Genomic DNA, 72,089 nt, shown 5'->3' on the forward strand with positions numbered 1-72,089 from the left:
CTCCGTCTCAGGCCAAGGCGGTTGAGAAGGAACTGAGAGTGGCACCCGCACAGCCTGATATAGCCCTGGTGCAGGGCACAAGGATATCAGCAGTGCATGTGCAGGCCAAATGGACACTGCTAATGAAAATCTCCAGTTGAAGGTATGTGGGGTGCACATGAACCTGAAGTGAAGCATCCATAGAGACACTACTCAAAGAATTAACAGCTTATTGCCCTACTTTCTATTGTTTGTGTTGGTGAGATATGGAGTCATTACATTAACTGTTTGTGGGAACATATAATGGTCATAGGCGCCAGAGATGGGGGAGTAGGGACAAAAGGCCATTGACCTCCCCAACTTTTGAGAACCTAAACTTAGGAGGGATGCAATGGGAACGGGGGTAGCCCCACCCCTTGTCCACGGACTAGAGCTGGGTGGAATAAAGGCAGAGCCCTGCTGGCATGGAGGGGTGACCAGGCCAAATTTAATGAGTGGCATTGTGTCCTGGCGCACAGGATCACAAGTAATGCCATTCCAATTTGTCCCAGTTTGGTTGCTTTCCCCTCCACCCCATCCCCCCGCTGTCCTTTCAGCATACTTGACAAGGTCTAGAACCTAAGTCAGGAAAAGGAGCCTCCAGTTAGCCAACAAGTTCCAATTAACAGATAATCTGATAAGATGCCATTGCCACTTTATTCATAATTTATATAAAATAATTTTAACGAAAGTAACGAGACATGTCAAGGCAGGGGTGTGCTTAAACAGGAGTATCTACATTTCATTGGTGCATGCCTTAGAATGACCAAGATTTGTATGGCATCCTAGCATTCATCTGCTACTGATCAACAAGAAAAAGGAAGATATTAGGACAAAATGTAATGGCATGGTATCATTATAGACACTGACAGGAAATTGTCTTAACAACATAGACAAAGCATTGCCTAAGCAGGATAGCATTGTTTGTAGATACTTCTAAGTCTTCATGATTTCCATTAAGATATTTAATCTGTCTTTTAGTACTGGCAAACTACCAGGCATATGGACATGTGCAACAGTAACAGCCATCCATAGAGAGAATAGAGAAGATTTTAAAGGTGGACAGCCTGTCTCATATTCAGTAGTAAGAGAGCATTTTAGGATTAAGTATATTAAGTAGTACAATATATACACAGCACTCACATTCAGGGTTTAAAAGTCATAACATTTCATGAGCCACCCCCTCATAAGTCAACAGTGGTATCAAGTTGGGGCGGGGGGAGGGGGGTGGGAACATGGTGAATCTTAGGTAGAGAACAATGTTCTATCCCTCCACCTCCTCTCCCCCACTCGCTACTTGATACCACTTTCTTACCTTTTATTTGCATTATGTCCTTCCAATGTAGCTCATAAGTATCTCAAGGCAGAGACCTTTAACTCATTTGTAAAGTGCCACATGTAGGTATGTGGCACTATGAAAGTACTACTTGATCTGCTAATTATTTTTCAATGGTCTTATTCTTTTGCTTAACAAATTGTCTACTTTATATTTGGCAGCAGCTACCATATAATGGTAAATGCCTAACTTCATAAAAAGCAAGTCCTGAAAAGAGCAGTACTTGCCTAATGATCAGCCTTAAACAACACACACAGATTATAGTATATAGAATCAAAAAGCCATTTCCACTGTAAATTTTTGATCATGCCACCATGGCTTTCTTATCACTGTCAGTACCTATTCTGCCTCCCTACCTCCCAACTAAATTTAAATAAAGCCTGTAAAATGATCTCTTTATATAAAGTCCTTTGCCAAACTAAGTTACAAATTCTGAGGAGAGCTTTAGTTTTTGAGAACTGTGGGCTGTGCAGGAGGGAGACAGGAAAAAGGGAACTAGTTATCTCCTAAAGCCTGATTTTCTCTCATTGCAGAGAAATCCCCAGCACAAGAGGAAGCCAAAGGGTTACCAGAGGTGTTGCAGCCTTGGATTCATTACTGAACTTTGCTGACCTCATAAACACTAAGATGAAAGAGCAGGAAATTATTGGCAGTTGTAATCCGACTCCTGGAACCACTCATGCCAACTTTCACTGGGCTGGAAAGGTTAGGAGCAGTTTACTGCTCACGTGCGCTGGAGCCCCAGTCAGGTAGACAGGAGCTTCATATGGCTTAGAGCCACACCAGTCTGAAAAGGAGGACAGCAGCAGGCCCAGTTTTTCACATTAACATATAGAGTAGTTCTGATGATAGAGGGGCCTTTATAGGTTTGATTAGAAAAATAAGGTATAAGTATAATGAGAAGTCACTACAAATATCTACCCAGACCAACGACTGCATTTCATTGGCTGGACTGGAGGAATCATAAAAAATATACACAGCTTTGGGAGCCTGGCTGAGAAAGTTCTACACAGGATTATCAGTTTATCTGAATAAAATTAAATGAGCTGTGTACTGTAAGTGCAAAAGTCTAAGCCATTAGATGTAATTAAGTCCTTGATACCAAACAGGTCATTCTGAGTTAAACAGAAGTAAGTTTGAAAGCATAACCCTGAGAAGCATATTTAGAGACCCCATTTCTAATCCAGGAGCCTGAGAAGAGGTTTTTTCCTCAGAGTTCCTAAAAAAGAATTGAATTTACATTGAAGCTAAATATTAGTAGCTTCCATATCTGCAGGTGATGTAAAAAAAGTTAGTATTTCACAAAGTTAAAATTTAAATTTTTTTAGTCATTTTACAAGTATAATGGCACATGGGGCTCTTTAAAAAGAACCTGGTTCCTCAAGTGCTAGAGGCACTGGGCCCAACAAGACAGAGGCACAGGCAAGATCAGGCTTTATTCTAAGTCTGATTTTTACTAGATCTTCTGCTGTGGGGATAGATGTAAATCTAATCCCAACTCAAGAGTTTCCTTTTCACTCTTTTATTATCTTCGATGAGTAGGCTAATCATTTGGCATACTACGTTGGGGCACTACCTGGCGTACCTGCCTGAAGGCAGAGACTTGAATGGGAGCAGCAGCATGCACCTTTTCAACCAGTGCATCTATCCTAGGGACAGAGTTTTAGATGTTTCCTATGGAAATTAAAATTTGAGGGCAGGAGAAATACAATATTTATAATACAGGGCAAAGTGACCTTCATCCTCGTCCTTCATCCTCACCTTAATCCTTCTGCAGCTATTTGGAGAATTTAATCCAGCATCAAATTTGATTTACTCAAGCAAGATGTAAAGACTGAACATGAAGAATGGACACCATGAGCGTTGATTGGCTTCTGCACTTACCACTACACAGAAATCAGTCCCAAATCAGTAACTGGAGAGAAACTGATACCCTGTGTTTCCTCAGAAAGATTTCCTTCTCATGACACTATGAATTTAATTTCCGAGTGTAGACAAGCCTTAGTTCAGATTAAGGGAAGGTGTGAATTTAAAGTGAAATAGCTATTTTGGATTTATTCTGAAATAAAAACTTCTACACAGAGAGTTAATCAGGAATAGCTATTCTGGAATAATTCCCTGTGTAAACAAACCATTAGTCAAATTTGAACCCCTCCTGAAACATACACTGTTTATTTTACACGAATGATTGTTTTGTAATTGGTTATTTTAGATGCCTGTACATCACTTAATATTTACAGTCAAAAACAGGTGTTTCAAATTAAATCAGATAAATGAAAGTACAATAAGTACAATTACCATGTTTTACCAATATCTATAAAAACTATCAAGACAGAACACCACAGTCAAGTTAGGATTTAAGTTGAGTGCTTATATTAGGGCTGTCGATTAATCGCAGTTAACTCACGCGATTAACTCAAAAAAATTAATTGCAATTAAAAAAATTGCAATTAATCACAGTTTTAATCACACTGTTACACAATAGACTACCAAATGAAATTTATTAAATATTTTTGGATGTTTTTCTACATTTTCAAATATACTGATTTCAATTACAACACAGAATACAAAGTATACAGTGCTCATTTTATATTTTTGATTACAAATATTTGCACTGTAAATATGATAAATAAAAGGAATAGTATTTTTCAGTGCACCTCATACAAGTATTGTAGTGCAGTCTCGATCATGAAAGTGCAACTTACAAATGTAGTTTTTTTGGGTTACATAACTGGACTCAAAAACAAAACAATGCAAAACTTTAGAGCCTACAGGTCCACTCAGTCCTACTTCTTGGTTCAGCCAATAGCTAAGATAAACAAGTTTGTTTACATTTATGGGAGATAATGCTGCCCTCTTCTTATTTACGTCATCAGAACGTGAGAACAGGCATTCGCATGGGACTTTTGTAGCCAGCATTGCAAGATATTTACATGCCAGATATGCTAAACATTCGTATGTCCCTTCATGCTTCAGCCACCATTCCAGAGGACATGCTTCCATGCTGATGACTCTCATTAAAAAAATGTGTTAATTAAATTTGTAGCTCCTTGGGGGAAAATTGTATGTCTCCAGCTCTGTTTTACCTCCATTCTGCCATATATTTCATGTTATGGCAGTCTCGGATGATGATTCAGCACATGTTCATTTTAAGAACACTTTCGCTGCCGATTTGACAAAACGCAAAGAAGGTACCAATGTGAGATTTCTCAAGATAGCTACAGCACTCTACCAAAAGTTTAAGAATCTGAAGTGCCTTCCAAAATCTGAGAGGGATGAGGTGTGGAGCATGCTTTCTGAAGTCTTAAAAGAGCAACACTTTGATGCGGAACTACAGAACCTGAACCACCAAAAAAGAAAATCAGTCTTCTGCTGGTGGCATCTGACTCAGATGATGAAAATGAACATGTACCAGTCCACACTGCTTTGGATTGTTATTGAGCAGAACCAGTCATCAGCATGGACACATGTCCTCTGGAATGGTGGTTGAAGCATGAAGGGACATATGAATCTTTAGCATATCTGGCATGTAAATATCTTGCGATGCTAGCTACAACAGTGCCATGAGAACATCTGTCCTCACTTTCAGGTGACATTGTGAACAAGAAGTGGGCAGCATTATCTCCTGCAAATGTAAACAAACTTGTTTGAGTGACTGGCTGAACAAGAAATAGGACTGAGTGGACTTGTAGGCTCTAAAGTTTTAGATTGTTTTATTTTTTAATGCAGGGTTTTTTTTCATAATTTTACATTTGTAAGTTCAACTTTCATGATAAAGAGATTGCACTACAGTATTTGTATTAGGTGAATTGAAAAATACTATTTCTTTTGTTTTTTACAGTGCAAATATCTAATAAAAAATTTGATTCTCTTAAAGTGTTGAGCTGGGTTTAGAACCCAACACCTCTGAATCCCAGGCCTGTGCCTCTTTTTCGAAAGCTTGGGTAGTTGTTAGATAAAGTGAGCAGTATACATGTCGTACTCTGTGTTGTAATTGAAATCAATATATTTGAAAATGTAGAAAACACCCAAAATATTTAAATAAATAGTATTCTATTATTGTTTAATCGCACAATTAATCGTGATTTTTTTTAATCGCACAATTAATCGTGATTTTTTTTTTAATCGCTTGACAGCCCTAGTGTATATTAAAATAGGGTAGTTCTCACTCATGTTCCTTCTTTTGCATCACCAGCCTCTTCTACAGATGGCATTGTATTCTTATGATAAAAGAATTTAAAAAGGAGCAAATACTGTCATTTGTAGATTACTCATACTGGAAGTCATCTTTCTCTCTTTATGCAAAATCTAACAACTACCCAGGCTTTCGAAAAAGAGGCACAGGCCCGGGATTCAGAGGTGTTGGGTTCTAACCCAGCTCAACACTTTCAGAGAATCAAATTGAAGACGCAAATGATCAGATACTTTACAGAGTTATTCATGGAGTTGCCTGACTGAACAATGGGCATATGCAGAATAATTGTGAAAACTTTAGAAATTAGGTTCTAATTGAATTTATCTTTGCAAATTAATTGTAGTAGGTATATTACTTCTGTGGAGATACTAATACCTCATGACATTTAGAGTCATAAGTCAAGTCTGAAACCGTAGAGGAAAACTGGGGGAAATTACTCTTTGAATGACAATATGCCGTTAATGTCAACTTCTAAAACCCTTGGAGGAGTTCATGGTACACACACACTATGAATAAAAATTATATGCAAGATTAGAGCTGCTTCATTTCTGCTGTGCTTACATTCTCTCTGCTATTTCCCCTACCCTCTAGGTCTCCAACTAGAGCAGCTACAAAGATCGCTCTGATCAGACAATTCACCATATTCCACCCCAGTCCTTGTACTCCCCTGATGTTCTTGGCTTAGTTTTTCTTTGATGTCTCTCAGACAATTCGTTTACCGCCATGCAGCACAGCACTTTATGAAGTATTGCAGGAGCACCCTCTGCTGGTTAAAAATATCAAGACTTCGTCAATTTAAATATATATTTTTAAATGCATTAAAAGTAGTTTCTGGTACTGCATCTCAAGAGTCTTCTGCCAGTTTGTGGTCATTTTCCTAGGGTATTTTTATATATATTTTTTCTCCTGTTTTGTGAAAGTCATTCACAGACAATGGGAGGAAATTAAGACTATACACAGGAGAATCAGTGGAACACACACACAAACACAGAGTCAAATTTACAAACAAAAGACAGATGAAAAATATTGCTGTAATAATTTACAGGTAATGACACAAGTTACTCCCATGCTATTAGATACATTTTCAGATGGAAATCTGATATGAGTTGACAATATCCATTTAACTTCTAAATTATTTCACAGTAAAGAAGAGAAGGAAAGTATTAATGATACAAATGTTTAATGAGCTTTTCACTACCTTATGTAGAAGGAAAAATTGGAAAAACCAGAACACTTCATAAAAATATATCAATGCTTAAACATCTGAAAACACATTTTAAAATTCTTATACTTTACAGGCATATAGAAACAGTCAGGCACCTACAGAATGGAGAGTTGAGAAGTGCTAGATGCTTTAACACCATAGGAACAGTGTCTGTACACCCAGGACATGACCATATCAGTCCCGACAATCTGAAGAATATACTTTATTAAGACTAATAAAACAGTCCAGAGTATGCCAAGGGTATTATCCAGATCTCCTAGTTTTGAAACCAAAGAATTCAGTCTCTATGAACAAAATTTGCTACAAAGACTAACACTGAAATATAGTGCACTGATTGCTCCTTAAGGCTCCTAGAACATTACAGCTCATGCAATTTATAGGAAACTTGGGGACAGACAGGATGTCAGTTAGTGATTTCTGTGGCAAATTATATACCAACTTCTCCAGGGCATTCAGCAAATGTTTAGAATTTGTTACTAGTTTATCTATTACCAGTATCAGTACAAAGAGTTAAAGAAAAGCAATGATATGGATGGTTTGCTAAACAAGGATCCTATTCCAGTGAGGATACAAAAGGAGGACAGGTAAAGGAGACTGTATTTGGAAGAAAAATGCATTTATGATGAAATTTAGAAAAAGGTTTTGCCATAAAGTACCCATAAAGGTAAAGCAAAAAATTCTAGTAGTGGCAGTTTCATTAAAATTACTAAAAGTTTCTTTAGAAACTTAATTATAAAAATAATTAAGCAAAACATGATCAATTTGACTGAAATACAACTAAAAGAGCTGCTTGTTTCTGAGACCATAGTACACATCACAAGACATTTTCAGATAGCTGGAATTTGTTTAGCTGGATTTGTTGTATCTATTATAACCATTTGTACCAATACTGCAGATAAAAACAGAGCAAACACTATCTGGGTCTCTGTTTAGGCAGAGAAAAGTCCATCTATTTAATGAAAATCACCACAGAGTTTTTTTTCTAAGGAAACAGCTACCTCAAGCAAGATAGTATCAAAATGGTCGGTGCTAGAAGTGTGCTTGATAGGAGATGTTCAGAAGGGCTGGATCTATCATGTCACCTCCTGAATACACTAAGCAAAAGCAGATTTACATATCTAGCCTTCTTACCCCTTTCAGAAATAGGGAGCCTAGCCTAAGTAAGTGCATCAAATAGCTTAACACCTTAGCAATAGAAAAGGATCTATGTGCAGAATGATTAGAACCAAATTCCACAATGAAAAGTTCACAACTTGATCCATGTGACTTTGGGGTCTGTTGCGCTGCAAAATCAATGGTTAGAAACAGGGATCTGTAACCTTAAAGAGAAGCTTCTAACTGTGTGCGTGACATTTATGAATTTCGTAAGTTATAATTTTGTCAAGCAGCAGAAACCAGAATTATAGTTTCTGTGATCTGAGAGACATTCCAGTCAGCTGATATAATCAAACTTGAAATCTGGGCTAGTTAGTGATAATAACTTCCAGTCATGCAAGCCTTTGAAGATAGACAATAGCCCTTGGTAATAACAGACCAGAGATAAATTACCAGGCTAATTCTGGTGGTTAAAGGAGCTAGAATTTCTTTTATGTGGCAGAGTGTAACAAAAGGGAAACCAAAACCAGCAGTGGCTGGAGGGGTTGGGGAAGAGGAAAAAAATATGAGAAAAGTGGGACAAATTAATGGAAGCCATCTGAAATTCCTCCTTGGCTCTACAGAGATTTCTGCATTCCCTCAGCATGCTTTAGTATAGGAGAGGTATTTGGTAGTAGACTTACTGAGATTTCATTTCAGTGGTTTAAATATTGGACAATTTCACAGTCAGTTGCTAAATCAGATTCTCATAGCACTGAAAGAAGCTGGCAACTCTTGTAAGTTTGAAGAGGACAGACATCCAGCTTGAGAACTGTATTGACCTGAGTGGATTTAGTGAATGATCAGGGAACCCTGGAGCAAGTTATGATGAATCATTTTGACCATTCTCGTCAGGTAGTTGGTGCCCAGTGGCACATTGGACAGAACAGCAGAAATTTCATCATGGCTGGGAAAGACAAAAAGAAATCATCACCTCAGGTGAGCTTCTGACAGTATACTTCTTAGCATTTAAACTTCCTGTTCCCTGCTTTGAAGTGAAAAGTATGCCCAAAGTCCTTTATTCTTCTGCTTGTGCTACTCACCCAAGGCTCCCAATCCATTTTTGGACAGTGAAAGGGAGTGGAGCTGATGGGTAGTTGGCAGATAGAGAGAGAGTCACCTCAAACTTTGCAAAAGCTGTGGAAGTGGAGAACAAGAGCTTCACTCTGCATGGAAAACAAAATGTACATGCAGAGGGTTAAGTCATGGCTTCCTATAATACAGCTTCCTTTGAAATTGTGTCTCCAGATGTGAAAGACTAGTGTCTTAACACAGACGTTACACACAGCCTCACTTTATATTCTTGAAGAGCATCAATAGAATTTGTTTATAGTGTAGCAGTGGGTAAGGTTGAAGGAATCTTCCCATTTTAAGTAATAAGGCCCAAGTTCCCCTCAGAAGAAACCAATCTCCCTAAAGGTTAATATGTCACATTTTGTCTTAAGGCAGAATTGTTTTGGAAGGACTAGGGCAGGAAGGGAGAGGAAAGATTCCTTTTCTGGATTTCCACCCTTCAAAAAATAAAACAAACAAACCTCATTTCTCCAAATATGTAACTGCATATTTGTTTTGTTGACCTCGCTAAAGAGTACTGCCTTTTCTTTTGTTATGTTGTGATGAGGGACACAGGGCATTAATGAGGGATATTACCAAAAAAATCCAGCCTGTGATGATGTGTATATACCCCACATTAAGGAACAAAGAGAAAGGGTTAACTAGAACAGGGATACAAAGAGGCAATGGAAATCTGGAAGAGGGATCCTGCAGTGAAGAGTAAGTACTTGTCCAGCTCAGCCTAGCCATGCCACAGGACAAGGAAGCACCATGGGAAAGTGGGAACTGGGAAAATGAAGGATTACTGTGCTTTAAATGAACTTGAAGTTAAGCAATGTGTTTTTCTACCTGTCTGAAGCAAACTTAAGATGTCTTCGCTTTGCTGTTTTGATTTTTTTCCCCTGAAGACCAACTGTAAGAAAAAGACAGTTACTTACTGTAACTGAGATTCTTTGAGATGTGATGCAGCTGTGTATTCCACTTAGATGTGTGCGCACCCAGCACACCGAAGCCAGAGAATTTTGCCTAGCAGTACCATAAATGGGGAGTGCTTGTGCCTTGTGGCCACAGCCTTTGGCCATATGAGGTGGGGGTGCCCCAACCCCCCTCAGTTCCTTCACACCAACGTGCAGAGACTAGACTCCGATGCAGAGGGGACAGAAGTGGGTCACAGAATACACATCTGCATCACATCTCAAAGAACCACAGTTACAGTAAGTAACCATTTCTTCTTCAAACAGATGCAGCAGTGTATTCCACTTAGGTGACTCACAAGCAGTACCCTCCACCCCAGAAGGCAGGGCTTATCGCAGGGGTGGGCAAACTACAGGCCACGAGCTGGGTCCAGGCCCTCAGGGCTTTCGATCCAGCCCGCAGGATTACCCCCTGTGTTGCCGAAGGCCCCGCGCTGTTCTCAGAAGCGGCCGGAACCATTTTCCTGGGGCCCCGGGAGTGGCGGGCAGAGGGCTCCGTGCGCTGCCCTTGCCTCCAGGCACCGCCCCCTGCAGCTTCCATTGGCTGGGAACGGGGAACCACGGCTAATGGGAGCTTCGGGGGAGGTACCTGGAGGCATGGCAAGGGCAGCACACAGAGTCCTGTGTCCCCCTCCCCTCCCCACCAGGGACCGTGCAGGGACATGGTTCGGGCTGCTTCCTGGAGTGGCGCGGCATGGGGCCAGGGCAGGCAGGCAGGGAGGGAGCCTGCCCTTGCCCCAGTGTGCGCTACTGCCACCCCAGAGCCACTTTAGGTAAGCGGTGCTGGGCCTGAGCCTGAACCCCTCCTGCACCCTGTCCCCCAACTCCCTTCCCTAAGCCCCCTGCCTGCACCCTGCACCCCTGTGCACCCCTATGCCCTGCCCTGAGCTCCCTCCCGCAGTCCACACCCCTCCTGCACCCCAACCCCTCTTCCCTGAGCCCCCCCCATACACCCTGCACCCCTCCTCTGCCCCAATCCCTTGCCCTGAGCCAGTTTTTGCACACCGCACCCTCTCACCCCCTGCCCTCCCTCCTGCACCCCAACCCCCTGCCCTGCATACAATCTCCCCACCTAGATGTGGCCCTCGGCCCAAAAAGTGTGCCCACCGCTGGCTTACAGCCTACCCAAACAAAGATTACAGGACAGCCCTACCAAAGCTTGCTTCTTCCCTGGCAGATGCGATAATGGCATAATGGTTCGTAAATGTATGGATGGATGCCCACTTAGCAGCCCTGCAAATGTCCGAACTGTTGTGGAAGACTGAGACTACAGACCGAGGCAAAGGTAGCAAATCACCTGAAAGCTCTTGGTAGGCAAAAATGCTCTCAAACTCGTAGAGTTTATTAGGATCCCAATGAACTCTATTTTCTGCGCAAGAACCAAAGTTAACTTACTGAGACCCAGACAGTCAAGCAAAAAGACCCAGACGGTCAAGCAAGCGCAACGTAGCATCGACGTGGGAAAGGACTTCCTCTCTGGACCTGCCTTTCAGTAACCAGTCATCCAGGTACAGGAAGATGTTGATTTTTTTCTTCCTGAGGTACACCATCACCACAACCATGCAGTTGGTAAAAACCCCAAGGGCGAAAGACAGGTCAATGGGAAGCACCATATACTGAAAACGGCGCTCCACTATGATGAATCAAAGGAATACTCTAAGGCTTGGCAAAATCACCATGTGAATCGTGTCCTGAAGGTTCGGAGCAGCAAACCAGACATTCTGAGACAACACAGGGAGGATAGTCGATAGAGTGACCATTCAGAACCTCATGTATCTGATATATTTGTTGAGGCCGTGAAGGTCAAGAATAGGTCTCATTTCTTCCTTGGATCTGGACACCAGAAAGTACTGAGATTAGAAGCCTTGACCCCAGCGTTCTGGCAGAACATCTTCCACTGCTCTCAAAGCCAGTAGCAAGCAAACCTGCTCGAGGAGCACTATCTCATGAGAGGGGTCCCTGAAGAGGAATGGGGAGGGAGGGTCGGTAGAGAGGTGGAAAGGAACTGGATGGCTTAGCCCAATCTGATGGTGCTTAGGACCCAGCTGTCTGGGGAGATCAAACCCCAAGCATCGTGAAAACGAGCCAGCCAGTCCCCAAACAAAGGGTACGGGAAGAAGGGAGTGACCCCTGGAACACTGCTCTGGACCAAGGAGTCAAAACAGGTGCTCGGGGGGTGCCAGGTGAAGGTGTGTGGGATTGGCCAAACCCCAGACCCGAATGCCTCCTCCTCTGGGACCTATGCCCCTTTCTGGGGTAGTCCTGCTGTCGTGGGGGAGGGAAAGGCTGCCCAAATGCATGCTGTGGATGATACTGCTGCTGATATTAATCACAGCAGTGGTCCCTCTCCACTGCCGGTGTGTACACCCCCGAGAACTGTAGGGTAGCCCTAGAGTGTAGAATCTCATCCATCTTGTCAAACAAAGCATTTGTCCATCGAAGGGCAAATCCTCTATGGCCTGTTGCGAGCAGTGCCCAAATTCAGCAGCTAAGATGCTTTTCTCATGGTCACTGCCAAGGCCATCACTCTGGCTGAACTATTCGCCACATCCAGTGCAGACTGCAACGAAGTCTTAGCCACCAACCAGCCCTCAGTGATAAATGCCTGAAAGTCCTTCCTCGAGGCTTCAGGCAGCTAGTTTGCAAACTTAGACATAGCCATCCAGTTCACAAAATCGTATTTGGACAGCAGTGCCTGCTGGTCAGCAATACACATCTGCAAGGAAGAGAAGGTGTAAATCTTCCTACCCACCAGGACCATCTATCTAGAGTTCTTGTCGTTGGAAGTGGAAATAAACCTGCCCTGTTGGGCTCTATTGTTCACCGCAGTTACAACCATGGAATTTGAGGCATTATGGGACTAAAACCCCTCAAATCCCTGCACTGGAATGAAGTAGAATTTCTCCATGGGTTTCACATTAGGCAGTATTGAATCCAGAGTGCTCCAGAGAACCTTAGCAAGCTCTAGGAGTGCACTGTTAGTAGGAAGGGTGACTCTCCCAGGGATAGATGGCTGCAAGAGATCCAAAACATATGGGTATTCTAGAGAAACTCCTCCTGAATACCCAGGGAGGTCCTGGTATGCCTTGACATCCTCTGGTAATGAAGGAGAGGAAGAGCTTGGCAGTACAGAATTGTTCGGGGATAAAGAGGAAGTGGTTAAATGTGCCAGAGCCAGATCCTGCTTCAGGACCAATGGACCTGGATGGACGAGGCTGGAGGTGATGGGAAGGTTTACTGGTGCCTGGACCTATGGTGGCTTGATGGTCACTGCCACAGACCTGCCTGGTGACCTCACCTTAGGGCAAGATGAGGAGCATCCATGGATTCCACAGGTATAGGTAAGGGCATTGGTGGCCAATAGGCTTCCTGACCACAAGACAAGCACCAATTCTGATTGCCAGTGTTCCATAAATGGCTCCCGATGCGAGTCAGACAATGGAGAGTGGGAGAGGAGAAGGAAGATCCCAATCTGGATGCTGATGAGTCCTGGGCTTAAGAGGATAAAGGTCGAGCCAGCCCTGAGGGTGAGAGCAATCAGTCTGGCTCATCCGTAGCCCACAACGAAGAGAAAACTGACAGATGGTGGAAGTGGTATCGCTGGCACTGAGTACACCTCCATTACTTCCACCACTGGAAACAGAGTCGACCCCAAAGTCAGCCCTGGTACCAAGGTGATTGACGGTGCTGAAGTGGAAGGTGATGAGTGCCACCACAGTAACACCTGCAGCTCCAACTGCAACAGTGCCAAGGAGCTTCCCAGTGCTAAGGTCCCTTCCATTGAGCCTGGTACTTCCCCAGTTCCAGACTGTGGAAGGGGAACACTGGGGTGTAGTGTCAACAGACCTAAGGGTTCAGTGGCCTGTCCAGCCAATGGGGCTAAAAATGACTCAGCCGTGGCATAGTCCAGGACCAAAGGAGAGGTCGGGGCAGAAAGGCAAAGGAGGTCTGCAGCCACCTGGTATGGTACCAACATGGAAACAATCTAACAGGGTCTCTAACATCCCTACTGAGTCCTGGGGAGCGGTAGGGAGGTTAGCACTAACTCTGTGCTGCTCCATGCTCTTCCTGGAAGAGGCAAAAGAGTCCCCACAAGATCTAGAGTAGTCTTGATTGGCCTTACATGACCTTTTCGTTGGTACATGCCACAGGGAACAGCTCCTCTGTTTCTTCGGAGAGACACCTGCTCCAGGGCACAAAGTGGCAGCACTCTCAGAACCTGAGGGTGACCTCTGATCCAACAAGGGTCTCGGTGTTGAAGCAAGCCACATGGCGTCTTCAAGCAGGTGCTGTTTTAGGCAAAGGCCCTTAGCTACTTGAGTTCATTTTGTGACTGATTTACAGATCGAACACTGCTCCTTGTGGGCCTCACCCAAACACCACAAACTCCACGTCTGAAGAATTGTTAGGGATCACTCCCTGACACAATATACCATGTTTAAACCCTGGTAAGGGCATCAGAAGGGAATACTTAACTAAATACAGCTAACCCTAATTTAACTACCACTAAGTGTACTAATTAATTATATACAACTAGAAAAGACACTAAAATAGTGAGAGGTTAAGACCACACAGAGCAAACAACTCCAGCCACAAGGGGAAAGAAGGATCTGGGAGGGGCTGGGTGGAGGTTTCGGGGTGATGCTGACCCATAGAGTCAGAGAGGGGCTGTGGCCACGAGGGATGAGCATTGCCCCTCTACTGGTAGTGCTAAGCAAAATTCTCCTAGCTCCAGTGTGTTGGGTGCGCATACACCTAAGTGGAATACACAGCTACATCTACCTGAAGAACTCTTGGTCCTGACTCCCTGATCTAATGCTTTGGATAGAGGTATGTATCAAAGTGGCAGGTAGCAAGTGATGAAAGATATGTCAGTAAGGAAGCTGACAGAATCCCTGAACTGTTCATTTTCTGCTATTCTGAAGTTAGGGTTTTGTTTTTTAAAAAGGTGCTGAATTTGTAAAAAACACAAAAACAATGAAGTTTTTGGATGTCAGCTGGCTTCCATTATTAAAGTTAGACAGAAAGTGTGTTTTAAGTCTTCTGTTTGTGAGTAGTCACTAACAGCACTTTTTTGGTGTTGAATTGCAGTAGGTGTGATCTTTAATCACTCACTTTGTATTGTCCACTTCTGTCTTCAGAAGATTAAACTTTCCACCCCATCTGTTCAGAAACACAATCTCTTCTCCTAAGAGTCGACAGCGATTCACCACTAATGAGACCTCATGCAGCATCTAAGTGGACAATCAGATAAAGTAATCATATTAGAGTTTACTCTTGTAAGCTACATAACATTTTAAATTGCAGTTCTACTCTAGAAAATACATAAAAAAACCCACAATCTTAACTGCTAGCTCTACACTCAGTCTGGGATCTAAAAATGAAACTGCTCAAGTATCACCACAGATAAAAATTCCGCTGCCCGAATTCTGCTCTCAAACATACCTCTGCATCGTTGTGGGAAGGCCAAATTTGGTTCTGCAATTAAAACCACTATTCTATTAATTATGTAGGAACCAGAATAGAATTTCTGTCCTGGATGGTTGTTCTGTCTCTGTAGTACTAAAAGAAGCAGTAAAACATTTCAATCGTAAAGCAAGCAGACATCAATCAAGGAACAGATCTATTGATTGAGGAATCTACAGTTATACAGAGTAACCATTCAGAGCAGAACCAGATACTTTACTGTATGATTTATGATTGATTGAAACTACAGCTTTAGAATCACTTTCCTTATGGCAAACACTTAAGCAGCAGAATATGAATTAATTCAAGGCTAAACTTTATTTTAAGAAATCATTGTTAAAGAATATCATCTTTATTCTGTTGAACAGAATAGATTCCATGATCATCTTCTCAGGGCTCTGTAGTTTAGCTTCTTGGAACATTACCTGGGGCAGGTGGTCCATTGTTGTGCATTTTGTATGCCAGGAACCCTGACTTTCAATAAACTGGAAGATGAGCCTTTGGACTAGACATGATGAGAGTGGAGCTTTTTCTTCTGTAAGACAAAAGAAAGAATTATTCTTCAGAACTGTTTATATTTGTAATCGATAATCTCTGTTTGGCACTGCCAGGCAATGCACTTGCAGATAAAGTGCAAGTGTGCAGATGCCTTCCCACAAAACGGCAAACCCACGGACCAGAGCAGCAAGCCACTTCAGAGCCTTACCATCCAACAGAGATTCAAAGCTCATATCAACAATCTTTTTGCAGGGATTGCGATTGAAAATAGCACCATCTGTGAGAGACCAAAAACAAACCGTATTATAAGGGTGTATTTCCAGACTATGTGCACTTCCTAACACCTCAGAAATCTCTCTCTAGAGCAGACATCCAGGTTGTATAATTTAATCCTTTTGTTAAAAAAAAATCAGGCCCAGACTCCAATCCATAACTACCGTAACTCACAGTTTGAGTGCTTCCATTCTAGTATGTTTGCCCTCTCCTACTAGTATAAGGTCAGCCTGATCTGATGGATTTATATTACGTAAACCTTTTGGTTTGTAAGCCAGAGAAAGCTCCTGCCAAATTTTGCCACTCACCCACTGGTGGTCCAAATGTAATAGTCAGTTCTATAGAATCATAAAGGAAGGTGAACACTGCCTGTTGATCGCTCCATTCACTGATCTCCCATTCAGTGAAGCTAAAGAAGAAAAACGTGAGTTACAAACAAAGACACAAAGTGGAAAAAGATAAAAGTACTAGATGTACGTACAACATCTAGCACCACATAAATGTGCTAATGGAAGCTGGCATTTTGCTGTCCCTGTGGACAGATGGAAACAGTAGCATGACCTTCCAGGAAATATTTAAAATTTTGTCTTCTATTGAGAGGTAACACTAAACATTAAAACAAAAATACTCATTTTGGAAGGGGAGGAGACTGCTATAGGAAGAGATTTTGCAATGTCTCTTTTGTATATAAAATCAGTGCATCCTACTATGCACTAAACTCACAGAAGCTTTACTGCTAATTCTATATTGCCAGGAGATAGGCTCCCAAATGTCGCATCAATTAAAAATACATTAGCACTACCAATGTGGGGAGAGGAAACTGGTTGATCTCTGGGATAAGAATCAAAGGTGAAGACCCTTCCCTTCTCTTACTTGTATTTGTCAAGGAGCTCCTCACAGTCACTTGCTTTATTCTTCAGACGGTTTATCTCAGAAAACCCCTGCTTCTTCTGAACCTCCAGATTTGACAGATCCCTACAGAAATATAGCAACAAAATCAGATGCTCCTGGGAAGACAAAGCACCCTGATTCAATCTCTAGAACCTTAGTGCACATGCAGGCTTTAAATAGATGTAAAAGAATCATTGTGCGAAATTCTACCTTTGAAGCTCCTCTTCTTGGACTTTGAGGTTTTCAAGTTCTAAGAAATTTAAAAAAAGCTATGAAAGAGATCTGCAAGCAGTATGAGAAGCATGAAAAAAAACCCGACTGGCTGTGCAGCCCTGGTTCTCAACATCAGGAGAGACCCCAGAGTGATGGTAATTACCCTTTCTAGGATGTCAGTAGAAATGGGCAATGATTCAGCACTTGGAGAACAATGCACTATAGCTGGCCCATGTTCTTTTCAGCTCATTGTATTCCAAGTTCTGATTTTCCAGAAAAAAGACAAAATGCAGAAAGGATGGTTTTTGTGGATAGCCATCTCCCAACCCAGTGAAGATAACTGTGGTGGTAAGATGCCCACCTTCAGTGTTTGCTTTCACACTAGCCTGGAGGTAGATATCCCCTACTCTGGGCCACAAACCTTTCCATCCCCAGAGTTCATTAATGGAAATACACCTCAGCTGGCCCCATTACCTTTCTCAGAGTTTCTCACTTTGGACTCCCACTCTGACACTGGATCACTGATATCTGCTTCACATTCTTCCAACTTAGTAACTAAAGGAAAAAAGCATTAGAAGCCATTCTCTACCTACCACACTATTCTGAAGCACAGCAGTGACTTCTACAGGAATTCAGCCTCTTTGTATCAGTCAGTCAGGCTCAATGTTTAGGTTTCAGCTGTCTTCAGCTATTATAATAACGAGCTGCAGTTTTACTTTGTCAAAAATGACAATATGGACACATGTGACAAGAAGCCTGTAGTTCTAGAGTTTACACAGAAAATTTCAGGTAGCAGTGGATGGTGGGTAAAAATCTTATTTGTGCTGTATCCCATTATAGCAATTTTGAAACTCACGGTGCACATTTGTCTTGAGCACTGAAATATATTAGGAAAAAACAACAATCAAACTGGTCACTTAGTCTCCACGTCCTACTTACAAGGTTCCCTTAAGCCAAATCTATAATCACAGGCCTATCCAACCAGCCTCATACAGACAAGTTACTCACAGTACAGGACTTGTAATGCTCCAACACCCCTTTGCTAGTTTCTGCTTGTAAGTGATCATTTGAATAGTACAGGGGTGGGCAAACTTTTTGACCCAAGGGCCACATCAGGGTTGGGAAACTGTATGGAGGGCCGGGTAGGAAAGGCTTTGCCTCCCCAAACAGCCTGGTCCCCGCCCCCTATCTGCCCACTCCCACTTCTCACCCCCTGACTTCCCCCTCAGATCCCCCCACCCATCCAACCCCCCCCAGGACCTCCTGCCCCAACTGCCACCCCAGACCCCAGCCCCTATCCAACCCCCCCTGCTCCCTGTCCCCTGACTGCCCCAACCCCTATCCACACCCCCGCTCCCTGACAGGCCCCCCCCCCCCCAAGACTCCCACGCCTATCCAACCTCCCATGTTCCCTGTCCTCTAACCACCCCCTCCCAGAATCTCTACCCCATCCAACCACCCCCTGCTCCCTGACTGCCCAGACCCCTATCCATCCCCCCACCCCCGAGAGGCCCCCCCGGGACTCCGTCTATCCAATCGCCCCCTGCTCCCCGTCCTCTGACCGTCCCACCCCAGAACCTCTGCCCCATCCAACCACCCCATTCCCTGTCCCCCTGCCCCTTATCCAACCCCCAACCACCTCCTTACCATACCACTCGGAGAGGCAGGACTGGCTTATTGGAAAGCCTGGGAGGTGGGCAGGCACAAGCCACGCTGCCCGCGTGGCTGCTGGAAAGGGGGGACAGCAGGGGCGGGGCCAGGAGCTAGCCTCCCCGTCCGGGAGCTCAAGGGCTGGGCAGCACGGTCCTGTGGGCCAGATGTGGCCCGAGGGCCGTAGTTTGACCACCTCTGGAATAGTAGCTCTTCCAAAGAAGTTAAGAGGTGTTTATACTCCAGTAAATGAAAATTCTTGAACTAGGATCTGAAACACTTACCCGTTTCCAGAGCAAAAAGACAACTATCCATCTCCCTGAGGAATTCATCCATTTTTGCTATTCTTGACTGTAGTTTCTCCCATTGGATCTAAGAGTAAAATTGAACAATTATGTTTCAGTTTTGTTTGGTAATATATTTTCACATAAATCTATGGCTGTATTTAAATAATAATTCTGGTTTTCTAGGACTCTCACACTGATCTCTGCTTGCTAGGAAATGGACCAATGAAGCCAATGCAGTCTATCATACTTTGACCTAAAACCAGATAGACAGCAGTTAAGGCAATCACAGGATTTCAGATGACACCAGAGCTGCTTTGCCATAATCTTTCAATCACTTTTCTCAGGAAGAGGAGAGATGATGCAGGGTGCTAACTGAGAAGACAGTTTTTTGAGCAAATGCTAACCTGTTCGACCCTTTAAGAAATAAGCAAATTCTGAGATGTCCTTCACAATGGGACAAATGCTCCATTTATTTCTCTGACTGGTGGCCTATGCTGATATCCCCACTCTCTCATTACTTGTAGTGCAATATGATCACACCATAAGAAGATAGCAGTGCCCATGTCATTGCTACTCTCCCCTTCCCCTTTTATACTTTGTAGTGTGTAGCATCCACAGGTCTGAATCAGGAGCAAGGTCCCCACTGTGTAAGTGCATAGAAAGATATTGCCCCTGCCCTAAAGTGTTCACAATCAAATTTAAAATAAGATTCCACAATATGAGGGAATAAGTAGGAGATTAAAAGTAGTAGAATGCATATTTACATAGGATAGTTATGTGCATGATTTGATAGTCCCAACTCACCTTACACATTTTAAATATAAATGAAATAAATAAATCAGGAATCCCTAATGGCTCTTTACCACCCTCTTCCCTTCTCCAACCCTAATACCTGTGTGTTCTGCACCAAATGGTCATACAATTTCACTTTCCCCTTGTGAGCCAGGACTTTACTCTTCTTGGTGAAACAGGATTTCATTTTATTCAACTCTGTTCCAAAGTTCTTCAGCTGCAATGGATGGGAAGAACAATAGGCAAGGTGAATTAGAAAGTTACATAAAGTTAGTCTTTGGGACTGATTCAACTGTCTAGTAGCAGCATATGAAAGTCACAAGTAGAGCCCAGCAAATCTGTGGATATCCATGGACCATGTTTGCGGATCACGGATGAATGCGGATCCAAGTTTTATATCTAGAGTCCTGCAAATCTGCAGATATCCTTGTGAAACTGCATTCCATATTCACCATAGTGATATGATAATGATATGATTATGATGCATCTTGTACAAAATATGTCATGTGAGGTGTGAATGGAAAAGTTATGGTTTGCTGCATATGATTATCCTATATGTATGCATGTATCATTTTTGTATCTGGAGTTATGAATATTTGACTATGCATCTGTATTTCAAGTGTGCTCTCTCTTGGGTAACTCCCATAAGGTAATTTACATCCACTCTAGGTGGCACATTGTGATGGGTCTATTCAAGGTAATGGCCCATCAACGAAAACAATGGGCCATGGGAAAAGCTTAGCCTCACCTGATGAGTTTTCCTGTGGACACTTGAGCCAATATATGGGTAATGGCTGCTATGACTCATCGAAGCACACAAGGGCACATGACTAGGTCATGTGATATTAAACTCCATCCTGTGTCAGTATTTTTCCACTAACTGAGCTGGGGCTTTGCTTGGAGCAATGAAGTCCCCTCCACATGGAAGAAGCTATAAAAGGGGGGAAATGACATCACCACTGGCCTAACTCCCCCTACAACACATCACCTGGAAACACCTTAGGAACAAAGACTGATCTGGGGAAGGGGGTCCCAGGCGAGAAAGAAGAAAACACTGCCTGTGTATGGAAGATTGGTGGACTACTGGTACCATCAGGGTAAAACACTGCTTATTTCAAATCCTGTCTAGTTTATAAAATTTAGGTTGTAATTTTATTTATTTCTTAGGTAACCAACTTTGATCTGTACACTATTACTTATAATCACTTAAAATATTTCTGTAGATAATAAATTTGTTTTATATTTTTACTAAAACCGTGTGGTGTTTGAAGTGCAAAGGTAAATCTGCTCAGGAACAGGAGCTGGTGCATTGTCCTCTCCACATTGAGTGAGGGGTGGACAGGGAAATAAACTTACACTGGTCAGGCTTTTGACCAGCGCAAGCTGGTACAGCTCTGGGGTCCTAGGCTGTGGAGTTGGGGGGAAGGGGGGTGAAGCTGGCTGGAACCTCTCTATTCTTGGTTCATGACTGGCTAGGAGAAGCATTCATGTAACTGCAGCTTGGGGTGTCCCAGCTTGTGTATGGCTGTGTAAGAATAAGGCCTGGAGAGGACTGCAGCTTGTCACTGCCTCACAACGTGAGAGGGGGCCCAGGCTGGTATGCCAGAGGTCTCAGCGGTATCCCAGTTCCAGGCTGCACCCCAAGGAAGTCCATCACAATCCTCTTTGGGACAGGGGCCACGTTTGTGGATCGGATGCAGATAAAAATTTTGTATCCACACAGGGTGCTACACACTAGGAATCAAACATTTGGGTCAGGAAGTTCCATAATGATAATCAGGCTCAATACAATTTAGTACTTTATTCTTTGCACAGACTTAGCAAATTGGAAATCCCTTATTCAAAAGGTAGAGTAGCACACAAAGTATCTAAACACCAATAGCATTGGACACTTATGTCCAATAACCAGAGAAGAGGAGCTTTCAGAACATAAAAGGAGTGATATGTATTTTTTTTGCCTTACTGTATAGCCTCATTCATTAGCCCGTTCATTTATAAGCCGACCCCCACCCCCAAGATGGATAGGTAAAAATAGTAAAAACTATATGACCCTTTCATAAGCCGACCTTATATTTCAGGGGTTGGCAAACTTTGGCTCCTGGCCCATCAGGGTAAGCCGCTGGCGGGTTGGGACATTTTGTTTATCTGGAGCGTTCACAGGCACGAAGCCCCTCAGCTCCTTGTGGCTGCGGTTCGCCGTTCAAGCTCCCGTTGGCTGGGAACGGCGAACCGCGGCCACAGGGAGCTGAGGGGCTCCGTGCCTGGGAACGCTCCAGGTAAACAAAACGACCATGTATTAGATATTCAATTCAATGATTTCATGTAGAGTTTAAAATCATCAAATTTTGGTGTAGACCCATTTATAACCTGACCCCCACTCTTTGATGCAACACTTTTTTACCAAAAATATTCGGCTTATGAATGAGTATATACGGTAAGTACTCTGAAATTTGTTGCCCTGGTTATTTGAGACACTTAGCAAAACTCTACAATATATATATGGTATTGCCATACTGAATTACATTTGTGGTTCATCTAGTCCAATATCTTGGCTCCAACAGTGGCCAGCTCTCCAAGCTTCAGGGGAGGGTGAAAGACACACACCAGCCACACTCTAGACATGCAGATACATGACAATCTACCTCCACATGAAGGTTTCATTCTAATCCCTAATAGAGATTGGTTTAGTATCTCTTGCAACATTTGTTAGCATTAGCTATAACAAAAATATCCAAAAGTTGTTATCCATAATGATGTCCAACCCTTCTCTGAATCCTGCTAAGGTCTTGGCCTCAATGACATAATCCTATGACAATGAGTTCCACAGTTTAATTATGAATCGTGTGATAAAGTATTTCTTTATCACTTTTGATTTAACCATGTTCCAGGTTCACTGAATGTCCCCTTGTTCTTGTATTGAGACAGTGAAGCTCCTGATCTACTTTCTCAATACTATTAATTATTTTGTATACTTTTATTTGTCCCCTCTTTTTTCAGATCCAAATGTTTTCAATTTCTTCATATAAGAATTTTTCCATGTCCCTAATCATTCTCATTGTCTTTCTCCAAACCCTTGCCAACTCTAATACCCCTTTCTGAGATGGAGTGACCAATGCTGCATACAGCATTCCAGATGGGAGGCAGCCTACTGATTTATATAATAGCATAATATTTTCTGTATTATCCGTAACTAAGGCTACGTTTTAGTCATGGGTATTTTCAGTAAAAGTCATGGACAGGACACAGGCAGTAAACTTGGGCCAGGGGGCCATGGGTGCTGAGGGAGCGGGTGGCCCAGGACCCCTGCTGGTGGTTGGAGGCGGGGGAAGGAGACTCAAGTGGCAGCACGTGGCCTGGGACCCCTGCTGGTGCTGGGGGAGGAGGGGCTTCCTACCCCTTACTAGGCTCCCTACTCAGTCCTAGGAGCTACAGGAACATGCCAGTGGGAGCCGGGGAGCCCCTCCCCCAGGTAAGCGCCGCCCTGCACCTCAACCCCCTCCCACAGCCCTGAGCCCCCTCCCACACACCCAAACTGCTGCTGCTGCCGGCCCAGGGGCTGCCTGGCTCAGGCAGCCTCTGAGCCAGCACAGACCGCTGCAGAAGTCACGGAGGTCATGGAAACTCATGGAATCCGTGACTTCCATGACCTCTGTGACAGACAGCCTTATCCATAACATTCGTTACACATCCTAACATCTTGTTTGCTCTTCTGACTGTAGGAGTGCACTGAGCAGAATTCTTCATTGCATGGTCTACAGTGACATGCCGATTCTTTTCCTGAGTTGATGAATTAATTTAGAATCCAGAAAGGTGTACGAGTAGTTCAAATTTTTCCATCCAACGTTCATTACTTTGCATTTGTCAACACTGGTCATCATCTGCCATTGTGTAGTCAATTCTCCTAGCTTAGTTAGGTCCCTCTGAAATTCCTAAGTCTTCTCTGAACTCAACTAAGCCAAATAACTTTGTATCACTCTCAAACTGAAGACTGAAACTAAACAAATTCAGACTAGAAATATGGGGTAAATTTTTAACAGTTAAAACAATTTACCAAGGATCCTGTGGATTCTCCATCGCTGACAATTTTAAAAATTAAGATTGGATATTTTTCTAAAACTATACTCTCGGGATTATTTTGGGGAAGTTCTACAGCCTGTGTTATACAAGAAGTGAGACATGATAATCCAAATGGTCCCTTCTGGCCTGAGAACCTATGAAATTTTGCTACCTTACAACTCACTCCCCTTTTCCAGACTGTTAATATACTAAGCACAAGACCTAATATACAATTCTTAGCTATTCTGCTGTTAACTTTTTGCCATGATGAAAATCAATCATTGTTGATTCCAGCTCTTTATTTCCTGTCTCCTAGCCAGTTTTGGATCTATAATAATAATTTGCCTTTTGTCCCACAATTAGCAAGTCATGTCCAGTCACCATTCAAGTTTTTATAACTGCATGCAATAAGACTGCAACAGTTGGTATTACCTCTTTGTCAGAGAAGGTCCTCATCACCTCCCAGAGGCTCTTATTCACATCCACCAAAAGTTTATCCTGGACTCCTGCACATAACTTTAAACTGAAATATGAAAAAGGTCAGAGAACGGTCTTGTTATAGCCATGTAAGCCAGCACACAAGAGGTTATGCATTTTATGCAAATCTACTACACTGAGTTTTAACTAAGCATGGAGATGTAAGTATTTTTAAGTAGGACTCAGTGCCTTTGACTAACTTGTCAGACCTGACTCCTTCACTGCCCTTTCACTATCTTTTGGATATTACCCCTCTTTTGATTAAAAATTCCTAACAAACCACATTGTGAAGGAGGTAGTCTTCACAGAATATTTAATCTCCTCAATTTCTTTACACTTAATTATGTTATTCTTTAATCCCAGTTACAAAATTACAGGTCGTCAAACTCCAGAAGTGTGAATTTATGTAGAATAAAGGGGCATAATCTCTTTTTGTTGTCCAGGGAATTCAATGCATGAAGACTGCTATATCAGAATGAAAGTAGAACTGTTGGTTTCTAACTGCTGTATAGCTGCTTTATTCTTAAAGAAGCATTTCCGACCCAATTCAGTTCCATTTGTACTATTGTGGCTATGTGAATAGTATGGGTACTGTGGGTACAGCTTAAGTGTGGTTCCTATATTTATAGGAAAAAAACCTCAGAAGTAAAACTAACTGGACTGACTGATCTCCGAGGTTTATATTCATACTCCTCTTGCTCAAGGTTAATGTAAGGCTGCTGGGAGAGTTAGTGAGTAGCTGCAGGTAACATCCTCAGTATGCTGTTGTCATTCAATTTATTTCCATATCTGAACTGGCTGGTTCAGTGCAGTGACTTATTTGGTGTCTAAGATTGGGGCATGGATGAGATCAAGGTGACTAAGGATGAAATCCTGACCCCACTCAAGTCAATGGGAGTTTTGCCTTTGACTTCAGTGGGGCCAAGATTTCATCCATAATGTTTACAGGATAAGTAAGGCACCCAGAAGTAATTCCCATTATATCAGAACCTACGCCAATTAACAGGATAAACCTACAGTTTTATTCACAACTTGGAGATTTTGTTGGATATCCATGTAAAAATTTGCCAAAAGTGATTTTTATTTTTATCCTCGGCCTGGGGCATAAAGGCTGTACCATTTTTTTTTTTTTTAATATTGACCATGCTATGGTTATCAAGTCTTTTGTCACCTTGAAGCTGGATTATTGCAATGAAATAGAAGTTCAAGTAATCTGAAAATTGCAGCTTGCTTTCATGCTGAAAGCACATTAAACATCTGCTGCTCTGATATCTCCATTGATTACTAGCTGTGTTCCAGGTGAAGTTTAAGGTGGTGTTTTTGAGCTATAAATTCCCAAGTGGCTTTTTCCTTGATTACTTGAGAGACTGCCTCTTCCTGTGAGATACTGTGTTAGATTATCCATGACAGTAAAGCTAACAGTCCATTGGTTTAAACAAGAGGCAACCTGGAATTTATTTCCATCTCAAATCTGCACAAGCCCAGATTTGATGATCTACAGAATATGATGCAAAGCTCATGTTTTCCCCAGCTGTCTTTTTTTTTTTTTTTTTTTTTTTTTTTAGGGAAGGCTGAGCATGCAGGGAAGAGTTGTTCAGGGAACAAAGGAGGAGGAAATGGAATTGGTGTTATGGTTGTTAAGTTTTTAGGACGGCTTTTACATTCCATTTCCTATATTTTGTTTTAGTAGTTTAACTGCAGTGTGACTAAAGAATCAGATACTAGAATCAATCATGAACAGGAAAACTTAAGTCTCTGGGATATCGTACTGTCTGTATTTTAATTTGATAAATTCTGGAGAATTGAACAGATAATGGCAGATTATAATCCACCATGATCTTTCTTCTGTTTGCTATCTTTTATCGGCTTTGATAAAAACGTTTACTTTTGTTAACATTAAGTTACATTTACAGGTCAGAGGAGATTAAAGAACAAATTAAATCACTGTTGGCAGATTTGTCTCTACCCACCTCCACACCCACAAGTCCTACCAAGACTTTCCCACGTTCAGCTTTAACCCATAGGTTTAAATGATACTTGTTTAAAATTAAACAGGCTTACTACAGTCTTGAACTTTTTTCCACCTGTCCATTGGAAAATAATGGAATTACTCCCTTCAGGCCATCCTTCATGCAGCCAAATCTAAGATGATGGGTTAACAAACAAAAAAACTAACATTCCCTGTGAATGACAAAAAAAACAACCCCTCTCTTACTCTTCTATCATCTGAGAGAGAACCTGGCAATCTTCTTCATAAATCTGCAGCTTGGGGCGATAAATGTACTGGCTGAAAATCAGGTCTTCTGGAGTAGGAGCTGTGTTTACTGCATACTAGAGAGGGAAATAGGAATGAAACTGAAAAATCCAAGAGAGTGCATTTCAGAAACACTAACTTCAAGTCAAATCCACATCCAGAAATTAGTTCCAGGATCAAGATAGTTATTTAGCAGAAATTTTATTGGAGAGAAAGTTCCTATGGCTGGCAGCATGGCCTAGTGGAAAGGGCACAGCACTAGGAGTTAGAAGTGCTGAATTATATTCCATCCTGTACCAAAATTTACTATGCATCTTAAGGTAAGTCACATCACTTCTGTACCTCAAATTTACTCACCTTTGTGAAGCACTTTGAGATCTAGGGATGAAGCATGCTACATGAGTGCCAAGTATTATTTTTATTCTTAAAGGCCAGTCCTAGAGTATCTGTAGACAGGTTACAGTTCAGGAAAACTGGTAGAGTAAAACATGAAGGCTACAATTTTCAAAAGCACCCATGTGACTTAGAAGACCAAGTCCAACTGACTTTCAATCAGACTCCTAAGTGCTTAAGTCACTGGATGCTTTTGAAAATTTTATTCATAGACAAAAATTTACGTAGGCTGTTCTAACTTGACTCAAGGATGGATGAAGGAAGCTTCTGGTTTTGTTGACTGTTCATTCACTAGTAAAATGGTTAGAGTCTGCAAATCCATGTATAACCGCTTTATATCAGCGGATATACGCATCTGTGGATGCGGATGCAGATATCCATGGTCCATTTTTGTGGATCAGATGCGGATACAAATTTTGTATCCATGCAGAGCTCTAAATATAGGATCTCAAAGGCAGGGAAGCAGCTATCTTCAGCTCATAGCCTATGAGGCTACTTCCACATCTTCCAGACCCTATATTCCCTCTCCCAACATGTACAGAGAAAAGGGAGGTGATAGATCAAGACAGGTAGCAAACTCGCCCATGCTCCGATCACCACAGTTTAAGCAGCCAAACAATTTAGGAAACCTCTCCCAACATCATTGTCATATCAAATCAATTGGGGAGGGAGGCAGCTACTTCTGCAAAGTAAGTCAGGAAGCCATATTGACTTATTTTGCAGAAGCAGCTGCTTCCCTCTCCACCTGACCTGATACAGCACAAATTAAGCACTGGCTAGGCAGCTGAAGAGCAACTTCACCCCCATCTGTGCCCGTAACCCCTGCACCAACCTTCTACACCCCTAGACCCTGCACTCCCCCCATCACTCCTATCCCCTGTACTGTGCCCCCTTTACCCCTAACCCTTGCACCCCCTCCTGCGCCCATCTGGGGAAACTGATAGAGTCATGGAGCACCTGCTATCGTTGCTCCCCACCCCCCCCAGTCCTCTAGGGCAGTGGTCTCCAAACTGGGGTGCACGAGATGATCCCAGGGGGTGCGCGGCAGCAATAGCGCCGCCGGACGGCGCTCCACAGTTTTTTTCTTCGGCAGCAGCTCTGCACGTCCACGGCTGGTGTTCCCCTGCGGCCGGTCTTCTGGTCTTCTTCCATCACTCTGGGGGTGTGCGAGCCAAGAAGTTTGGAGACCACTGCTCTAGAGGGCTGCGGAGGATGACCTGCCAAAGCATTGGCTGGGCAGCCAGAGAGCACCTTTATCTCCCTCCTATGCCCATCACCCCTGCACCACCCTAACCCTAAGCTACTCCTAAGCTAGACAGAGATTGCTGTTATAAGAAGCTAAATGTTCCCACTTTCCAGGAGTGCTGTGTGCATCATCTCTGGCACAACGAGCAGTTCCTATTGGCATAAGAAAGAAATCAGAAACAGAAATTGGACTATTAGACCAGCCCCAATGTAACCATTGCCATTTTACCAATTAGAAGCTGCACTACAGAATATATTTACAAAGCCAGTTTCAAAGCAGAGTACAGGATACGGGAGTAGATCAGTGCATACAAAAGAACTACTAGTGCACGTTAGAAGGGCCCACACAGATACTTAGTGCGCAGCAGGCTAGCAGGGGTAGATTCACACCCTGGCATGCCACAAACTAAGTGTTCATGTAGATAAGTCCTTCGTGTGTAATAATTCTGAAGTGCTCTGATCTACAGGGCTGGAAAATAAACTGTCCAGATTTATTCAGAAGTAAACTGGGGGAAAGGGAAGGAGGCTGGTTAGTCTGTGAGCCTGGTAACAAAGATCTTTACAACTCAACTTCTTTAGCTGTCTTTAGTCAGATTCTATAAAATAATTGAAATAAATACATTTTAAGTGGCAGTGATGAGTATGCGTTTGAGAGGTTAGATACTCACATTGGCTGGAAGATGACTCTGCCGGGGCTTCTGAATTAGAATATGGACCTGGAGAAGCGTAAAAAACTCCCCTACTGTGATAACACCATCCTGAAATTTCTACAGAGTGAATAAAGTGTACACATCAATAATTAGAGTATGCTCATTAGCAAGAGTGCATGCAAAAGAGTATCTAAAGAGAAGACAGATAATATATCTTATTAGGAAAAAAATTAATGGCCTTTTAGATACCTACATACCTCAAATAAATTCTGTTCGCAAATACTGTCCATGAGAAGCTGAGTCTCCATCTGACTGCTTCGCTGCACTAGAGAGAAAGGAGATTGCTGCAGTTCAAAAATAAAACTTTATGAAGTCATGACTGTAGGTCCATACCAGTTCAGATTATAAGAACAATTTTTATACAATTCAGAGTTTGACCTTCACACCATATGAACAATGCTTTTTCTGCCTTGCTTACTCAGAACTTGTCTACACATACGGTACTACAGCGATGCAGATGCACCACTTTAGGGCTTAGTGAAGACACTACCTATGCCAAAAGCAGAGCTTCTCTCATCGGCATAGGTACTCCACTTCCCTGAGAGGCAGTAGTTATGTTGACAGGAGAAGCCCTCCCGTTGACATAGCGCTGTCTACACTGGGAGTTAGGCCGGTATAACTGTGTTGCTCAGGGCTGTGGATTTTCCACAGCCCTCAGTAATGTAGTTATACTGACGTAAGTTTACAGTGTAGACAAGGGCTTAGCAGCCAAAGAAATACCGTTGGGGAAATTTGAGGTAATAGGAAAGTTCATTAGTAGTTAATGATATGAAGTTTCTAATGTTTAGAAATATATCCTAATACCATTCGAATATTATTCACATGACTTATTAGGCTGTGGTGAAAAGGGTTATGGGATCAGAGTTAAGTTGCTTATGAACCTTAAGTCCACCTTTCTCAAATTTCAAGGCTGTTTTTGTTTTTAAATTACATTTTAATTTGATTTTCAGTTCAAAGTATATTTCCAACTTTCAATTCTTATTTGTCTGAATAATCAAATGAAATAAACTTAGCTATATTTTCTTCAGTTCTCTGTTATACATTACATTACTCTCACTTGTATCATCTCAATTGATCTGTGACTCCTGAGCCTCTCTATTATGAATACAACCACCATTTCTGGTGAGGACAGAGAAATATTATTGCAGGCCTTCCTTCAACTGGTAACAAGAGTCTGCTTTTTCTAAATCACTTCTTAGGAAAAATGCCATTACAATTTGTACTCATCCACAGAATCGAAGAGCTATCTTAACTGAAAAAGATTAATACATATTACCATACAGCGCTTACATGACCTGCAACATCCCCAGAGAAAATAAATGCTGGTAAGAGAACCTTATCGACTGAGCTGATTAAAACCGAAATAAGTTAACAGTTTTAGGTGAATACTGCCAAGAGAGTCTTACTACTAAGATCTGTGTCAGCTTTAAGAGAATCCAGACTGCTGCTGTTGCTAGAGTTGCTCCTCTCCAGGCTTTTAGCTGATAGACTTGGAGGATTTTCACCCTCATGAGTTTCTACTTGGGTATGAGATAAAATGATACTGGAGGTAGCCTGAAATCAAACAAACAGATATTTATTAGGACACTTGCTATACAACAGCTACATTGTTACTTTCAATAGCAAATCATGTTTAGCTTCTGCATATTTATATGTAGGGCCCTACCAAATTCACGGTCCATTTTGGTCAATTTCACAATCATATGATTTTAAAAATAATAAATTTCATGCTTTCAGCTATTTAAATCTGAAATTTCATGATGTTGGAATTATACGAGTCTTGACCCAAAAAGGAAGTGTGTGTGAGGGGGGTAGGGGGTCGCAAGGTTATTGTAGGGGGGTTGCAGTACTGCTACCCTTACTTCTGTGCCTTCAGAGCTGGGCAGCTGGAAAGCAGTGCCTGCTGGCCGGGAGCCCAAATCTGAAGGCAGATCCACTGCCAGCAGCAGCGCAAAAGTAAGGATGGCATGGTATGGTATTGCCACCTTTACTTCTGCGCTGCTGCCTGCAGAGCTGGGCCTTCAGAGCTGGGCAGCTGGAGAGTGGCGGCTGCTGACTGAGCGCAACACAGAAGTAAGGTTGGCAATACTGTGACCCCCCTGCAACTCCCTTTTGGATCAGGACCCCCAATTTGAGAAACGCTGGTCTCCCGCATGAAATCTGTATAATATAGGGTAAAAGCACACAAAAGACCAGATTTCATGGTCCATGATGCATTTTTCATGGCCCAGAATTTGATAGGGCCCTATTTATATATACTAAATAGTAGGGCATCCCACTATAAGGCCATACCAGCCACCTGTCTAACTCCCAGCTCTTCTGGCAGGTGGGACTGCAATCACCTTTCCAGCTTTTGGACATTCTCACCACTCTTTGTGAAGTAAAAGCCCAGTTCAGTTCCACTCCAGAACGTCACTGCTCCAAGGACAACCAGTCAGTTGCCTCTTGTTTTGTATGCAGTTGCTAATGCGAACTATTTTGCTGTTTGTCTGCTCTGTTTCATACCTCCCACCTGCTCTCATTATAGAAATAGTTTAAGGAATTAAAAAATATAATTTTAGAAAAGAGCCAGGCAAAGTTATAAAAATAGAAGTAGGGCAAAGGAATTACAAATAAAGAAATAGAAAAAGCTAAGGGATTACAAAGAGCCAAACAAAGGCATGACTCATGACTAGTCTATATAACCACATGACCTCACTATTGTTATCCTTGTTCTCCCTATCCCTTCTTCCTGCTGTTTGTCCCTCCCTTGTTGAGCCTTATCTCAGCTAAAGCTATTCAGGACAAGGACAATATCTTATTCCTTGTTTTCATTCAAAGTTGCACAGTGGTTTAACTCAAGGTATGATTTTAAACAGATTTAATTAAATCTGTGCAAAACCCTGTGTGGACACCTCCAATTCAATTTAAGACAGGATAAGGAATCAGTTTAAGTTAAATCTCTATTACACACAAAGAACATTATTAAGGGTGCAAATTCAAGCACTGAAAAATGCTAGAATTAAGGTTGCCTGTGCATTTGGCAGGGATGAAATTAAATATTCTCCTAGAGAACAGGTCATAATTCTAAGTATTAACAACATCCTGCTCCATCTTTCTTACTAGCAGTACAAGGGTTGCTAAGTTTGGGTCTGTAGGGGAAAGCAAACGAAGCAATGTGACCTTGTCAAATGGTCTGATGACTATGAACACATGTCAAAGAAAGAATTAGCATGAAACTATTAAGGGCGGGTGCTTTAAAACTGGCATGAAAATCAGTACTCTGTTGTTCCAAATTCCTCTCACTTCAGAAGTGAGTTCCACACATCAATTTATTTTGTAGCTCTGGCAAGAGATAGGAAAGATAGTGGGGAAAGGCAGAGAACCATGATCATTAATGAACTGGTGACTGAGAGAAACCCAAGGAGTAAAGACTACACTAAAACTTTTAAATTCACACTCCATTAATTTAGGCAGAATGAAATCAAAGCCCTGGGACAGTTGACCACATTCTGATTACTGAGTAATTAGGCTCACCCGCTGTTCTGTTGTGGTATCTCCATCCCAGCTCTCAGCCCTCTTGATCTTCTTTCCTTTCTGGAGTTCCTCTTCCTCTTGTTCCCAAGCTCTCTTCTGGTTGTTGCAAGTTTCTTGCTCCTCTAATGGACAGCTTTTATTGTGAAAGATCTCTTTTTTATTTATCTCTTTACAGGTTCCATCAAGGGGCTCATAATTTATAATCTCAACTGAATCCATTTCCTCTGGGCATGTAGGAAGCAATTCCTCATCTATATACTGAGAAGGGCTCAAGATCTGCCTTCCAATGGGATAAATGTTGTCAGAGGTTTTGCTGGTGACTAAATTTATTTCTGGAACCTGAGCTTCTGCTCCACCCACTGATTTGGCATTGAGGTCTTCTACACTTGGAACAGTGGAATTTCTTTTGTTTGGCAATTTAGGCAAGAAGATACCTAGGGGTAGCTTTCTCACTTGACATTTATCTGTATGTGTTGTGTCTAAGGGTGCATCTCCAGTTTCAAAATATATATTTTCCTCTTCTTTGATATAAAATGCATTAATGGACTCCTTTTCAACATCTTTTCCTAAGCTCAAAGGATCTTCTGGCTGTGTTGCCAATTTGGGAAAATTGTCAGCAAGATTAGAGACAGCAGCAGTTTGAGAGAATGGGACAACTTCTGACTTCCTTCTACAATTTTTCAGCCTTGAACAAATGTTAACAATACCTGATAATTCAGACACAAGGCTGGGATCTACTTGTTCTGCAGGAATGTCATTGACTTGGGAGAATTGCTTAATCTGTTCAGAGTCTTTTTGGGAATCTTTTGTAAGTTTTTCCCATTCAGCAGACACTCCCTCATTTTCCTTAGTCTCTTTGTAAGAAAGCATAACAGTGTCTGCTCCATCAATGTCTAACTCTGTGGATCTGCGTTCATGTCTAGATGAAGTCAACTTCCCTGGATCATCTTTCAAGTCTATACTACCAGTATCCAACATATTAACTGCACCCCTGTTCAAACTATCAGTGATCTCCTTAAATAAGTGAGACTGCTGGACTGGAATTTGAACCTGAGACACACCATTATCATTTTCTCCATCACAATCCAAGAGGCTATTCTCAGCAACTTCTTTTCTTTGACTTTCAATCTTGTAAGTCGAGGATTCTATCTGGTTCTCTGGAAGCTTGAAAGACACTCTCTTTGATTTAAGTTTTACTTGTTTTTTCAGATCCTGGCAGTATACAGAACTTGAGTTGCCCTTGGAAAGGTTAATAACATTCTGTGGTTCCTGAACAATATCCAAAGTGACTTCAGGAAGTGGCAGAGTGACAGGACCAATGCACTTTTCCGTGGCAACATTGTGGATTTTGAGTGTATCTGTTTCTTCCTTTTTATAGGGAAATACTAAAACTGATAAAGCAGGGAAATCCAGGCCATGTTTGTCCCTAAAATCTGAGTGGCATCCCTTATCCAAATCTTCTACATGCATAAAATACATTTTCTCTCCACATGTAGGGGCCGATGTTCTACATAAATTCTGCTGCTGGTGGTTTTTACTTGACACTTCTTGGTTCTCAGATCCTTTAAGATTATTACTATTAATAGCAACAGTGTGAGATGCAGTGATATCCATCTTATCCTGGTTACATGTAAACACAATGGTTTCATTAACAGGAAGTACAGGACCAACGTGGGTGGTTTGCCCACCTTGTAGGGCAATATCATCATCTGAGGACACTGTATGGATTTTAGTGGTCTCCATGTCATCACCCATCGCAAACACAACTGTTTTGCTATTTGAAAAAGCTTCCTGTCCAACCCATTTATCCAGTTTTAATCTATCCACATGCATGACCCTTTCCATAGTTTTATCAATAGTGTGAGATTCAGTTATTTCCAAATCATCCTGATTAAACATAAACACCATTTTATCTCCATGAACTACAGACTGGGTTTGAGGTGCTCTCTCACCTTGTGAGGCAATTTCACTGTTTATTGCTGCTATATGGCTCTTTGTGATCTCCATGTCATTCTCACCACCCAGTGAAAACACAACAGTCTTTTCACTAGTTGATCCAATCAGACTTTTCCTTCCAGTCCCTTTACCTAGTTCTGGCACAGTCTGGGATGCAGCCTTTTCCATAGGTTTATCAATTACAACAGTGTTGGGTCTAGTTATTTCCATGTCATCATTGTATGTAAATACAACAGTTTTATCTGCAGGAATTAAGGGTATTACATTACTTGAACTCTCGCCTTGTAGGTAAATTTTATTGTCTGATGCCATGGTGTGACTTTTAGTCATCTCCATATCATCATCCACTGAAAATATGACAGTCTTCTCATTTGAAAGAGACAATGGCTTTAAGCCATTGTTGCTTAACGTCTTCTTGCCGTATATCAAGGGGCACTGGTGACATCCTGGTTGCTGCACACTATCTGCAGCTATAATGGTAGGGCATGAGGTCAAGTCCTTTTTCTTTAGAAATAAAGTATCTTTTCTTTCCGTTAAAACTGTATCAGGAACATTTACTACACAGCTACCAGTCAAATCCATATTTTCTTCAGAGAAAAACACAACTGACTTTTCCAAAAGAGAAGCCATCTGTGAATTTTTTGTATCCTGCATCGATGTTCTGGCTGTTTTAATGAAGTCCTGTTTTGAAGAAAGTGAAGCTGCTTTACTAGTTGAAGAAAGTCTCTCAGAATTTGCAGTGTTTGACAGTACCTTGTTTAATGCTGCCATAGTATGGCTTTGCTGTTGCAATTCAGAATTTTTTGAGTCAATGTGTATTCCTGCTGTCTTCCCAAAATGCACATTTCCTTTAATATCAGAGGGAAGGGTCTCATCACCAGAAGTGAAAGCAAATCTTGGAGCAGCAAGGGCTGGAATTTGGTTATTTCCAGGAGTGTCATTCTTTTGATTTGAGTTCATTCCGAGACTCCCACATTCTATTGCCGCAGTCTGACTTCTAGTAATATCTATATCAGAACCATCAGAAAATAAGAGGGTCTTATTTTGTAGTTGTTGTGGTTTAGATATTACATTGTTCTGAGTATGTGTACTCTCATATTCTTGTGCTACTAGAATAGGAGCAAAGTCAAGAACAGCAGTATGATTTCTGGTTATATCCATACTTTGATTATCTGGAAAAACAGTTTTGTTGTTAGTATAGGCAAGTGAAGGGTTGACTAGGCTTCTCCTCAATTGTTGAGATATTTCACAGTTTTGTCTTTGCAAAGGTTTCAGCACACAGTTGTTGCTAGCAATGGTGTGGCTTTTAGTGACTTCCATCTCTTGCTCTTGTGATGAAAAAATAATGGTTTTGGGATTGGGATGGCTTCTTTTAATATCTATGTGATCACCCATTTCCTTGTCAAGGTTTAGAAGAAGACTTACAGCTTCATTCACTTCGTTGTTCCAGTTCTCTCCTGGAATAGTTTTAGGCTGCATTTGTTGTTGGCTTTTAGTTATTCTAGTGTTTTGATGGTCAATGACTGAAGCATGACATTTAGTTATTTCCATTTCTTCCTGCTCATTTAAATTAGAAGAGCTAGATTTGTTACCAAAAATTTGAGGTTTGAATTTCACAGAGGTGGACATACCAGCAGAGACAGGGGGAAGTTGACTTGCAATGCCCTTTTCGACATCCTTGGCAATATAACTTCTAGTCAAGCCCACATCGTCCCCTGAGAAGACTATTGTTTTGTCACCTGGCCGTGAAACGAGCAGAGGGGTCACTGTGCTGTGTTGAAATGTGCCCTTAGAAGTCCAAGAACCAGGATTTGCACTTGAATTTAGACCCAGAGTCTCAGAAGCAGCTCTGTGATTTTGGATCCCTTTTTCACTTCCGTTATCTGGCACAGAAGATATTGTATGTGCATTGTTTTTACATTGCCTGAGAACTTGATTATCTGAAGTTATTTGACATTTTGTAATGTCCATGTCATCATCTCTTGAAACTGTTTTTTCCATTAGCAAAGAGATGGCATTTCCTGGTTTTTGAAAAGCTTCATAATAAGACTTGCCAATTTCCTTGGAAGTTTCATTATAGTTTACAAATGTACAATTCCCAGTAACTTCCATATCATTACAACTGGAAAAGACAATGGTTTTATCACCATGGAAGACGGGCTCAAAAGAAACACATCCAGGAACCACAGTCTTTGTTCTGCAACCTTGATTAGAGGTTTGTGATGCTTTGTGATTGTCTATCAAGATAGTATGGCTTCGAGTAATACCTTCCTCATCTTCTACACTTACAGTTTTCTTTTCAACATACCTTTGGGGGTCCTGTGGAACAATCAATTGATGGTTAGATGATGTCTTTAATCTAGATTGGTCAGCAACAAAACTGGATGATAAATCCATTCTGATGGTCTGACTTTGTTTCTCAGTGTTGAATGTGTTATTTTTGGAGAGGGACATTTTTACAGTTTGGCTGGCAGTCATATCCATATCTCCACAAGCCACAGTTACATCACCACATTCTAATTGCTTTGATACGGCCTCACAAGTATTGGGGAACATGGTATTAATGTTAGATACATGACACTTTGTAATATCCATCCCATCATCTCGTCCACTGAAGATTCTAGTCACATTGCTGGTGTTCTCTTGTGCAAGGGAATATACACACTCCACGGGAGAAAATGTACTAGTTTCTGGAAGTTGTGAAGGGACAAAAAACAGGTTCTCCTTGTCAGGTCCTTCAAGAGTGGGGTTGGCAAACATTTCACTTGACTTCAGACTTGTCAAGAATTCACTGAAATCTATTTTCTTTACTGGCTCAAAGTCTGGCTTCTGTTGAAGAGACGAACATGTATAATTTGCCTCTGTAGGATCACAGAAAAAAACGAAATTCCTTGTTCATTTCTGGCCCTTCATTTTTAGATGTTAACCCAGCTAAAAATGATTTGATGTCTATTTTCCTAGGTTTGTCAATTTCTTCATTGCTTTTAAGGTTACGTGTGATCACTGCAGTGTGACTAGCTGTCATATCCATTTCATTTTCATCCAAAAAGATAAGTGTTCTGTCGTTTCTATTTGTTTGATTGTTGTCTGTATCATGCCACTAATAAAGAACAGGAAATGACAGTTACTGACATATACAAGAAGCGCTAAACCAATTATTCTGCTTAATACACGGCTCAGTTAAAGTGGCCTAAAGGCCAGTTTTATTTAAAAATACAGACTATCACTTGTATCTGACCTTCTAGGTGAGCAGTAAATAGACACAGCTTTAGCTAAAAATGAAAGCTTACACACCTTCAAGGAAAGAGACAGGGCTCCATAATTACAGCATAATGCTATGTAACATTTTAGAGTAAGAGTTTACTTCAGAACTTTACAGCGATATATAAACTTCTGATATGTTGGATCTATCTTGCTTAGATTATAGCTGGATCACTGATCCTTATTCATAAAGTTGGGTCACTTATGGATCAAAAATGTTCCATTTTTCTTTCCAGTTATATGTTGTGGCCTAATCCTTTCTTCCTGGCTGCAATCAAAAGCCCTCCCTTGTTGCTGGCATATGTATGCTCATGTAAGCAATGGGATCTGGAAGTTATACAATTCTTTTTCCCACAACCAAGACGAGAATGAAGAAAAGATTTAGACAGGCTCAACCAATCTAACATAGTGAAAGAAAATTGACCAATAATGATCCACAATTGACCAGGGTCCTCATATTTTATAAAGCGTAGATCAAAGGAAAATATTCTATACACTTTATTTAAAGTACAATTCTTTTATGCAATACAAGCAATAAGCAGTATGCTTGAAGCAGCATGACCTGTTTGGGCTTTTCTAAAATGATCAGGAGCCTAGGCTTTAACTTGACCAGTTTTGCATGTGTTAAGGCAGGGGTCTCAAACACGTTGCCCGTGGAGTTATTTCCTGCGGGCCGCCATAGGCAGCCAAGCTCCCCTCACCCCCCGCCCCGCTCCTCCACCTACCTTCCAGTGCTTCCCGCCGCCAAACAGCTGTGATTTGAGTTTGAGATCCCTGTGTTAAGGTATATACTGCCTTGTCTACACTAGACTTTAGAACATTTTAATTAGCTTGTATTAGATAACATCTTTAAATCCTAGTCTAGAAAAAGCCAAAGGGCATTGCAACAGCAGCAAGTATCTTGGCAAATGCCTGCCTGGAAAAAAAAAAGAATCACGAGCATGTTCCACAACACTGGATTACATGCTCCCAGGATGCATGAGTGAAGTGTAAGAACACACAAGCTCAATGATTTACATGACCAGGATTACAAAAATATTAGCTGCAAGGTTGGATTTTTCACTGCCTGAGTCAGTAGGGAAAACTACAGAGACATGCTCAAACACCAACCGTTTATTATCTTTCTGGAACGTTGCAGTGGCCATAGGGATAATGTATCTATTCTTACCTCCATCTTTAAAGGAATATCACTAGATGAGAAAAGCATGGGAGAGCTCTCCCAGCTATGAAAAGGCGGTTGGCACAAAAGTCTTTTCTGCATACCCTGAGATCACAACTAGAAATAATGGAGAAGCTCTCTCTAATGCTGAAATTAGCAAGCTACTTTAAAGTAGAAGCCTGCAGTATCACAGTTTGATATTCATCAGATTGGGGGGAAATACTTGGAAGAAAGTCTGAACATTTTTCTCTTCCCAAGAGAATTATGAACAAAGATCCTGTTTGTTCAGTAACTCATTTACATTTTAAGTTGTATTTTCATCTTTGTTGGTTAGGCCTCTTGCATTCATTTGTGTAGGAAGTAATAGATTTTTGGACCCAAATATTCTTAGCATGAAAGAGTGAACGTATTCACATACCTCAGTCTGCTGCACCGGTGTCTGGATTGGGGCATGAAGCAAAGTGTCCATCCCTTTTAAGAGAAAAAAGTATTGCATCCATTGAGTTCGGGATCATAGGAAATGGGGATCTGTGAACTTACTCTACATGTATCAGTAACTGAGTGTGGATAGAACACAAATACAGCCGACTAAGACAAATATACCCTAAAATAAGTTTTCATCAGTCTCTTGTGAGGAAGTAGCTGAGGTCCAACAGCAGAATGCTTGCCAAGCAGTTATGGGGCAAAAACCCCAGTTACACAACAGTTCTCTTCATTAACAGACAGATTGTTCCAGGACTGCTCACATCCTTTATCACAATAAGTAGTTTTGGACAAAAGTAACTTGTTAATAAAGAAATCTATTTTTAAACTTACCAGTAATCTCGCACTGAACAGTTTCAGACCCTTCATTTCTAAAAAAAAGTAGTTTTACATAAACAGTTTACTAAAAGATTTCAAAACACAGAGCTCTCATTTCGGTAATATAGCAAGAAGTGAGCATTAGGCTTGGAACAGTGTTCGGGTATTGAACAGCAGGTAACAGATGCTGTGAGTAGATTTGTAAGATACAAAGTTGCAGTCCAATAACACTGAAGAGAGTCCTTAACCCAAGAAATTATTGCAACATTACATGTCAAGAAGATACTGCCCGTCCCAAATATTTTGCATACTGGTGAATTATTACTTGCCACTGAGGAAGAGAGAAGGGCTAAAATTAATTCCTTATTCTAAACCCAGACCTTTTGCTTTAGGTTATCCCCTTCTGCTCCCAATGGGCTATAAGGCAGTTTGAGTTCAATCTTCTGTAAACTAAAAGGCTCCAGTAATTCCATCTAAGGAAAAGGGGAGTATCAGGTAAACACCTTGTTCTGCTCTCAGTGTGACTTCTGACGCCCTCTCCTTTTGGTGTCCTTTACTGGTCTTTCAGGACAGATAGACTTTAGCATGATGAAGGAAAAATGTGGGGGGTGGGAGAGAAGTGGGAAGATGGTTGGTTTAAAGCATGTTAGTACCTAGACAGGGCTTGACTCCTTTAAAAATGTTAGCTGTTCGTGGCCAACCCTAAGCTCCTCCCTCACCAACTAAAATGTTTTAAAGGCATCAAACTCTACATTAATGAGGTGCATCAATATGTTTTAAACACTTTAATCAAAATCACACTAATTTTTTTTTAACCACCACCATTCCCCCTCATTTAGACAAGGCCTTAGAGCACAGATTCCATGGGCTTGTCTTCACTATGAAAAGAGGTGTATTTTTAGCATGAATTAGTAAACTCAGTAGGGTTCACCTCAAAGAGCTAACATGTTCAGAATATTTTTATCTAGTATAGAATGATACAAACTATCTTCCCTGTCCCATTAATTTGTTTTTGAAGTGCAAATACCACCACTGTGGTACCTCAATGCTGCATAGGGAGTGGAAGTCTTTGAAACATGCAGGTCTTATTTCTGTTCATCCTTTAAAAATCTTTCGGAAAAATCTAGGCTTTGTTATTTTCCAAAGACTTCTACTCCCTTCATAAAACTAAGCATCACTAGCAGCAGAAAGCTTGAAGAAGAACCTGTTCTAGATTCTTTGGGAGCGATGACTAGTGGCAAATACCATGACCCATACAGCCGTATTATTCTGAGTGGCTGAACTGAACATGTGCTTTCTTCAAGATTATCATTTCCATAACCAAGCTAAACCCCTTAAACTAATTTTTAAAATAAAACAGTATGCCATGCTTAATTTTGTTTTTGAGAGAAACATTAATTTTGATAGTTGTGTCATGTAAGGAATTTCCCCCCCTCAGAGCATAGCTCTTAAGGTGTGCAAAAAAACAATTTTCCAAACTTACTGGTTAAATAGGATTTGATTCCTTATATTTGCTGCTCTCTCTAAAAATAAAATGAGAATATAAATATTAAATCAACAAAAGGAGCAGTGACATCAAGACATTCAGAGATAGGAATTAACTGCAGGAAAAAGGTTCTACTCTTCCTGACTTTTGATGTGCCCTCTCACAGTCGGAAAACCAGAAGAACAGAACAGCTTGACGTTCTGTTAACTCTTTTCAGGTACTTGCTACACAAACTTTTGGAAGCTGGGAATAGATAGAAGGATATTCTGCAGGGTCTGTAGAAATTGAATGCTAAATACACCTCTACCCCGATATAACGCGGTCCTCAGGAGCCAAAAAAATCTTACCACGTTATAGGTGAAACTGCGCTATATCGAACTTGCTTTGGCCTCGAGCATTTCCATTATTAATAGTCACTTCCTGCCCCCTGACTGACCCATCCAACCCCCGCCCCCCGACTGCCCCGACCCTTATCCACACCCGCCCCCTGACAAGCCCCCGGGGACTCCACACCCTATCCAACACCCCCGTTCCCCGTCACCCGACCGCCCCACCCCCAGAACCATCCAACCCTCCGCTCCTTATCCCGGACCACCCCCCCAAGACCCTCTGCCCCGGCCCAGCACCCTTAACACGCTGCTCAGAGCAGCATGTCGGAGCCAGACACACACTGATCTGCCAGAGCGTGCAGCCCCACCCCCCAGAGCACTGCTTTATCATGTTATATCTGAATTCGTGTTATATTGGGTCATGTTATATCGGGGTAGAGGTGTATATAGAATAGGAACGTTTATTTTGATCAAAAGTTTCCTCTTAGTTACATGATCTACAGAGCTGTTAACTAATAGGCTCTCTCAGCCTGCATGCAGCTACATAGACTGAATCAGACCTGTCAGTCACTGACAGTTGGCCCCGCCCTACCCTATCAGTGACTGACAGGTCTAGTTCTGCTTATGTAGCTGCATGCATGCTGAAAACCCACTGGCCAACAGATCTGTAGACCCTGTAATTGAAAGAGAAAGAAATTTTTACCTGTATTTTCTGGCTCTACCACATTAGTTTGAAGATCTGTCTGGAAAACCCTGAAACAAAGAACAGAATAGACATTTTTATAAGCTACACAAAATTATCTCTACTGGAGCAAAGGGTGCTCTGTTTAAAACCAAGTTAAAAAAAAAAAAATCAGTTTTGATTTCAGCCCCTCTCTATATTGTATGTTCTACAAAATACCTGAACACAAGTGCTCAGAAAGACAAGAACTTCCTGAACTTACCTCCAACTTCCCATGGGAAATTATCTTTATTAGACTTAAAATGAAAGCCACGAAGTGAATCAATGACACAACCAAAACATTCTAGTTATAAAATCTTCCCTTTTGCCTTCTTTTCGAGACAGGCAGAAGAATGGGTTAAGGATCTCTTCAAATTCCTGAGGTCTCTGACTTTCTATTTTCTCCTGCCACCAATAATATTCAGTTCCTTCACTTGAATTCTCATGCATTTATGCAAACCTATCAGTTTCACTGGCCACCAGCTCACTGCCTGGGATGTACATTTATACATAAACAATCTGTAGATCAGCAACCTTCAGATTAAACTTACTTTATGGTATCTGCAAAGCTGACACGGCGAGAGTTCTTCCGACGCTTCTCAGTGTCATAATCCTAAAGATATAGAGAGGACACAACAATATGATTTACAGGTGACTGTTAATCTTATTCCATATAAACCAGCAAACCATTCCTTGGAGAAGATGGGCGCACAACAAATGGAATGCATTTACTATCATCTTTAACAGCTCAGCAGAGCACAAAAACTGGAGTTCACAAAGTTATGTAGTAGAGAACCAATTAGACGTAAGGATGCAGCCCTTAAAGTACATCTTCTACACTAACTATTCTCTATGCTAATGTGAGATGCCTGATACACAGTTTCAGATTTCAATATAGCCAGGCATAATTTATCTAGAAGAACAGTAATTCCATCTGCAGCTTTTCTCAGACTTCCCTTTCCCTAACCTACAGATCCCCACCCTAGAGCAAGCAGCTATTGTGGAGTCTTCCTCTCACAAATCAGTTCTCTCTCAGACACAGTAAGGAGAGCACTACTGACCGGGAGTGTTTCTCATACTGCCTGACACACTAGAAAATGCATATGGTGCTGAGCAAGAGATTTACAGAATTGCTCTCAGCCCTGCCAAGAAAGATGGGAAGAAAAAGATTCACCATTCTCACTACTGTGAGGAGAGATGTTTCAAAGAATCACAAAATAACCACAGCACAGTGTCTTGCAATAGCACTGTTTGTATTGCATCACTATGATGACACTCACAAGGTAAACAGTGCAATGGAACGTTAGGACTTCACAGCTCTACGGCTCTCTGACTCCATTCACAGATCCAGCGGCTCTGAATCTCAGCAAGGTTGAGTATCACTTATTTAAGGAAATATACAGAAGACTTACATGACAGGGTCCAAATTATATACCTGCAACAAGACTAATTCCATGGAATTCTTCTAAATGCATTTCAAAAATCATAAACAATGCCAGCAACGTGAGCAATTGTGGGTAAAGTCAAACTGCTAAGAAATGATGGAGTTACATTGATCAACATCTCTCTTAACAAAAACCTTGATATTTTAAGGAGACATCTGCTGTTGGGAAGATCCCTTACATGGTGGATTGTGAGCTGTTCTTCACACTTGAACCAGATTTGGCATATGTACTGTATGTAAGTATCTCAGGCCTTATTTGCATATACTGTTGGAAAACATCCACCTTTTGTTCACTTACAGTAACATATGCTGAGTGACATTCATTAAGACTCATTGTGATTGCTCTTGCCACTGAGCAAATATGAAGATAAACAGCCTGATCAATAGTGCCTCTGTGCCTTGGCCTTTTTCATTTGCAGACTTCTAAAAAATTTCAAATGGAGGCAAGTACCCCCTCTGGAAATCTTAGACAGTCTGTGGACCCACAGAGGCTCATGGACCACAGGTTGAAAACCACTGTTCTATGGTAACAAAAACCTTTTGCAGACCTCTTCGACATAGTCTGAAGACCCCCAGGAGCCCTCGGACCACAAGTTGAAAACCCTACTCTCATGATACAGGACAGACTGTGGGGCAGATAGGAGTGTTTTGAATAGAGGAGTTGAAGAAAAATGGCCAAGATAGTGATTAAGTCAATAGACCATAAAAGAAAGACACAGAAATTAACTAACCACTTTCAAAAGCTCAAAGGTCAAATATCAGCATCCTGTATATCTTTCTTGTACTCCTCAGGGAAAAATGGGACAAGCAAACAATTGAAAATTTAAATTCTGTGATCAATGAAAACCACATGTACACAGCAAACTCCTTCTGGTGAGTAAGTTAAATATTCCACATCCATATTTATCATAGTGTAATGAACAGCAAAGTCCATGTATACCCTAGAGCACAGATTTAAAGGAATGTATTACAAACTTGCAGAGCAGCTGGGACTACGTCCACATGTACTATGGGGTGGCAGACGTTTACTTGAACTAAATCATGTACTAAAAGTTACTCTGTATAAAATGAAAATATTAATGTTTGTTAACCTTTACCTTAAATAGAGAGTTTGCTGCCTAGTTTTTAACAAGTTAATTTTAGCTTTTCATATGTAAAATCATTTTAACTGCTATAATAGTCTATAAACATTAATCAGCCTTAAAACTCTAAGTCTTATGGACTGTAACAAAAGCAAGTAATATCTACTAATTTGTTAATCATTGCTCTCTTCCCTCTCCTTTTACTTTAAATAAGTTTGCTTTTGCTAAGGCAAACACAAAAAAATAAAAAACTGACTGGAATAAACACTTTAGTTAGCCTACAAAATATCAGATAAATGTTACAGGAAGTCCACAGAATTTTAGCAACTGAAGCATTCATATTCTTGAGCAGTTATAACAAGAGTTTCTACATGTGCAGCCATGCCAGTGAGGTGACTCAATCAATGACACTTGTTCAGAACAGATTGCAGTCGTTAAAAAATATTGACAAGTAAAGGGTTAATCCCTACCTGAGTGAATTCATTCCCACTCCCAAGGTCCTTGAGAGGACTCCGCGGAGCTTTTAAAATCTAAAAGGAAATATTTATAATAGTTGAGAAAATGATTTCTGCAGCTTCAACAATTGGCCTCCTATAAAAGATCAGGCACTCAGGAAAGCTAGCAAATGAGTAACATGTTCCAATACAAACTCTCTCTCTCCTCTACTATGATCAGAATGCTAATCGAGCACACACTTTGCTGCTGCTTCCTGATTTCTAGAACTTCACCTACCACAAATGACAGTTTTATATGAAGATTTCCAAAAAGCAAGACAGTACAAAACTCCATCTGAGAAAAGTAGTGCGCAGGATTGGGACATTAGAAAATGGATGAGACAGTAAGGTTAATTTGGTATTGCACATTGGTGCAGAAGATAAGATTTTTTTTTAAAGAGATGTTAATGACCAAAGGAAGATGAGAGTGCAGCAGCTCTTAAAACCTCTTAGGAATTTTTAAAGCAATCATGCAAGATATACATCTTAGGCAAAGAGCTCACTCTGAATTTCTGAGCATATGTCTCATTTCACTGTTTTAAGCACTTCTAATTCTTCTATTAGACAATAAGGTACATAAGGCTGTCCCTTTCAGTAATGAATTCTTTCACTTTTGTCAGAAAGATACTAAATGAGCCCACGTATGTTTTTTCTTAAATTATAAACCTTTCCACGGAAACCGTGTCAAACTGTGTTACGTCATTTTGTTAACAGCAATGCTTCCATCCTCTTCCATGATGCAACATACAGACCACTAAATAGTTGTCTGATCTACCAGTATATCCATCGAGCAGCTATTTCAATATGCTGTGGAGAACGGTGAGGACATATCTTCACTACAAAATTAAGTCAACATAAATTAACTCGACATACAGCCACCAGAATAATTACACCTCTACCCCGATATAATGCGGTCCTCGGGAGACAAAAAAATCTCACCGCATCATAGGTGAGACTGCGTTATATCGAACTCGCTTTGGCCCCCCTGTTCCTTGTTCCCTGACCGCCCCCCCCAGAGACCCCCGTCCCTAATCATCCCCAGGACCCCACCAAACCCCCCCGCTCCCTGACTGCTCCGACCCCTATCCACACACCCCTGCGGCAGGAAGCAGGCGGAGTGGAGCAGGCTGGGGCCGAGCTGCTCCGCTCCAGGCTGCTCCACTTCTGCCACTGCCGGTGAGTGCGGGGGGGATCCCTTCCCCCAAATCCCCTCCCCCGAGAGACGCGGCTGGGTCGAGGGAAGCGGAGTGGGCTGCTCCCAGCCTCCTCCTAATCCCCCGGGCCACTCTGGGACTACGGGGCCCCCAAAAGTGCCCCCCCACAGTTCCTGCCTCCCAGACCCTGTGGGGGGACGGGGGGAGCCCCCGAGACCCTCTGCCCCTTATCCAACCCCTCTGCCCCGGCCCAGCCCAGCACCCTTAACATGCTGCTCAGGGCAGCATGTCAGAGCTTTATCGCATTGTATGTGAACCCATGTTATATTAGGTCGCATTACATCGGGGTAGAGGTGTAATCTGATTTTTAATGTCTACACTATGCTCTTTCTGTCGGTGGCGCGCATCCTCATCAGGAGCACTTGCACGGATTTAACTGACAATGTGGGGCACTGACAACCTGAGCCCTGCCACTTGGGCTCAGACTCTCCCCCCATCCTCCCCAAATCCCTCACCGTGATGCAGACGAAGCTCAGGCTGTCCTTCCACACGCACATCCCCAAATCCCTCACCAGGAGCTGGTGGCAGCTCTCCTTCCCCTCTTACCCCTCCTCAATCCCTCACTGGGAGGCAACCCCAGTTCGCGCTCTCCTCCTCACCTACCCTCAAATCGTCATTGGGCAGTGGAGGTGAGGTTCCAACTCTCCTCCCCACTACCCGCAATTCCTCACTGGGAGGGCAGCAGTGGGCTCTGGCTGTCAGCCCCTGATGGCAAAGGGCGATGTAAGCAACACAGGCTCTACATGGACACTGCATTGACTTAACTATATCAACTTAAGCACTACGTTTTCGCAGAAGTGGAGTTATTAAATTACTGTAGTGAGCGACTTACATCAGCAGGAGCGCCATTTTAATTTAGACGCTTACTGAGTAAGTGGCCAGACTGCACTATAGAAAGCAACTAGAACAACCATCGGAAAGAGATGGATAGACAAACCCACTTGACTTATTCTTTTTTGACTCTGAGGATTTTCCATATGCTAGGGAGAAAAGCAGGCTCATCTATACCAACTTCCACTACTGATAAATGATCTTATTCAAAGTCACACTCACCGAGGAAAGCCTTTGCCTTCTGATGCATTCTGTATGATCACTGAGAGAAAAGAAAAGAGGAACTGTTAGGGTGTAAACCCACACAAAGGATGTCGTTCTTCAATGACACTATCTTTAGCAACAAGTTTCTAAAATGGGCTGGATTTCATTATTTTTATGTTTAGAAAATAATTCAATCCAAGCCCTCTTGGCACAGCTGATCCCAATGCTAGAGAGCAGAAAAGAAATTCTGGAAAATATAGTGCTGCCCCCCCCCGATGAGACCTCAAACAACCTACTGCTATGAAATATTTGTAGAACTTTCCCTTATTGTAACAACGAAGCTCCCTCTGTCCTTTGGGTTTAATGGAGATGTTAGCGTCTCTGGGGACAGCTGCTGTGTGTAGGGCCAAGGACAGGAAATAATCTTTATCCACTAAAACAAAACAATGTTTGGCACCTTAAAATTCTCAGTTGGAAGCTTCAACTTACTTTTCCTCATTTGATTCTGAATAAATCCTGTCCATTTCTGAAGGGCAAGTTTTTCCTGTAACAAACACACAACATTTAAATCCAAAAAACAGCTAAGAGTCAAAGCAATAGGGAAATCACATTAAGCCATGATACTCAACCACTGCCACACCCGGGTCATTGAAGTGGTGCAGGATAACAATCACTATTGTTAAGGTTGCATCATGACATCTGTTTAAAGGTGGACCTAAGTCCTCTAAAATCAACATGCTTAGTTGGATTTCTTTGAAGTTTGATGTGCCTCAGGAAGGTGCACGGCAGGGTTAAGGCTCCAGAATTGGAATAATTTAAGCCAGGAGTCACAGAAAAGTTGAAAAGTTTCTAGGTTTTTTTGTTTTGTTTTTTTTTTTGCCCAGAGCTACAAGTCAAACTATTGACGCAATGTGGATCAAAATGGTCTCAATCTGTCAAGTTTTATCCAAGGTATTGTATGGCACTCACTAAATCTTTGGGGGACCCAAATTGAGAGTGGTATTTAAGAAAATGTCCGTTTACACTGTGCATGTGCCAATATTAGGAAAACAGCTAGAGTTCAATTCCTGACGTTACAAATGCTTTAAACTTGACTTTTGTAAGTGCTCTAGAATCCAAATTGTAACTCTGATTGCTTTGAAATTTGGTGTGCCTCAATGGAGGACAGGGTAACATTAGTGATCCAAATTTGAGGTCATTTGACCCAGGGATTCCTGAATTAAAGCTCCCATCTCCAAATGGTTTTCTTTTGCAGCCTTGTTAAAACTGAGAGGTACTAATAAAAACGTAAGAGCTGCCATACCAGGTCAGACCAATGGTCCATCTAGCCCAGTATCCAGTCTCCAACAGTGGCTAATACCAGAGTTTCAAGGGGGATGTACAGAACAGGGAAATTTTGGAGAGATCCACCCCGGCTTCTTCTCTCTTCATTCCAGGCATGGGGCTACATCCCTGACCATCTTGGCTAATAGCCATTTATACACCTATCCTCCATGAACCTATCTAGTTGTTTTTTTCCACCCAGTTATGTTTTTGGACATCACAAGATCCCATATCAATGAGTTCCACAGGTTAATTGTGCATTGTGTGAAAAAGTATTTCCTCTTGCTTGTAGTAAACCTACTGCCTATTAATTTCATCAAGGGACCCCTGTTTTTTGGGAAAGGATATATAACATTTCTCTATTCACTTTTAATAGACCTTTATCATATCTCCCCTCAATTATCCCGTTTCTAAGCTGAACAGCCCTAATTTTTTTTCAGTCTCTCCTCGTATGAAAGCCATTCTATACCCCGATCACCTTTGTTGCCCTTCTCTGAAGATTTTCCAGTACCACCACATCTTTGAGATGAAGTGACCAGAACTCGAAACAGTATTCAAGGTGTGGGCATACGGTGAATTTATATAGTGGCACTGTACTTTGTCTTATTTTCTATTCCTTTCCTAATAGTTCCTAACATTCTATTCAACATTTGACCACTGATGCACATTGAGCTGAAGTTTTCAGAGAACTATCCACCATGACTCCAAGATCTCCTTCTTGAGTCGAAACAACTAATTTAGACCCCCATCATTATATTTGTGTAGTTGGAATTATTTTTTCCAATGACTGGATGAATGACAGACCTCTTAATGGCCGTGAGCGCACCCTTCAATTAACAGAACTAAGGAAAAGTAAATCATAAGTCCCCACCTAAGAGAAAAGGAGTTTGAGACTGAGCAGCTGGAAGTTGCTGCAATTTGTGAATCATGGGTGGCAATTTCATTTTGAAGGGACTGTAATCACAGTATTGGGGGGGGGGGGGGAGGGGGCGCGGAAATAAGACAAATTACTTCTTGGGAGGGAAAGGGAAAAATCTTAGGGGACAAAGGAATGGGGGAATAAGAGGTTGGGGTTTGGAGCTTCAGCAAGGAGAGGGGTCTTGCGGGGAGAGGGATAAATAGGGTTGAATACTAGGGAAGGCAAGAGAGTTTGTAGGCTCAGATGAGGAAAGTATAGCACCCCCAGCTCTTCCAGTGCACCCCAATACTCTGCACCCCACAACTCTGCCAGTATATTCCAACTACGCTGCTCCCCCAGCTGCCCATGCACCCCAACCAGCCTAAACCCCAACTCTCCTGCATCCCAGCTCTGCCAGTCCCCGCCAACCTCCTGTATTGCCAAGTCCCCCAGTCCCCTGCACCTCAGAGCTCTGCCAGTGTGCTAGCTCAAGCGGAGGTAGCACAGGTACATCTACATGAACTAGGAATCACATCTTCAAGGTCAAATGCAGAAGTACTGTTACTCACAGAATACAATTTCAACCTATACTTTAACTTAACCATCATTAAAGCATTAGAATTCTCTCCTATTCCACCTCACTGCTGACAATATCCTTTATAATAAAGGCCCTATGCCTTGCTACTGACATTCTACTACATTCTGCTCCTACACAATTCTGCATAGAAATAATGCATATTGCATCCTGAAGGCATACATGCACCTCTTCTCTTTCTTTACACTGGAGGGTGAAAAACAGGTTACCTCATCTCACAATCACAGCTGTCTCACACTTCAAAGTAATCCACAGATCTTGACCAAGCAGAATTAACTAATACCTCCACTGTCAGTTAATCCTGGGGGAATTCTGTGCCAAAAATATAAAAATTCTGCACTAAAAAATTAAAAATTCTGTACACAATATTTTAAAATTTTGCAAAATTCAGCAAATTTTATTTGTCAAAATAACACTAGATAATCACACCAGTTTCAATTTTAGTAATTTATTTCAAAATACCTGTCAGCAAGTATGTCTGCAATATTACAGACACAAAAAAATCCCCCCAGGAGTAGACAGTTAAAGAAACCCCGATGACAACCCAGTTCATGTTTCTCTGCCCGCTTTCTCCCCCTCCCAGAGCCCAGCCAGGGTGCCAGACACCCACAACCCCTTCCCGCGCCACCCCCCTTAGCATTTCCTGGGTTTCTGACATTAGAGTTTTGCTCAGCTCAGTGTTCTGCAAGGGGATGACATATCACCAACCAACCTTATCTCTGTATTTTGCAATAGCTTTTTGTCATTGAATTATAATATTTATCTCCTCCTGTCTAGTCACAGAAAAGCATGGCGCACTCAACGTCCACATTTTCTAATCTAAGTTACCAGTTTATTCAACATTTGTGCTAGACCAGTGCTTCTCAAACTTTTGTACTGGTGACCCCCTTCAGATAGCAAGCCTCTGAATGCGACCCCCCCTTATAAATTAAAAAAAAAAAAAACACTTTTTAAAATATATTTTACACCATTATAAATGCTGGAGGCAAAGCAGGGTTTGGGGTCTAGGCTGACAGCTCGCGACCCCCAATTGATAACCTCATGACCCCCTGAGTGGTCCCGACCCCCAGTTTGAGAATCCCTGTGCTAGACAATCTTCAACAATCACAACCCATCCATTAAATTCTCTTTAGAACACTCCCACACTAGCATCAACTTCCTAGACACCACAATCAGCTTCATCATTGGAACCCACAGACAACTGTATGGAAGAAACCTACAGATTGCCACACCTACTTTCACAGACCCAGTAACCCCTTTCCTCCCCACAATTACACCAAAAAATCTGTTATCTAAAGCCAGGTGCTCAGATAACACAGAATATACTCCAAAGATAAGGTCCGGAATATACACCTTAACATTCTTAAAACCATCGTCACCAAACAAGGACAGTCCCCCAAAGAACTAGATCATGTAATGGAACGGACCACCCAAATACTCCGAGATAACTCCCTCTAATCCCATACCCCTAGTTGTCACCTACCACCCCCCACACTGGAACCCATGTGTGGTATCATTAAACAATTACAACCCATACTCAATGGGGGCCACATCCTGAAAGATATCTTTCCCGAACCCCCTATTCTGGCCTTCAAACAACTCTCCAAGTTAATCATCAGAAGCAAAATAAGAACGGCTATACTGAATCAGACCAAAGGTCCATCTAGCCCAGGGGTTCTCAAACTGGGGGTCGGGACCCCTCAGGGGGTCATGAGGTTATTACATGGGGGTCGCGAGCTGTCAGCCTCCACCCCAAACCCCGCTTTGCCTCCAGCATTTATAAGGGTGTTAAATATATACACAAGTGTTTTTAATTTAAAAGGGGGGAGTCTACTCAGAGGCTTGCTATGTGAAAGGGGTCACCAGTACAATAGTTTGAGAACCACTGATCTAGCCCAGGTTTCAGAGTAGCAGCCGTGTTAGTCTGTATCCGCAAAAGTATCCTGTCTTCCAACATTTATACATTATACATGTAGACATGGCCTTACAGATTTCCCTCACCAAAAGACGTTGATCCAATGAAAGAATTACCTTACCCACCTTGCCTCTCTAATATTCTGAGACCTACACAACAACAGCCCTGCATATGTGAGAAATAAACCATACCAGCAAAAGCACTGTTCTACTGGTACGATCTGCACTAGGGCTTTTGTCAGTAGAGAAAGGTCACCAAAAAAAATCACATACCCCTAACCAAGATTAGTATACCAACAAAAGTTTCTCGTGTAGATGTGGCCTAAGAAGGGGGAGGAACAAAATAGCTATAAAAAACAACTGTCTGGGCTTAATAACGTTAGCATGCAAATGGTCCCAAAACTTATCAATGGGACAGGCTGCATGGAGGTCTCCCCAGAACGGCTGCTGTCTGGCTGAGAACAGGTTTCGATCAGCGGCGCTGGCCGTGTTCGCAGCGGAAACAGAAGGGTTTTAAAAACGGAGCGCTCAGCATCCGCAGACAGCGGCACAGAACCGGCGCAGAGACCTGCACGCGCGGGACCGAGATCTCGGCTTCCCCCTAAGGCCGCGGCGAACACCTCTCGCAAGACTGAGCTGGTCCCATGGGACAGTTACCGTCACCGCACGGCACACAGGGGAGCGGGAGGCGACCCGCCCTCAGCCCCAGGCCGGGAGAGGGGCCCATGGGGATCCAGGGAGCCCCCCGCCCGGTCAGAGACCCTCCCGCCAGACACAGAGGGCGGCGGCAGCTCTCATGGGACCCGCCCTCCCTGCAGGACCCGGGCCGGGCCCGCTCCCTCCCACCTCTGCTCCGGGCCGGCCCCCCGCAGAGCCCGCTCCCGGCCCCTCACGAGCCGCCGCCATTACGGACTCCTCACCCTCCACAGCTCCGCTCCAAATCCAGCCCTCAAGACACCAACGCCTCCTCGCCGCCGCCGCCGCCGCTTACTCCCGCGGCGCCCATCAGCCTCGGCTGAGGCCGCCGATTCACTATTCAAACCTAACCGCCTATTCTTGCGCATGCGCCCTAGGCTCCTGGCAAATCGCACTCCACAAGTACAATATGGCGGCCCCTACACCCTCCGCCGTACAACATGGTGGCCACCAAATTTCCGTACAACATGACGGCCTCGGTTTAGTCAGATCTACGTATTGCATTACAATGTCTCCTCCTAAACTGTCTCAGGGCTCGCCCCGAGGCAGAAGTGGAGCTAGGAGCATTGTTCGTTCATGGTGGGAATTTCTTTAGGTGTACTCTGTACAGGGAGCCCAAAAACAAGCTAAGCCTGGCTAGACTCGTTTCTTATAGACTACGGGAGGCTGTAGATTTCTGTGACGAGGTGGCCGAGTGGTTAAGGCGATGGACTGCTAATCCATTGTGCTCTGCACGCGTGGGTTCGAATCCCATCCTCGTCGCAAGATGTTTTTTTCTTCTCTTTATTTAATAAATGAAGCGGCTGGATTTACATTATTGCTGGCTGGGAGGGCGGTTGATTATTTAGCAGCGTGCCGAACACGCCCGCCAGCTTCATTGATCTCGATCACAATCGCCTATCAGGGCGCGGGGTGACCATAAAGTGATTGGGGAGCACGCCAGTGACAGTGAATGCCTCCCCAGCTGAAAGGCAGTTTTCTGCCCCCCAGCAGCTCCGTAGGGGGGGGACACGTGCTGCCTTCCGTCGCAGCGAGGCGGCCCAAGCGGCTGTGGTCCGGGCGAAGGAGGCTGCCCGAGGCGGGACGCGCGGGCTGATCCGCACTGTCCCAGGGCGGCGCGCTGGCAGAACCCGAACCGCGCTCTCGTGTAGGGGAAAGATCTGCCCTGTTTAATTCTAGGGAACATTTCAGGTCTCCGTCATGGGGCAGGCGGGGGGAAGGGGCGGACATCGGGACTACTGAATTATGGGAGACAGCCCCCCTGCTCTTGGTTAGGGGGTCGACTCGCTCCTCTCCTTTTTGTTACAGTTTCTGGGCTGCCCCTCTGCTGCAGGCAGGCAACACTTCCTTAGTTACCGAAGAACGCCTGGGCACCTCTTTGTCACAGAATAGCTGCTTTCCTGTGGCAGGGAAGACACTTGTGCGTCTCACTGTGGTAGGGGGATCATCTGTGTGCTTCTCCCTAGGACCGGCTCTGGGCACCAGCAAAGCAAGCAGGTGCTTGGGGCACAATGCCAGGGGCAGCGTTCTGTTCATCCTTCTTGTTTCCTTTGTTTTGTTTGGGCAGTTGCGCTCTTGGAACTTGGGGCAGCAAATTTTTTGCTTGGGGCAGCAAAAAACCTAGAGCTGGCCCTGTTTCGCTCTGCTGTGGGCTGGTCTGGCCCAGACCTGAAGAAGAGATCTGTGGAGCTCGAAAGCTTGTCTCTTTCACCAGCAGAAGTTGGTTCAGTAAAAGATAGGACCTCACCCATCTTGTCATTCTAATATCCTGGGACCCACAGGGCTGCAACACTGCAGACAACAGTGGACTAGGGAGGCATCTGGGCTTCCACAGTGGGGAGACATATGGAGCTAACAAATGGGCTTTCCCCTGTTATTAGGATAACCTGAAAATCCCTGCTATGATGGTTGCAATATTTGCTTCGCTCACCCTGTGATAAAGAACAAAAACTGGGTTTGTTCCTGTAGTGGGATAACCTCACTGAACTATCCACTTTTCCAGGGAGCAAGGAATTAACATCTGGGCTTCTTGCAAGGGGGACTTTTGACCTCTGTCACTGAGGTGAGAAGGTGCAGCTTGGCTGTCCCCTGATGGTGGTAGGGATTTATCTGGATTTCCCTATTTTAACAAGCTGAAGGGAGCTACTTTCTGTTCTAAATAAGCTTGGAAGGGTTAGATTTTTCATTGGTAAATGTCAGTAAATGTTGATTTCACCATAGACACACAAACTGATGAAAATTATTTCCGTCAATAATAATCAAAGTTTACAGATAAGCAAAATAAGAAAAATTCTACCTCAGAACTTATTAGCATTTGATTGAAGGATATTTACTTTGTATATTTTTGACATGTCACATTGACAATTTTTATTTTAATGGGTGTACAACTTTAACTTTTGATTCTCAACATCAGCTGTCCCCTCCCAGCACTATATTACACCTCTCATAATTTCCTGCAGCTGTGAAAATTTAAACTGATAAAAATTGAAAAAATGCTTAAAAATAAACATAGATATTATCCATCAAAATTATATTTAAAAAATTGAATTCTGCCAAGCCTAGTTATAGTGGATGGACATCTGTGCTTCCTTATAGTAGAGAGTAACAGCTGAACTTTCATGAACATTTCCTGTGTCTATATGTTTCCCAGTAACACGTATGCCTATCCTCCCAGCTACATGCTTTAAAGGTGATTAACAAAGGAAGTGGGGAAAAGATTTATCCTCTGTTCTAGTTCTTATTTTTAAAGGCCAACAAAGTTCCCTGGGAAAAATGGAAAGAAAGAAAAAGAAAAAAAGGTCCTCCCCCCTGATTTTTTGTATGAAGAGGTTCCGCTCTTGTCTAGAGTGGAAGACTACAAGCCAGTGAAATTGCACAAATCAAGAGAATAAAAGCTGAGCAACTGACAGTGGAAGGAATTTTTAGTCAGACTCTTTTAAAAACTCCAATTTTATCTATTTACAACTGTTTAATATGCGTACCTAATATTTTGGAGAAAGGTTATCTTTGCGTGATCTGGTCAGGTGAGAAGCAGTGGACATTGCCCTGGTTATTAATCCAGACAAAACTAAGTCCCTGGCCATTGCCATCAAGCACCCTCCAACTCTAGATTACAACCAGCTCACTGTTAACCTGTCCAGATGGGACACTTGGCAAGTGGCAACTGTACAATACTTGGGAAGCATCACAGACAGTGCTGAAGGATGCCAGAGAGAGGTGGACACCCCTATAGCAGCTGCTGCTGCTTTGTTTCGAGCCCTTCAGCAGCCTCTGTGGCAATGTTGTGACACCAAGCTTGCTAGGAATCCACAGCTCTATGGAGTCGTAGTTGTATGGCAGTGAAATGTGTGCACTAAGGTAGGCTGAAGAGCAGTTGATTGGCATTTTTGATTCTCATCATCTCTATAAATTGTTCCATATTAAGTGGCAGGACAAGATAAAAAATGAGAATATTTGTAGCCAAACCCACCAACCACCTCCATCAGCGCTGGTTCCATTTCAGCAGCTTTCTTGGTACAGACATAGTATTACGATGGCAGATCCACAAATTATAAAGCATATTTACTAAGGAATCTTGCCACATGGAAAGTGATCTTACCAAAAGCTTGGGTGATGCGATAAGATTACCAATGATGGACAAAGACTGAATATCCAGCCAGACTGTCTTAGGGACCTAGCTAAAGATTAATTGGAGTTGTGCTTGATCTGCAAGGAGGCTACATCCCTTTGGGATTTGCTTTGGTGTTGATGATAATGATGAATGATGATGTCTTTGCTAAAAGATTCAACCTCCCGCACCCCTTCAATGAATGTTTGAGAGTTCACAATAAATATCACAGAGATCTTGATATTTCCACAGCAAAATAGAAGCAGCAAAACAAACTGATTCAGTCTTCTTTAGACATCATAAAGCAGTAAAACAAAACACAAAAATAAAACCATGGAAATTCAATTAAAAAAACTCCTTACAGGTTATCTTTAAAGGGCAAAATGCCTTGGAAATCAGAGAAACTGATGGATTTGCTTTAGCTGTTTTTTAAAAAATATGAAACTGGGAGAGATCAAATTTGTGTTAATAATTTACCTGTAAATAATACTTTTCATCTGAAGGGTTCCAAAGTACTTTGTAAACTAAACACAGTGAAACCTGATATAAAGCGAACACATTAGGGCACAGCAAAAATCAACTGCACATAAGACCGGCCATACTGAGTCAGACCAGCAGTCCATCTAGCCCAATAGCCTGTCTTCTGACAGTGGCCAATGCCAGATGCTTCAAAGGGAATGAATAGAACAGGGCAATCATCGGGTGATCCATCCCCTGCTGTCCAGTCCAAGCATCTGGCAATCAGATGCTTAAGGACATCCAGAGCATGGAGTTGCATCCCTGTCCATCTTGTCTAATAGCTGTTGATGGACCTATCCTCTATGAACTTATCTAATTCTCTTTTGAACCCAGATATAGTTTTTGCCTTCACAACATCCCCTGGCAATGAGTTCCAGAGGTTGACTGTGTGCTGTGTGAAGAAGTACTTCCTTTTGTTTGTTTTAAACCTGCTGTTTATTAATTTCATTGGATGACCCCTGGTTCTTGTGTTATGTGAAGGGGTAAATAACACTTCTTCTCACCAGTCATGATTTTATAGACCTCTGTCATATTCCCCCTCAGTCATCTCTTTTCCAAGCTGAATAATCCCAGTCTTTTTAATTTCTCCTCACACAGAAGCTGCTCCATACCCTCAATCAGTTTTGGTGCCCTTCTCTGTACCATTTCCATTTCTAATATCTCTTTATTTTTGAGAAGGGGCAATCAGAACTGCACACAGTATTCAAGATGTGGGTATACTTTGTATTTTTATATTGTCTTTATGATATTTTCTGTTTTATATATCCTTTTCCTATTTGCACTTAACATTGTTAAATTTTTTGATTGCTGCTGCTCCTTGAGTGGATGTTTTCAGAGAACTATTCACAATGAGATCTTGTTCTCGAGTGGAAATAGATTCATAGATTCATAGATATTAAGGTCAGAAGGGACCATTATGATCATCTAGTCCGACCTCCTGCACAACGCAGGCCACAGAATCTCACCCACCCATTCCTGCAAAAAACCTCTCACCTATGTCTGAGCTACTGATGTCCTCACATCGTGGTTTAAAGACTTCAAGGAGCAGAGAATCCTCCAGCAAGTGACTCGTGCCCCATGCTACAGAGGAAGGCGAAAAACCTCCAGGGCCTCTTCCAATCTGCCTGGAGGAAAATTCCTTCCCAACCCCAAATATATACAGAGGTTTGAGGAAATACCTTGTTAAACATCTAAGATTTACTAAGCCTGGGTACAAGCTAATTAAGACCCCATAATTTTGTAAATATTTGAGATTATGTTTTACAATGTGCATTACTTTGCATTTATCAGCATTGAATTTCACCTGCCATTTTGTTGCACAGTCACCTAGTTTTGTGAGACCCCTTTGTAACTCTTCACAGTCAACTTTGGACTTAACTATCCTAAATAATTTTGTATAATCTGCAAACTTTGCCACCTCCCTGCTTATTTCTTTTTCTAGAAGCTGTCTTCAACCAGACCAAGTGGTCATATTTATGACCAAAGGAGAGCAGAATCCTTAGGAATACTCAGAGTGGTTACTTAAGACAACAGATTAATCTGTTAGCGGTGCAGGTTTAATAGCTTTTTAGAAAGCACTTCATACGCCCCTGAAATGCAATGACATTTGTGGTGGAGGATTTGCAAAGACACACAAAAGTCTTTAATGATGAGACCAAACTAAAAACGAGGAATTGATATTCAGGATGTCTTTACATCTTTAATTTATCCCACCGTGGCAAACAACCTTCCTATACTCATTCTGCCAAGTCAAGAATTGTGTGGGCTGGAAGGAAGCCCACACAGCTGCTGCGGGAAGGAGTATCAGCACGCTGAAGTTTGGGATTTGGGAGTTGATTATAAACTTGTTACTCATGGTGTCCATTTCTGTCATGTTCCCCTTGCAAATTAGTCTCTTTGTATTGTCAAAAAAATGAAGTGATGTTTATTCACTTTCCTGAGTGTCTCTCCCAGCTCAAGGTCATAAAGGACCCCCTACAAACAATCGTGAAAACTAAGCTGTGCTGGGATCAAAGTCCCTAGGAAGCAATTGCTCTCTGCTATTGCAGGCACCGCAGACTCCTAGAGCAAGCCCCTCCTGAGTCTATTCTCATAGTCCTGCACTTCATGCAGTCTTTGCCAGGCCAGGTCTACACTAAAAATTAAGTCGACCCAGCTAAGTCACTTAGGAGTATGAAAAATCCACAGCCAGTGCAGTCAGCGCTAGGTCGACAGAAGAATTCTTTCATCAACCTAGCTATCACTTTTTGAGGAGGTGGATTAACTCCAGCGATGGGTGAACCCCTCCTGTCGCTGCAGTGAAGAGCTGAAGAGCTACAATAGTGCAGTTACAGTCCTGCAGTAGTATTTTCACTGTAGACATAGCCCCATACAAGTAACCCTACTGACCTCTGTGGAATTATTCATTTGGGTAAGGCTTGCAAGGCCAGGGGCTCAGGCAGTTCCAGGCAAATTGATTCCAATTCCTTCAATAAAATGAAAGAGAGACTTTTTTTTTTTTTTTTGGGGGGGGGGGGGGTTCCAAATGCTTATTGGAACTAATCCAGTCTATCCTGAAATGAAGCAGATTTTAAAACAAATTATTGTATCCAAGAAAGCAAATTGGCTCCTTCTGTCCTTTCAATCTATCATTAGATTGCTTTTTCAAAAGTGAACATAAGAACGGCTGAGACCAATGGTTCCATCTAGCTCAGTATCTTGTCTCTGACAGTGGCAGGTGCCAGATGCTTCACAGAGGGTAAAAAGAACAGGGTAATTTATCAAGTAACCCATTCCCTATCATCCAATCCAACAGCTGTCAGAGGTTTAGGGACACCAAGAGCATGGGGTTGCATTCATGATCACCATGGCTAATAGTCACTGATGGACCTATCCTCCATGAATTTATCTAATTCTCTTTTGAATTCAGTTATACTTTTGGCCTTTATAGCAACATCCCCTGGCAATGAGTTCCACAGGTTGACTGTGCATTGTGTGATGAAGTATTTCCTTCTGTTTGTTTTATACTTGCTGGTTCTTATTTTATTTTGAGTGTTATTCCTTATTCGTTCTCTCCATACCATTCATGATTTTATACACCTCTATCCTATTGTGCACCTCTCCCCAATCTCTTTTCCAAGTTGACCAATCCTAGTGTTTTTTTAATCTCTCCTCATATGAAAGCTATTCCATACCCTTATCGTTGTTGTTGCCCTTCTGTAAGGATAAGGCCTTTTCCTGTAGCCATAGTGTAAGGCTTAAGGTCTTTGTCTGTGGCAATATTAGGAGAGCAGCAGCCATGAGCTAAGAAGCAGAAAGTCACATGGTCACATTTCATCTAAATCACATTAAAACAATGTAATATCAGGTTGTTAAGAAGGCGATGCTGTCCTAATAGCACCCAACATCACCAGACAAAAAAAACCAGATCTTACGATGGTTAAAGAAAACTTTGTTTAATAGCATTGTCTGGCAAGAAATAACGTATCAATGGTTGTGAAATCCTCATTTCTTTATTGTTTGTATGATCTCCATCTGGTTCTTTGATTGTCTCTGTCCGTTACATAATTAATTTTGCTAAGTGTAAATCAATTAAGGTGATGGGGAATGATTGATTAAAGGATTGTTTTACAGAATGTTAGGATTGGTTAGAAAATTGTTTAGTAATATTTTAGTAAAATGATTGGTTAAGGTACAGCTAAGCAAGACTCAAATTTCACTATATAAACTGGGATCTAAAAGGAAGTTCTTTGGAACCAAGATCAGAGGTGCCAGACCTCAACACCCTACCAACTACACCATGCAAAAGCTGGAGTCCCCAGGTGACCTGATCCTGATTGGCCAACAAGAAAAGTTCATCTGCCTTATAGGGAAGGGTGAGCATTGTGTGCTTAGCGTGAGTATTCTGTTTTGGTAATTGTTAACAAATAGAAGTTAAGTAGGATATTACTGTGTAAAGCTCCTTCACTGGTAAAAGACCCCACAAACCCACAGAGTTTAAGGTTACACTCTGAGCCCATGGAAGGGTAAGGATGGGTGCCTAAATTAACAGGGTTACGCCTGAGCCATAGGAACAAGGTAAGCGTGGCTGCCCTAGAGCGTAAGGTTACGCTTGAGCTCTAGGAATGGGGTATGGGTAGTTTTTATTAAGAGGGTTATGCCTTAAGCCCTAGGCACTGGGTAAATGTAGGTGCCCGTATTGTGTGAGAGTAACAGAGAATTGTGTGTAGGTAACACTTCTCTGTATTTTTTCCAGTTCTAATATTTCATCTAAAAAAAGATGTAATATGCAGCTAATGGAACAGAAGGGCTCCCATGAGGCAATTCTGTTCCATGGCGTAAACACATAATTACAACTGTTTACAGTACTTTTAGGTGCATACTGTAATGGTAGATTTGAAAAGTTGTTAACTGTACTAAAAATCTTGATGGAAGTTAGAGAGAGAAAATATTCTCTCTCTTGGCCTATTCACAATAGCTTTATCTATGCAAAGAGGCACATTGGCAGGCTGATGAGTTAGTAAGGTAAGCAAGATATGACTACATAGATCTTGGACACATTTTAGAGGTTCATTCTCTGTTAACTTCCTGCTTCCCAGGCCTTGATGCATTCTCTGGGTCAGGTGTAGTAAAGCAAAGCTCCCAGAAGAGTTTAACAGAGCTGCCAGCAGGGGCTATCGCTGTGTTACTCCTGGGAGAATTCTGTGCCAAAAAATTAAAAATTATGTGCACAATATTTTAAAATTCTGCAAATTTTGTGTGTCAAAAACAAACAATATAATCACACCAGTTTCAATTATTTTGGTAATTTATTTCAAAATACCTGTCAGCAAGTATGTCTAACAATAGAGAAGACAAAGATTCAGGAAATTTTTTTTGACAAATAGATTCTAGGCATACTTATACTAGGCATATTTATACAGAACTCTGAGTAATAATTCATTCAAACTACAATACAGAACCATATTTCCCATACCCCCAGAAGCAGTGCAAAGACTTGGGGGAATCAGGGATAATGGAGAAGCTCAGGGAGAGGGAAATAATTGCTTGAAAGAAGTCTGGGTGTGAACTTGGAAGGTTGTTGGGTATGGGTGGGAAAAGTATGGAACAGGTTTTTTTGGGGGAGGGGGGGGCAGCAGGGTGGGATCGTTAGGGAGCTTCCCCCATACAGACCCTGGCTGACGCCAGCCTCTCCCATTCAGGCACATCTTCCCCTGTCTCCATGTGTCCCTGCACCCCATCCCTATGTATTTCTGTGCCCCCGCATTCCCCCATCTCCCCTCCTCCATGTAGCCCTAACACCCCATCCCCATGTCCCACACCCCTCAGCCAGCCCCCTCCCCATCCCGATATAGCTCTGCACCCATCCCATGTCCTTGCACCCCCTCAGACAGTCCCCAACCCTCATCCCCATGTGTCCCTGCACTCCCTCCCCCATCCTTGTGTCTCTGTGCCCCAACTCAGCCATCCCCCCTCCCCCATGTGGCCCTGTGCCTCCACTCCCATTCAGCCCATGCCCCAGTCTGTCCTCCCCCACTAGCCCTTATGAGCCCCTGTCTGACCCCCAAGCAGCCCCATGCTGTCTGTCTCCCCATATCCCCTTTCTCCTGACCTGGCCCGACAGGCCCTGCGAAGAAGAGACTGCAAGTTCTCTCTTCCCTAGCTGGCTGCTCTGTTCTAGTGCCACAGCTCCCTTGGGTGGGCAAAAGGCAGAACTGCAGCAATTTTCTGGCAGAAACTATTTTTTGCGGAAAAAAAATAAAAGTATGTGCAGCACATTAATTATGCACACATGCAGAATTCCCCCAAGAGTAGTGTGTTCGCGCATATTGCTCTGGTGTGTGGCCATCACTCTACAGGTCCCGGTTCATTACTGGGATTCCTGTGCACTACAGCAACACAAATAAGCGGTGACTTGCATGTAAAGGTAACCAGCCTCCTCTGCCACATATTCTAGTCCCTGTTGACCCAGGGAGCAAGGGATGTATTTGCCCTCAGCAGCCCCAAGCTAAAAGCTGCTGCCTGACAGTGCATGATGCCAAGATAGCACGCTGGCCAAGTCCAATCTTTGGAACCCACCCAAAGAGCCTCATGCACATTAAGACCAGAGCCTGTAGCATTCACATCACACACACAAATATCACAATTAGCCCCCCTTGTTGTCAGTTTAGCACAGAAGGCCAGGAATGAATGAGTCACAAAAGACTGACCAGCCAGCAGCCTCTTTAGATCATGGTTAAGGCACATTAGCAAATGGGCAAGAAGCCTGTACTGTTGTTGTCACTGAAGTTCTCTCTCTACAGAACAGGTACAGCAATCTCAACAATCTTCACTTTCCCTGAGCATCATATCCAGCTACATGAAACATGCACAGAATCACTCCATGACGAAGGCCCGCTACCCCATGGTTTTAGCTTAGAATTTTTTTTTTTTTTCCTTGAATCAGTCATAGAGCAGGGTTTATGGTAAACATGTTGACATCTTTAATTATACTACCTTGTAATTGCCTTTGCTATGTTCAATTGTCTTTATAAAAAGGAAACAGATTGGACTCTGCACAAATCTGGCTATCTGCATACAAATTACAACTCACACACACACAATATAACGTAGACAGCAGCTTTTAACTCAAATAAAACAATGAATTGCAATGTTCACAGGGAGGATGCTTGAATAAAAAACTGTAACCTCCCACAGTTCAAGTTGTTTTGGGGCCAGTAATCACAGGCAGTTTCTCTATCAGCAATGGGACACAGTAAATAATGTGGTGGTGTATTAAGGCCTTAATAGTAACTGTTAAGCATGGCCAGAAAAAATGAAGTGGAGATATAGCACTCAGAATATTATCTGTACTTACTCCTTCCCCCAAATTTTCCACAATAGGTCTTTCAGTCTTCCGTTCTCCACATAGGAACATAAATTACTTCCACACTTTAGCATTATAAAGTATTTGCTTCCTGTGGTAGTCTTCTTACAGAAGAGACAGAAAAGGCAGCAGAATTAAATTTGGGATTACAGTTGGCTGAAATTTGGAATTTCCAGGTCATTTGAAATTTCAACATTAAAAATTTCTCATGAACTGGAGATTCTGAAAAATTGTGTTTCAGAAACACTAAAACAGTGTTTTCAAAATGAAATATGAAGGGGGTGCTGAGAGTCATTAAACCAAACTGTAAACCCTGTATATAATGGAAACCATTTCAAGGCCAGGGGTGCAATATCACCCCTAGATCCAGCACCTATGGAAATATGCTCCCAGGTAATTGCTTAGTGAAACTGAAATGATTCGTGTCAGTTTCACTACTTCCCACCACTGAATAGCAGCTATCAAACTGTCATTTTCAAGGCTACCATTCAGTCCTGAGCAGCCATGAAATGGACATGAACCAGGTCAGCAGCTGCCAGGGATTCCATGGTCCATTAGTCCCATGACAGCCTGGCCACATGGATGGCCCAAGGCTGGCAACCCTAGGGCTACCAAATTCCCATGCCAGCTGGCTCCCTGAGCTAATAGAGTATAGGCATCTGGGGCGCAAGTTGACCAGGGAGTCTGGCTCAGTGGCAGACAGCCTGGAAGCCCCAGCTGGAGATGCGGCTCTCCGAGCTTCCAGGCTCCCTATGGTACTGGGAGTCCAGATCCTGAGAGCAACAACTTGAGGTAGGGCTGCCATTCCCTCATCAGGAAGCATGGAAACTCTGAGAGCTCCTGCTGAAGCTTTCACGGCTTCCAGGCTCTCTGCTGTAGAGCTGGGACCTCAAAATTCATTTCTTCAAAGGATGGACAGAAGAGTTTGCCTAGATTGATAAAACAGCACTTTGTTCTTTACCATCAACTTTATTCAGTGATCCACCAAGTATGTTTCTTTAAAGTGTGTGTGTGTGTGTGTGTGTGTGTATTATATATGTAGGGTGGCTGGGTTTTTTTATTTTTTTTTTAATAATGTGTGCATGCACTCTCAGCAACTCTGGTCTTTCCTGGTGTTGCTAGAGGACCTCTCTGTTGGATGTATTTATTCAAGTGGCAGCCTCTGTACTCCCCCCCACCACACACACTATAGCCACAGAATAATAAAGAAAGCACTTAGCATTAACACACAAATTACTAGGGAAAGTGGCAGTTGTGCAGTTTCTTACTTTAAGTCACCTTTGTATTTCACATGGCCAAGAACATAAATCCTGAAGAAACTCTCTTTGAAGATATCACTCCTGTTTGGGCATATAGAAGACTAGATGCGAATGTTCACCGTTAGTCTGTAAACCTGAACAGGGCAGGGGCTACCTTCTTATTAGGTGTGGGCAATGCATACCATGGTAAGGCTCTCGTCAAGGCCTCTAAGCGCTGCTATAATAATAAAGGGACTATGTATGTAGATCAAACAAAGCACTGGGTAGTGAGCGAAGATTTTTGTTTGGCCAAAATCCACACATACTTTTTCCTATTCTAGATGCACTCCTGGCATCGTTAGAGTAAGCCGCTAACATTCTAGACTTCCTAATATCAACTTACCAGCAATGCACTGGCTTGTACAGTTTTAGGTTTACTGTCTAATGCAGGGCAAGTACAAGCAGCTAGCACACATCTACCAACGTTAGCATTATTATTTAAGGTTGGGATGGAAAAATCCACTTTGCCATAGCAAACAGGAAACGTCCCAGTGAGTACACTGTCCTGCCCTTCAAAAAAAATGAACACAAAAACAAAACAAAAACCCCGGACAAAGTTAACATTTTTTTACATCCTAAAGTCTCTCACACACAAACAGATGGAGTGCTCTAATTCCTGAAATGCCTCAGCTGTGGGTTAGAACTTTCCGAACAAGCTGCAGCAAAGTGAAAACTAACCAAAGTATTTTCAGTTTTACTTCTACTATTCAGAACCCTATATCTTGTTGGTATCACTGCTGCAATCAGGTGTTTCATTCTGCGGCAGCTCACAAAGTTTCTGAGTAATAGCAGAGGCTGATACTGAAGCTCCTTCTACTGAGGCTGGGAGCTGCAAAATGAAGGCTAGGGTAGTAGAAACACCCCTACTTAGAACAACCAAAAAGTCAAGAGGGTGGAGTAGAGCCATCCCTGAAACAGCAAGCCCCTGCCACCTTCCATATCAGACTTAGCTTTCTGGCTATTATATGTTTGGTATGCTTTCTAAGCCCTGTGTGTGGGTACATGGAAGGGGGTGGTTAAGATATGTTAGAAAAGATATGCACAGTACAAGATGTACAGTATAAGGCGTAATGGGGGTTAAGTAATAAGGAGAGAAACCATATGGGAGGAGTTAAAAAATATAGGGAAAGGAAACGGAGACTGATTAAAATATGTAGAGATTGTTTTGGATGGGAGTACCTACAGATATGGACTCATTAACAGCAAAGATGACAATTTCTTTGGGCTACTGAATTTTTAGTTGGAGCAGTATGCTTTTCCAAGGAATTTTGCAAAGCTGATTTAAGGACAGACTATACTCCATCTAGAACAAACAAAAAACGGAATCTGGAAACACACACAAGGATGGAAACGTCTTAATGAGGAGAACTGCACAATGCAATAGAACTCCAAATAAAATGAATGAAGATTAACCTGCCAGGAAAAGAACCAGCCTGCACAGTACCTTGGTATAAACAAAACTAAGAACATAACTGAAACTGATCTGGATGTGACACCTGAAGTATTTTAGATTGACTAACATCTCCCCAACCCTTACCCAGAAAGAGAAGGGAGTTAGATGACAGACACAGGAAAAGGGCCAAGATGCTGATTGTCTTCGTTGTATAAATTTAGTAAGCAACTGCATTCAATTTGCAAACAAGGATGCACCCTGAACACCATGTGGTGAGAAGAGGAAGCAATTGTTCCAAGCTTCCCACCTTTGAGTAATATTTTTTACCCATCACTGTTACCATCTTAAAGGAAAACATAGTTAAAGTGTCTTGGATTAACCATCTCTCCCTTCAGTAGCTGTCAGCAGGTTCATTGTTAGGAAAGAGTTCTCAACACTAATCAGGAAGAACTCTTCCCACCTCCTCAAAATTCACAAGCAATCTAGGCACAACACAATAAATAATGATGGAAGATCGCAGTAGCTCCAATGAGATATTTTTACCGCACACAAGTTCAGGACTTTACCAAATACTTTCATTTTAGTTTTGTTGGAAGGAAACACAAAAGTCTCAGTATCTATTCTTAGCTCTCATCCCAGTCCTCTAGAGCCCAGTCTGGCATCTTGGAATTGTATTCAAACTCTGCTCCCTTGTAGCGTAAGGCATGCAGGTACATCACAAGCTCCCTAGGAGATGGGTCCTGCCTCACTATTTTACACTCCTCACACAGAGGGTCCTTTTCTTCTGTATGTCCATCCTGATTCCCACTTGAACTAGCTCCTTCAGGGTTTGCTTCATGTGTTTCTGGTCTGGTGTCAGAATTCTGCAAACAAGCCTGTATTTCAGCTTCTTTCTGATCCTTAGAGTTCTCAGTTCTGCAGGAGTCTGCGCTTATAGGTATAATCTCAACTGGCTTAGTACAGTAACCTGAATGGTCACATTCTTTACTTCCCACAATGGGCTTCAGGTCCTCCTCTGAAACGTCCAAGATGCTCAAGCTCTGTTTGGAACGATGTTCTTCCACTAAAGCCCTGAGAAGCTCCTCATCTGTTTTATTAATCTCACCACCTTTACCCTTAGTAGGACCCCAGGCTTCCATATTGTAGATGGGGTCATTGACAATAGGATATCCCAGGAATTGCAAATGGACCCGGATCTGGTGAGTGCGACCTGTGTATGGAAAACACTTGACCACACTGGTCTTGCCATTATAACTAAGCCTTTGGAAGACAGTTTTACAGGATTTGCCTTTGGGGTCCACACGACACACCCCCACTTTGTAAGAAACAACCAGGATGGGTTCCTCGCAGGTCACTTCATTTTCTGGAAACTCCCCAAGCACACGGCAGACGTACTCCTTTTCCAGCTACAGGGGAAAACAGAGTGAATATCAGAAACACATCAATCCAGACAATGTAAATCTCTCTCGAGCTCCAAATACATTAAGCTAAAACTAACCATTCCTGCCCTCCCCTCCACTTACAGATATGTGGGGAAGTTCAGACATTTCAGTTATAGGATTGCAGCTAAACAGGAGAAGCAAACAAGCATCTCAAGTGTACCTCATTACAAAGTGAAGTCTTCGATTTAGACCTACAATGGCTTCTGTTCCATTCAGGTGTACTTTATTAATGGAATTTGATAACTTCATAATTCAACATTTCAGCTAAGACCTAGGAAACTATTTTAACATTAAACCCAAATTTATTTCAAAATTTAGTCTCGGATTTTTGTTATATCCCTTACTTTTGTGCCCTTGCTGCAAATCTTAAAAGCCAGAGTCCCACACTGGGATTGGCAAGTGTGACACCCTGTATCCCACGTTCAGCATTTTTAGATGGTTATGATGTATTTTGTACAAAGTATGCCTTGTGAGGTATCTACAGAACAACACTGTCCTGTCAAAATTTGTGTATCAACATTGTATATGGAGCTTTGAGATTTTACTTTATGATTGTTACTGAAATATGCTGTAGTTCTGGGTAATGCTCACACGCTATTTTCTCAAAGACAAAGGCACACTGGCACGCCAGCTAGGTGCCAAAAGGCCATTACCTGCTTAATCTGAGATACAGCAGCAGGAAAGTTGTAAACAAGAAACTGATAATTCACCTGAAGGACAGTTGGCAGTTCACATACACCATGGAACTGCCTGACACCATGACCCAGCAAAGACTTTTCCAGTACAAAGAGTCAGAGTATAAGAAGGGAGAAAAAATGCCTCTAGAGACCTCTTTTCGCCCATCTTTACTCACAGAAGATCACTTGAAAGACAAAACGTGCATCACTAAACTAAGGAGAGCAGGGGTACTGGAACAATTTTTATAGTGGGGGTGCTGAGAGTCACTGAACCAGCTGTTAACCCTGTATATAATGGGAACCACTTCAACATAAGAACGGCCATACTGGGTCAGACCAAAAGTTCATCTAGCCCAGTCTTTCAACAGGTGCCAATGCCAGGTGCCCCAGAGGGAATGAACCGAACAGATAATCATCAAGTGATCCAGCCCCTGTCGCCCATTCCCAGCTTCTGGCAAACAGAGGCTAGGGACACGATTTCTCCCCATCCTGGCTAATAGCCATTGATGGACCTATCCTCCACGAACTTATCTAGTTCTTTTTTGAACCCTGTTATAGTCTTGGCCTTCCCAACATCCTCTGGCAATGAGTTCCATAGATGGACTGTGCGTTGTGTGGAAAAATACTTCCTTTTGTTTCTTTAAACCTGGTGCCTATTAATTTCATTTGGAGACTCCTAGTTCTTGTGTTGAGGAGTAAAGAACACTTCCTTATTTACTTTCTCCACATCAGTCATGATTTTTATAGACTTCTATCATATCCCCCCTTAGTTGTCTTTTTCCAAGCTGAAAAGTCCCAGTCTTATTCATCTCTCCTCATGTGGAAGCCATGCCAGACCCCTAAACATTTCTGTTGCCCTTTTCTGAACCTTTTCCAATTCCAATATATCTTTTTTGAGATGAGGCACCACATCTGCACGCAGTCTTCAAGATGTGCGCTTACTATGGATTTCTGTCTTATTATCTATCCCTTTCTTAATGATTCCCAACTTTCTGTTCACCTTTTTGACTGCCGCTGCACATTGAGTGGATATTTTCAGAGAAACACCCCCCAGTTCCAGCACCTATGAGGGAGAGTGGTCCTAGCCTGAAGGTTTTTCCAGCCAGTAAGACTACTGAAAGTTTTTGGGTGAGACAAACTTTTTGCTTTTAAACTTATTAACCTTGGTAAAGTTTAGGAATTTGCTTGCGTGTTTATCTTTTTTCTTCTTTTGTAACCAGCTCTGACTTTTAAGTCTTATCACTTGTAAATCACGGCTATCAAACAATTAACAAAATCACAATCGCAAGATTAAAAATAGTTGCGTTTTAATTGCACTGTTAAACAAGAGAATACCAATTTAAGTTTATAATAAATATTTGTGGATGTTTTTCTACATTTTCAAATCTATTGATTTTAAATTACAACAGAACAAAGTGTACAGTGCTCTGTATTATTTTTGAGTACAAATATTTGCACTGTAAAAAAAATAGTATTTTTCAATTCACCTCATACAAGTACTGTAGCACATTCTCTATCATGAAAATGCAACTTACAAAGGTAGAATTATTATTTTTTGTTTTTACATAACTGAACTCAAAAACAAAACAAACGTAAAACTTTAGAGCCTACAAGTCGAAGCATGAAGGGCATACAAATGTTTAGCATACCTGGCACGCAAATACTTGTACTGCCAACTAGAACAGTGCCATGCGAAAGCCTGTTCTTACTTTCAAATGACACTGTAAATAAGAAGCAGGCAGCATTATCTCCCGTAAATATTAACAAACTTGTTTGTCTTGAGTGATTGGCTGAACAAGTAGAACTGAGTGGACTAGTATGAGGTGAATTGAAAATTACTATTTCTTTTAACTTTTTTACAGTGTAAATATTTGTAATAAAATAAAGAGAGCATAGTACATTTTATGTTCTGTGTTGTAACTGAAATCAATACACTTGAAAATGTAGAAAAACATCCAAAATATAATAAATTTAAACTGGTATTCTATTATTGTTTAACTGTGTGATTAAAACCACGAATAATTGTGACTTTTTAAAAATCTAATTAATTTGTTTTGCATTAATTGCATGCATTAACTGCAATCAATAGACAGCCCTACTTAAAATCTAAAACAAGTTTATTAACTAAGAAAGATACTGTTTTATCTAAACCAGTGTGTTTGGAAAGTCTCACTTGAGACAACAAAGGCTGATGCATATTCATTACCCTTTGTAGGAATGACGGACTAGTTTATGAGCTTGTACGGTCCAGTGGGCTACTGAAGGTACAAAGCTGGGACTCAGGGATATGTGGGTGTCTCCCTGTATCTAGTTATTGATGGCAGGGCATATCATTAATGTACTCAGCTGAGAGAGACTTTGCATGCTGGTGGCTGTGAGTGATCAGAGCCTGGAGGTTTGCTGTTTACTAGCAAAGCAACGTAAAAGGCATCCCAGGCTGGAGAGCTAAGGGGCCATAGCAATTCAGCATGCACCCTGGAGAATGTCAAAACAGGATATTGCATAGAACATTTACAGGAAAATTTGAGTCCTTCAAAATTGAAATAGACTTTTTATTAAAACATCAATAACCTCTCAATTATTGTCTCACAAACTAGCACACTTATCCACTATACAACCTACTAAGGCACCCAAATTTTGCTCAGTGGAGCACCACATTAGCATCTTACCAAGAGCACAAGGGGTGCATGTAATTTGCACCTGTCTTCATCTTAAAGAAGGCTGCTTGTAAACTTTGGGACTTGTGTTTGCCCAACAGTCTGTACTTGGGCCAAACCTGCTTCGAAAGCTCTTTAAAGATGTACTTTAAAAACCACTTAAGTCCTCAGCCCTCACCTGTCTCTGCCGAACTTGCTCATCAATCCTCTTAGACACTTCTGCAGTCTTGGCAAACATGAGCACACCGGAAGTCATGCGATCAAGCCGGTGAATAGTGTGCAACTCCTTCAGGTTATGCTCTTTGCCCAAGATGAAGATGACAGTGTTGTGTCGAAATCTGCCACATGGGTGTACGGGTAAAGACGAGGGTTTGTCCACGACAACCACCTCATCATTCTCTACCAAAATCTGGATAGGCTGAGCAGTGACTGGAGGCTCATGGCGATGCACTGTATTCCTCAGAAAATCATTATTCTACAAGCAAAACAGATTATTAGAGTAGATAGGATTTCCCCAAATATCGATCTGTGAGAAATAAGGGACAGAAAGCACAGGTCAAGAACAAAGTGGGACCCAACATTAAGAAA

General features: G+C 42.2%; 2 protein-coding genes and 1 non-coding gene across 3 annotated transcripts in view; 1 reads left to right on the top strand and 2 right to left on the bottom strand.

Moving 5' to 3' along the window:
- Nucleotides 1–6,712: 6,712 nt before the first annotated feature.
- Nucleotides 6,713–53,470, bottom strand: KNL1 (kinetochore scaffold 1). Its single transcript, XM_043549071.1, is given in 28 exon segments — nucleotides 6,713–8,815; nucleotides 8,952–9,074; nucleotides 15,051–15,169; nucleotides 15,827–15,936; nucleotides 16,108–16,176; nucleotides 16,481–16,581; nucleotides 17,046–17,147; nucleotides 17,274–17,313; nucleotides 17,751–17,831; nucleotides 19,211–19,298; nucleotides 20,106–20,222; nucleotides 24,494–24,584; nucleotides 26,754–26,869; nucleotides 29,099–29,197; nucleotides 29,338–29,405; nucleotides 30,547–30,694; nucleotides 32,657–37,492; nucleotides 37,494–37,712; nucleotides 39,451–39,503; nucleotides 39,849–39,886; nucleotides 41,317–41,356; nucleotides 42,352–42,401; nucleotides 42,921–42,982; nucleotides 45,366–45,425; nucleotides 47,657–47,696; nucleotides 48,128–48,184; nucleotides 52,645–52,691; nucleotides 53,298–53,470. Coding segments are annotated over 26 exon segments (7,020 nt in total). The 5' UTR covers nucleotides 48,163–48,184; nucleotides 52,645–52,691; nucleotides 53,298–53,470; the 3' UTR covers nucleotides 6,713–8,700.
- Nucleotides 53,471–53,744: 274 nt separating this feature from the next.
- Nucleotides 53,745–53,826, top strand: TRNAS-GCU. The gene has a single exon. It is a non-coding gene; the product is annotated as a tRNA-Ser (tRNA).
- A 10,664-nt stretch (nucleotides 53,827–64,490) lies between these two features.
- The window catches only part of RPUSD2 (RNA pseudouridine synthase domain containing 2), a 9,125-nt gene continuing 1,526 nt past the window's right edge, over nucleotides 64,491–72,089 (bottom strand). Inside the window, exons 2-3 of the mRNA XM_037900479.2 lie at nucleotides 71,680–71,976; nucleotides 64,491–68,131 (exon numbers count right to left, since the gene is read on the bottom strand). Coding sequence (XP_037756407.1) covers nucleotides 67,349–68,131; nucleotides 71,680–71,976 — 1,080 coding nt within the window. The 3' untranslated portion in view covers nucleotides 64,491–67,348. The remainder of the gene's footprint in view (nucleotides 68,132–71,679; nucleotides 71,977–72,089) is intronic.

The sequence above is a fragment of the Chelonia mydas genome, chromosome 6 (assembly GCF_015237465.2).
Source record: "Chelonia mydas isolate rCheMyd1 chromosome 6, rCheMyd1.pri.v2, whole genome shotgun sequence".
NCBI classification, from domain to species: Eukaryota; Metazoa; Chordata; order Testudines; family Cheloniidae; genus Chelonia; species Chelonia mydas.